Source organism: Elgaria multicarinata, chromosome 11 (genome assembly GCF_023053635.1).
Source record: "Elgaria multicarinata webbii isolate HBS135686 ecotype San Diego chromosome 11, rElgMul1.1.pri, whole genome shotgun sequence".
Lineage (NCBI taxonomy): Eukaryota > Metazoa > Chordata > Lepidosauria > Squamata > Anguidae > Elgaria > Elgaria multicarinata.
Window position 1 is genome coordinate 12000103 of NC_086181.1, and position 71516 is coordinate 12071618.

Below are 71516 nucleotides of genomic sequence, written 5' to 3' on the forward strand. Positions count from 1 at the left end.
CTTATGCATGTGATTAGCTGGAGCAATAAAAGTATCATCTCATTTGCTTTGTGAGATAACACAGCTGCTGAGAATGAAGACTCCGATCTGTGTGGAGCCTAGTCAGGAGAAGCCTGAGAATTCCTTCCTGCCTTTCATTCTCTCTTCTTCTCTTTTCCTGAGCAAGTTTCTAGCCTTTAGGGTGGGAGAGGAAACCCCAAAAACCATCCAAGCAATTTCAACTGAAAGTTCAGAAACCACAAGCGTCCCCTGCCGGCATTTGCTTGGTTAGGTTGGTTTAATCCTTTGCCAAGTCATCATTTCCCTGGAATATTAAGCGAATTATTCTGAAATTGCTCCTTACACCATCCTTGTTTTAGCGGTTAGCAAGAGAGTTAGCTTTAGGCCTTGGAAGATCCCGGTGAAGTTCCTCATACTGCCACTGATTTCCAAATGTAGCTGTAGAGAAGTCTTATAGAATGAGTAGAAGGGGGACAGGCCCAGCAAATGCAATCTTGAATGTGGAAATAGCAACCAGAAACTGCTTTACCGGGAGAGGGGATGCAAAAGCCTGCAGGGGCTGGGCGGGCAGAGTAGATCCGTTTAACTGCAAATGCACCAGAAGGCTTTCTGGTGTTCCTGCATTTTCTAAACGGGGGCAACTGTATTTTATTAGGATCTGGGACTTATAAACCCCCACATGAACAAAATAATAAAAGCTAGCATGGCTTTTACTATGTCGTCCCCTGCTAGATCCACCCCCTAGTAAATAGCAGCAGAAGTTATTGTGACTCCTGGGCTTAATTGCAGAGGCTGTTTGCACTTTGGAGATATGAAATAGCAATATAATAAAACAGGGTGCCATGAACATATATAGAGTGCATTCCCCACACCATTGTACAAGCACAACCCATTCCATACACATCTCAGGTGTAAGTAGGGTGACCATATGAAAAGGAGGACAGGGCTCCTGTATTGTTAACAGTTGCATAGAAAAGAAATTTCTGTAGGTGGCATTTGTATGCATGCAGCACCTGGTGAAATTTCCTCTTCCTCACAACAGTTAAAACTGCAGGAGCCCTGCCCTCTTTTGTATTTGGTCACTCTAGTATTGCTCCTGCAGCTTTGTTGTGAGGAAGAGGGAATTTCACCAGGTGCTGCATGCATACAAATGACACCTGCTGAATTTCCCTTTTCTATACAACTGTTAAAGATACAGGAACCCTGCCTGTCCTCCTTTCCATATGGTCATCCGTGTGTGTGTGTGTGTGTGTGTGAATGAGAGAGAGAGAGACTTTTTACTTATGAAGATAGAAAGACAACCATGCAGACAGTATTTTAGCGAATTACTGAAATTACTCTGCTTCCACCTTCTAGGGCTTTAACCAATGAGTACGAAACCTAGAATAGCTGACAAGCACTTGGGACACTTTTTAAAGTTTTTATTACAATTACATTTTATTTTATGAAAATGACTTATTAAATTAACAGCCGAATCCTATGCATATCTGTGTTAATTTAGGCTTTCTCTTAAGGAAGTGTACACAGGATCACAGCCTTAGGTTACCTTTACTTGAATACATTAGGGTGACTATATGGAAAGGAGGACAGGGTTCCTGTATCTTTAACAGTTGCATAGAAAAGGGAATTTCAGCAGGTGTCATTTGTATGCATGCAGCACCTGATGAAATTCCCTCTTCCTCACAACAGTTAAAGCTGCAGGAGCTATACTAGAGCGACCAGATACAAAAGAGTGCAGGGCTCCTGCAGTTTTAACTGTTGTAAGGAAGAGGGCATTTCACCAGGTGCTGCATACATACAAATGACACCTGCTGAAATTTCTTTTCTATACAACTGTTAAAGATACAGGAGCCCTGTCCTCCTTTTCATAGGGTCACCCTAGACTACAACCCCCCCTCCCCAGTTCTGCACTAATTATACAACCCAGTGGGTGCTGGGCCTTTTGCTCAGAATATTTCTGCTATAGGTTTGGGGTGCACCTAAGCTGAAGCAAAAGATCACATTTTCAGGTGTGCACACAGCCATGCAATAAGCTCTTGGCCAATTATTTCAGAGATGCAGTGACTCTTGTCTAGTCTGAGAGCCAGCCGAGTCTCCCGTCTAATCTGATAATTTACTGCAATTAAGACTGAAAATATTTATAGTCAGCCCTAGATTTGCAGGGCCAGCCCTGTTCAGCCAAGGGAGCATCACATCGACCAACGGAGAGCGAGCCGGTTAATAAGAGACGCCGTGTGCCAACGAAACGCAAACGGGCAGGGAGCGTGACGCTGGAGTGCTCGGCTTTTCACAGTTGAGCCTATGGAAGAGGGGGGTGGCGGCGGGGGGGGGGGAATAAACCACCAACAGTTTGGCTCTAATGATACTCAACTGACAGTGCTGTACTGGACACATTATGTGCAAGCATGGCATAACGCAGTGGGGAATTCAAGGGCATCTCTTAATGCATGGTGGCTCTCAGCTTTTGTTCCAATAAAAGAAGCAAGCTTTCAGGCCTCATAGCTAGGAAGTAAAGCTTGAAAGTGTTCTTTCGGAGGATGGAAGGCAAATCTAACAGGAGGTATCAATGCCAAAAAAACCCACATATCCCACTTCACAAATTCCCAGGCTGACTCTTGGCTCTGACTCTCCAAACTGTTGAGATTTCAGCTCTCCATGAAGGCCCAGGAGTTAATCCAATGTTTAATTACCAGATGAATGAGTTGGCAAGAAGGTCTGGCCATGTCATACTGAAATTAATTCAAGAAGACAAGTCATGTGGAACAACTGGTGACCATCCAAGAGACCACCAATATTCAGAAGGACTAAGACTACCCTCTGCTGGCCGTTCTTCAGCCCATTTCTCAGGCAAAGCTAAGGGCCACAAAATAGCCATTGATCCCGCCTGTAATTTGTATATTGCGCTTTTTCTGCAATTTGTCATCCAATTGGCATAATTAATCATTAAGTCTTTTCACTGCATTTGTTTTAAAGAACACCCAACTTTTAACAGCTACCTAGGCAAATTAAACATAATCTTTTGTGTGTCACACCATTTTGTGTTAAATTGTGTATTGGTTTCCTCCCCACCTCCCACCCCCAAGAATGCTGTGAGACTGTAAAGAGGGCCAGCCCCACTATTCAAGATTGCTCAGCCACCTTTGCAAGGAGAGACATAGTTGTTGGGGTGGAGGGCATCAGGGCATGCAAGCTAGGAAACTGTCCCAGATCCCCTATACTTCCTTAGGGTACTGCTGGGCCCTATATTCATGGCTCCAAGTTGGCATCATCGCTCCGCAAAACCCCACGGTTGTACTCACCCGAGGTGGCGGTGGGTAATCCTGATGCCAAGGAGAGAGAGTAGAGTTTCTGGCGGTATCTGGGTATCAGAGCCATCCCCTGCCCTCTTCCCAGTGGAAGGCGACCAATCGCTGGTCGCCTTCCACCAGGACCGCTCCTCCGGATCAGCCCTGTGCTACGTCAGACAGCGGAAGAGCTGTACTGACCTTGCTCCCAATGAAAAAGTCGGGGTAAGTCTCTGACTTTTTCAATGCGCAACTTCACAGGAAAGCCCTGTGGTGGCTGCAAAGCTGTGGCTGCATCGTATAACAGAGGCAGCGCAGATTTGCAGCCACCGTGGGCCTTTCCCCGCATATAGACAAACTATCACCTCACACAGGACTCGACAAAACTGGTCCTCCGGCCCAAACAGAGAATCTCCTGTGGTATCACGGGCATCTCTGGGTTGAGCTTTTACTTGCGGTGGGCCCTGTGCCATATGGGAATCGAGATAGGTGCATTAGCTCTCAGAAAGTGGGCCCCTTATTAACACTACCTGACTGTGATGATCACTGGTGCCAGCCATGACTGAGAAGCTCTTCTTTCAGTCAGCAGTGTAGTGCTAAATTTTGAAGTGCAGGCACTCATCCTGACAGTCCCCATAGCCCCCTGCCAAGGAGAATCCAAAAATGCAGGCAGCTATGTTGATCCATATTACCAAACCAGTTCTAGCAGTTTTCATCTCCATCTGAAGCATCTCCCTGCTAGTAAAAAAATAAATTTTTAAATCCTGGTCTTTCACCCTGTTGAGTCTCTGCCCTGTCTTGACGGCGGTGCTTGGGTGCCATGAGCTCCCTGGCTCCCACACTTGCGTTCCTTCCTGGCATCTGCACGGGAAGGATTGCAAGTGTGAACTTTCTGCCACGGCGCTGAACACCAGGAGGGATCGGGGAGGAACAAGGCAGCCAGAGGCGGACGAGGAGAGCAACGCAGGGAGCCCTAACCACCTCTCCTTCCTCTGACCTCCCTCTGGCTGCCCATTCCTCCCTCCCTGTATTATTATTATCATCATCATCATCATCATCATCATCATCATCATCATCATCATCTGTATCAGGCCCTGTTCCTCTCCTTCCCCACCTGTTTTTATTATTTTTATTTTTACAGAGGTGCAGAGCCCGTTTCTCTCCTCACCCCCCCCCCCCATTTGTATTTTTATGTTACTAGCTGTACCCGGCCACGCGTTGCTGTGGCTCAGTCTGGTTAAATGGAAAAGAAAGAAAAGAGAAAGCGCACATTTCTAATATGTTTAATTTCACAATGCTTGTGGGTATACAATATTTTTTGTTGTTCCATTGTCTGTGCAGATATAGAGATTGTGTGGTTTGCCGACTCTTTACCAGTTCCTCATGGGGCATCTAAGAAGAAGATTTCTCCAACCCCGTTATTTACAGTTTGCATTATTTGATCGTAAATGCCATTTTGCTCAAGCGTTAGCTTAGGAATATTTGATTGCACATATGACAAAAGATCACCCGTGTTGTAATTTTGTTCACGACGCAATTCTACATCGAACGAAGCAGGAGCAGATCGATTCGGTGATGGCATTCCCAATTGATTGAGAACTTTGTTCGCGATTTCTAAGCACAAATCTTCAATCATTATCAACGCTTCGTTGTAGATTTCTGCTGTGAAATCCATGTTCATATTTGAATTTTCGTTGCGTATTCGACGGAAAATATCTTCAGCCATGTCCGATTTATATTTCTCCCATAACTCTGTTGGAGATGAAGGAGAGCAGGCGGTCAATATGATTGCAAACAATGCACGAATTTGATTTGGATGTGACGTGTTGCACCCGTCATTAATGCATACATCCCAGTGTCGGTCGTTCTCCAATAAATTCAGAGCTTGACATGCACTGTGGAAAGTGGCATGTGTAACGCCGTTGACAATTCTCAATTGCTGGAAAGACGTTGGACCGGCAACATTTACCAACAGCATGCGAAGAAAGAAGCATTCATCTTGATTGGGATGCACGGTGTACAGTCTGCCTAACGTAGTTTCTTTGAATATGCCAGGTTGTCCGTTGACTCGTTCTCCTCGTTTGTGTCATTCAAATGTTTTTCTACTTGCATTCCATGTGTAATACGTAGGCACTTCCGAATACAGCAGTGTTTTTGCAAACGCGTCATTTTGACATAAGGTGAAGAAAGCAGTTAATGTTGTAGCCACTGGATTCAGGGCTATTTGTTGCACACTTGCAGCTGTGAAATAAATGCGTTGTCCATTTTCTAGATGTACTGCTAAGTGAACAACAGCTGGACTTCGTTCATGTATGGGAAATGAAAGAATTCACCATACAGCTTCAGATGGCGCTGTTTTTCAAAAAAAGCATGTTTTTACCTGTCACAGGTGTGGTGAGGAGGTTAGTGGGTTTTGGCCCCTCTGCTAGGCAGGGTACATAAAAGCCCAGAGGCCTCCTCCAAGCCACTTATGCAAATAGGAAAGAAGGCAGAGGCAGTGGATTGGCCTACTGGTTGGTGATGTCACAATGACTTCTCTCCTATTTGCATAAGTGGCTTGGAGGAGGCCGCTGGGCTTTTATATACCCTATTTCTTCGATTCTAAGACACACTTTTGTCCCCATATATAATATAGTTACATAAAAACACGCGTGTATTCAAATGCAACGTTGTGTCAAAATTTCAAAGCAATCGGTGAAGAACTTTCAGAGATTTTAGATTAGGAACAAACGAACATTTACATTTTTATTTATATAGATAGATTTACCACAGGGCATGGGGCTCTCCTGAACTCCTGCATGTCTGCCCGCTTCCCTGTCACAGCCGATGATGACCAAACAGGGGTTGCCATTGGCTGTGACATGCCTCCACTGAAAAAAAGTCGGGGTAAGTACTGACTTTTTTTCAGCAGAGTTTCTGGGGTTTGCCCCTGAATGGTTTCACAATGGCTGCTGCGTCATGTAGATGATCTGCCGCTACTGCAAATCCACCCCAGGGCAAACCCCTCATCAAGACAAGCCCCCTGTCTCCACAATACCACCGCTTCAGTATTTTGAATACAGCGTGACTATATCAAGGTACAGCCTCACTTGTATTCTGTAGGGCTAACCTACCTATTAATAATTGATCCATTCTGATATTGATCCAGAGTATTTGCCAGGTGCTGTGCTAATCCTATCCATAGACTGAAAAGCCATTTCAACAATCTACAGTTCTATCAAATATCATGCCTTGTTTTAGAGTGAAATGTGTAGATACCAGGTGTAGATTAAACAGTTCCTTATGGGAAAGCACCCTCGTATTGCTCCCAGGGTCAAACATGGTTGGATCCAGACTAACTTAGTTGAATTAAGTTCTCACTAAAATCAATGGGACTTAAGTCATGGCTAACATGTTGCATTAATTTCATTCAAACAACTTCAATGTTAAATCGCAAACCTATATCCACTTATTCAGTATGAGTTCCATTAAATTCAATTGCTATTTTAATTTAGTACTACAGAGTATAGATCTTTATGGATTAGGAAATTGAGTCATGGGAGAAGGGAGTTGCCTAATGGTATATATGAACAGAGCTGTCCTGACTCCTAGGCTGGGTTCACACAACAGGCTAACCCACCCGATGTGGGTTGTTGTTGAACCATGGGTTATCGTGTTGTCTGAATGCAGTGCCATAGCTCAGTAGTGGAGCACATGATTAGCATCCAGAAGGTCTGAAGTCCAGTCCTTGGTGCATCCCTAGTCGAAACAAACCGGGTCCCTCCAGCTGTTTTGGCCTAAAACTCCCATCAGCCCCAGTCAGCATGGCCAGGGCTCAGGGATGATGGAACTTATAGTCTAAAACACCTGGAGAGACCCAGGTTGGGTGTTTTTACTGCTTTTAAACTATATACTGTTTTAACTTGGTTCATGGTTTAATTTGTTTTTAACTGTGCATACTTATTGTTTTATACTGTATGCTTTTATCTGTACGCCGCCCTGAGATCTTATGATATAAGGCGGGATACAAATGTTTTAAATAAATAAATATGAGTTAAAAGTTAACACACTGCTTGCCTGAGACCCTGAAGAGGCACTAGTAGTCACAGTGAACAATTCTGGGCTAGGTGGACCAGTGGTTGGGCAGTATTAGGCAGCTTCATATATCTATAAATCATGTCCTGGAGTTAAGCTCTGATTAGTCTCCTGGCTCAGATCAAGCTCTGAACATGGCCATACATGCTTTTCATGCTGCTCATCACAGGAAGTATAATACCAACCCCACAAATGGCTTGGGGATTTTATTTTGTGAAGGTGCTGAACATTCTGTTTGAGATCCACAGCCGCCCCCACCCCACCCCGCATTTTGCAGGATACAGTTCCAGAGTTCCCCAGCAAGAGTGGAAGGACTATTAAACTCAGTTTAAGCCTGTAATGTACTAACTGTGGCTGATCCGCACTCTAACCCCACCTCCCAGAATCGCCCCAGGGAGTTGGAGATAATTTATGGTCAGTACAGCATCCTACCCTCCGGAAAGAGAGGTGGGGGGGAGGTTGAGGACTGGCAGCTCTGTGGGTGGGGTCAAATTTATAGCCCCTTGTGCAACAAGCATAACATGAGGAATTTATTTGTTTTGGCCTTCTCCGAAGTTTGGCAGTGTGGGTGCATTGGGGGCGAGGGGAGGGGGAAAGAGTCATTCAGGTGAGCGCCAGCATTTCTCTCCCTCACTCCAGGATTAACCATCAGATGAAGAACACCCTGCTCCTGTTTTCCAGGCCCATATAGTAGTAGGCCTCCCACATTCTTCTTAAATGCTCACAAAGAAGGATGTGGGCAGGTGGAGGTGGGAGGTGTAACCACTTTAAAGGCCCATTTTGCTTCTCCAGGTGCTGTGCTCAGCAGCCTTTGAATCCAGGTAGTTCCCCAACCGGGAAAATCTCAATCCCTCTCACTTCCCTTGATTAGCTCCCACCCCCCATGCATAAGACCGCTTTACATTTGTACTTTTGAATCATGTCTGTGTTGGGCTGTGGAGTGGGGGGGTGGGAGGGAGAAGAGCACAAACTCGTTAGGGTTAATTTTGCCACAACTACATAGGATGGGGAATCTGGTGCACATGGCTTTTTCCTGACCCCTGTTCTCCTTACAAAAGGGATTCTGCACTTGTTAAGTGATGTCCCACATAGTTATATGAAGATGATCTCTGTAGGAAAAACTTCATGTGTGAAGCAGCAGATATACTGTAGCAAAGGTCCCATTCATTCCACTGAGACACAGGAAAACTCCATAGAGTGGGGGAAAGACGAACTAAATCCATTCCCCACCCCTTGCTCAGCCACCTGCAACTCAGCTGCCATGACACATTATACCAGCCTTCCTCAACCTGGGGCGCTCCAGATGTGTTGGACTGCATCTCCCAGAATGCCCCAGCCAGCTGGCTGGGGCATTCTGGGAGTTGTAGTCCAACACATCTGGAGCGCCCCAGGTTGAGGAAGGCTGCATACAGTATCTATGACTGCTCCTGACCCACATGGGAGGGCTGAGATGATGGGAGTTGAAGACCAAAATATCTGGAAGGCACCAGGTTAGGGGAAAGTTGCCCTAAAGTGAAGAGGAGGATGCTATCCAATTACCAGTGTTGAAATAAGACTTAAATGGTGGTCAGGTCATGCTGCATGCAGTGTGTGTGTGTGTGTGTGTGTGTGTGTGTGTGTGTGTGTATGGAGCAGCAGGGGGGAGCATCTTGTCCTTTGTCTCAGGACGCAAAATGTCTTGGCTCTGCCTGTTTCTTTTCCCAAGTCTTACCTGGGAGACATACGCAGTGGCAGCCACACAATCCCCCCCTACCAAATAGCTAGGCCTGAGGCAGCTGCCTGAGCTTTCCATGCCTGTGTGCGCATAGACTATTCTCACGACAATCCTGCTACAGAATGTCAACCTTGCAAATAACTTTCAGCCCTTGTAGCTGGATGGCCTGGCAACAGGTCTTTGTCATCTCTCCATTGCAACCCATTTCTCAACCCGAAGGCTTCCCTGGCAAGCCAGAACCTGCCTTGCCTTCTGTAAAGCAGACTGTGAGCGGGGCGGGCAGGGCTGGGGTGGGGGGAGAGCAGTAGGTCTGTAAAAAAATAAAAGACACCCCACCTTAGCCTTCTCCTTTTGTTTGAAGGTAGATCAAAGATTCCTAGTAAACTCTCAGTAACGCGCTGTGGTCTCCGTTTGCACTTGGAATGGAGCTGCAGTTGAGGCATCTCGGGGACTATAAAAGAATAGGATAGTCAGTGAAGCCACGCTTGTCAGTGTCCTTGTCAGTGCATATGTCCTGGCTTGACCCCAACCCCACGTTAAAAGTGGAGAAAAATAAGCATTTGTGTATATACATTAGCATATAGGCTCTCAAAAGCCCAAAATACAATGTTGATCTTTAGTTTTGATGAGTTTATAGCCTAACTCCCTTCAAAATGTATAATCTGCCTACATAAGAACATAAAACAGCCTTCCTGTAGCAAAGCTCGGACCTGCAACAAAATGTTGCAGTGTGTCCTCACTTCCAAACAGCAGGGCCAGCCCAAGACATTTTGCTGCCCGAAGCCAAGACCAAGATGGCGCCCCCTCCCATTCCATATGCAAAAGCCCACCGGATGGTATATTAATCTTTCTCCAACAAGGGCAATAGGACAGCATCCTTCTCAGCATCTGAAAGCAGCAGGCTAGAGGCAAACTGTGTGAGATACAGCTCTCTCCTCCAACTAGTGTTGTGAGGAAAAATTCTCCCACATTATTTCCCCGACCGTTCTTATTCAATATGAGAGAAAATAAATTACTTTCAAAAAGAAATTCAGTGGTGAAGCAAATTTCAGATAAATTATCACAGCTTGGGAATGGGTCCGTGTGCTTACCTCTCATAGGAGAAAGCAAAGAATTTTATGTAAGAACATAAGAAGAGCTATGCTGGATCAGACCAAGGGTCCATCTAGTCCAGCATTCTGTTCACAGCTGTTGACATGGCTGCAACAGCACTCTCACAGCCATGTTCCTCAGCAACTGGGGTACATAGGCTTACTGCTTCTGTTACTGGAGGTAGCACATAGCTGTCAGGACTAAGTAGCCATTGACAGCCTTCTCTTCCAGGAATTTATCTAACCCCCTTTTAAAGCCATCCAAACTGGCGGCCATCACTACATCTTGTGGTAGTGAACCTATGCACTGTGTGAAGTACTTCTTATCTGTCCTAAAACTCAAGCGCCCTGTATTTTATTCTAGAACCATCTCTCCACAGCGTGTAGCCTCCTTTGCCTTCCCACATTAGAACTAAAGCCCAGGAGAAAACATCATGTCATTCCTCCCATATGGCTCTTCAGATCAAGAAGTGAGGCTGCAGAGCAATGGAAAGACATACAATAAAAAGAAAACATACACACAATACCCTCAGCCACCTCGCAGTAATTAGGCAAGCTCAAAACCACCACAAAAATACATTATAAACACCCTTTCATGGGAGAAGAAAACTTTCAGGAAATTGGAGGACAGATTTTGTGTCCCAGAAGCTAGACACAACACTGTCCCCCCTTCACCCCTGCATGGTGGTGGATACAAAATGGAGCCCAGCTATTGCTGTTGCCACTTGCAGTGGGTGCACACACAAAAAACCCTTATGAAAAAAGAAAGAAGCTGTGCTACAACCCTTGCCGATGAGCCCTATCTGTGAGAAACTGTCCAGAATTTCTCTTTCCCCTAGAAATATTCAGTGAAATTGTCTCCACATGCCATTTCTCTGCCCACAAAAATGGTGGAGAATTTTGAGAGGCTATTTGTGCACAGTTCTACCTCCAACACTTTGCTGCCACCTGAGGCAACTGCCTCCCTCTACCTAGTGGTAGGGCTCGTCTACCACTAACAGGTGCGATGGCTCCTGTTCAGGGTTCCAGTCAGCCTGCTGCTGGACCCTTCTCCATTCCAATCTTCCCAACCCCATTTTCTTTTCCAACCAACACTCAATTTTTTTGTGGCTACTGAGTATGTTCAGTCTTCATTTTGCCCCCTTAGATGTTCTCTTTGAAAGATTTATTGCACTTCTCCACACTCAAGGTTCCTCTAAGTATTCTGATTACCTCCTCCTTGCTTTTCAGTGGCCCCACTTTGGCTCCAATCCTATCGACACTCGCCCACCATCCAAGTTTGTTATTAGAAGGAGCAATACCAAGGTCCATCGCTAATCTTAGTTTTTAATCGGTTTTTAATGCTTTATGTGTGTATGTTCTGTGTTTTAGAGTTTTAAATTTTGTATACTTGTTTTTACCTCAATTTTAGAATTTCTGTAAACCGCCCAGAGAGCCCTGGCTATGGGAGCGGTATATAAGTTTAATAAATAAATAAATAATCTAGTGTTTGATTTTCAATAGTGGCCAGACAGCAGGCCTGGAAGCTCACAAGTAGGCCTGTCCTTGAAGTTTTTCCCCAGAATCTGGTATTCGGGGAGGTATACATATCATGACTAATAACTTTCAATAAACCCATCTCACATCAATTGTTTTAAAGCCATCTAAGGCCTGGTTTACTCATGCAGCGAAACGAGAAGGAAATGTGGAAGAATGAAAATGGCCTCTTTACTGCAGGTGGAAGTAGGATTGGATTTTGAATGCTCGTGTGTGTGTGTGTTTTAAAATCACCCTGCAAATCAAAAAGCACACAAGGATGTGGACTGGACTGGGCTAGAACCTTTCTGCACCCAAACCTGCAGGGAGTTTGGGAGGGGAAGTTGTTTTTAAATACAGGTAGGATGGTCATGTGTTCTATTTTACAGAGGTAAAGAGGCCAGCTGTCCTACTTTACAGCAGATAGTCCTTTAATTTGGATAGCTGGCAGATGACAATTCTGTATTTGAAGGTGTCCTCTAAATGATGGGCTGCCCAGTTCAAATCTGGTTTAAAAACCAAGAACCATAAAGAGGGAGAGCACTAAGGGGCTCTGAAGTTGCCCATCTACACTTAGCGGCAGACTGAGGAGCCACACAGGTCACTTAGTCGATCTGTGCTACCACGATGAGATTTCTTGAATTTCTATTTAAATAATAGTAATTATTTATAGAATTGGAGCTATACATATAAACAGGCATATGCAAATGTTATGCAACTTGGTATTCTCTTTTGTCCACTTTTTTCTCAATGTATAAATGGGGACGCTAAACACCGGGGAGCATTTAAAAATGGAATTTCTTCCTTTTGCCTGAAGCACCACAATCTACTCCACTACCTCAGTAGTCTTCCATCTCACTCTGCTGCACGTTTAGGCTAGTCCTTCAATGCTAGTGTCAACCACTACATATTGGGGCAATGAATTCCTACAGAATTCACTACCCCAAGATGTTGTGATGGCAGATGGGCTTTTTTTTAAAAAAAGAAAAGATTTTCAGATGAATGCACAGATGATGATATATCCTCCACAGTCAGCCATCATAATTGCTGCTGTTCATGATGATACACTGAAATATATCCTCCTTTTTCAGAGACAAGATACTTCTGAGAATCAGAGGTTTATGAACCTCTCACGAGTCACCTGGCTGGCCACGAGGGTGGCCATGTGTCCTACATTACAGAGGACAGTGCTCTATTTGAATGGCTGTCTGGTCCAAATCTGGTTTCTATGTAAAAACCTTAAGGGAGCGGCAACAGGGGCCTTGAAGGTGCCCATTAATGCTTAGCATCTGGACAGCACACTGAGAAGGTACACAAGCCACCTGGTCACAGTTTTGCTTACTATGGGATGTATTGGGATTCGATTTAAATAATAGTCATTATTTCCAAATGTTATTCAGATCTGTATCAACTTTTGCCCTTTTTGGGTGATACATTTTCTGTTCTTTGGTGATTTGTAATTGGCCATCCTATCTGCCACTGTTGATAAATACTGACAAGGCCGGTCCTACAATTAGGCAGAGTGAAGTAGTTGCCTCAGGTGGCAGATGCTGGGAGGTGGCATTAAGGCTTTGGAGGAGAGACCTTTGGGCTACATGGCCTACTGTCTTCAGGTATGGTGGAGGCTGCTGCCACGTTGCCAACATTGAAGGAAGATTCAACTGCCAGTTCTATTGGGTTTTGTACATGGAATGGGAGGGGACGCCATTTTGTCCTTTGCCTCAGGCAGCAAAATGTCTTAGGCTGTCCCTGAATACTGAGCTAGATTGTCCATTGACCTTATCTAACAAGGCAATTCTTATGTCTTTGAAAGAGATTTCAGATTCAAGTGAACCACTTCATGTCTTTAATGGATGGAATAAGAGTTGCTAACCCTTTTTCTTTCCAATTATCTTTTAAAATATTCAAACACTATCAGCATCAATCCCTTTCATCATTTCCTTCTTTCTTCAGGCTACTTGTTGTATGTCCTTGCAAGCCTCTCCTCATGCAATTTGTCTTCTGGAGTTTTTATCACTTCCTTCTGCAATTCTTTCATGTTTTACCCACAGCAGTAGTGGATGACAAGTTACACCTGTTGAAAGTCCCTCTTCTATACTGCTATTAAAGGTGCAGGAGCCCCGTCCTCTTTTGCATCTGGCCACTATATCAAGCATGCCACAATTTATTTATTTATTTATTTATTAATTACATTTTTATACCGCCCAATAGCTGAAGCTCTCTGGGCGGTTCACAAATGAAGCTCCTAGTCCATCGAATCAGGCAATACAGCAGTAGAGTTGGCTGAATACACCAGTGGTCCCCAACATGGTGCCTGCAGGCACCCAAACTTGTTTTTTACTCCCTTTTTTAATATACATACATGGATTTGTATGAAATGCATGCAACTTTCTAGCAGTTACACACGGGCTACAATAAAAGTGGACCAAATATCCAAATAAGTATTCATTTGAAAGTGATGTCTAGATGCAACCCTTTCAAATATTGAAAGTTTTGTAAGGCCCCCAGTCCATTGCATTATAGGATGAGTGTTTATCCTTCCAATGTTGTAATATTAGTCTTTTAGCTTTTAAAAGGGTACAGAGAATCTCTTTATGCCAATCATTTGTTAATTTCCATGAAGCAAGTAAATAAAAGAACGTGTACATAAGTGATTTATAAAAATTGTTCCAGTATAAAATTGATCTGTGTGATAACCTCCTCCAAAAATAAGCAACTACTGGACATTGATAAAACATATGATTAAAAGAAACATTAGCTGTATTGCAATGCCAGCAATTAGCTGAATTAGGCAATCCCTTATTAAAGCGATGTTGCGGTGTCCCATAGAAATGAAGCAAAAGTTTTTGCTCAATAAGACGCAGCGTAAGATCCACAGACACGAAAGGTAGGCACCCAAGCGGTGATCCACTGATGAGGCATTTTGTGGTGATGCCCACAGCAGTATCTGAAATTCCCAAATGCACCCACAGGTCCAAAAAGTTTGGTGAACCTTGGACTACTCCATACCAACCTTCCAGAACCTGGTGCCCTCACACATAAGCCCTCCTTTCTAGATGGACTGCAGACTCCTGCTGCCTGTGCCACCATTGTAGCATCTATTCCACAGGTGGAGCTTCCATGAACTTCAGCTCTCCAAATTCTGCTTCTTGAGCTCAGTTCAGTGCTGTGTGCTCCCAAGAAGTGAATTAAATAACCATACTGTTCCCAAATATTAACATCTAGGGGAACAAACTGCAAGACAGATGAGCACATAGGCTGTCTTGCGCATTCTCAAAGTATTTGGTGCCCCCTAGAGATGTAAAACATATTGGCGCTTAGAGGTTTCTGCAGGCCAGAGCAGCAGAGGAGGCTGGTGTACACATAAACGTGTCTTTGCTTCTTAGATGTCACACACAGTTTGTAGTTGCTTTGACCTGCTTGTGCTTTTGTTAAGGCGATATTGTTTAGGAGACTCAAAATGCAGTGATTTATACTTGGGAAAATGCGATGCATCTCTTTGATGAGCTCCCCGTATATCCCCTTGTAAACATACTGCGTGTTGTAGCCTCACAATAGTTTGGCACAAAATTAAAAATCAGCCAAGATGTCAGGATTCAAATTTGAACCCTTGAAGTTCAAAAGTGTTTAATTTTTACTTTTGCAATTTGAATACTTAAAAGAACAACCCAATTCAAAGGGCACAACCCAATTCAAAGGGCACAACCTATCAGAAAGTGATCTTATGCAATCCCCTTTGAATTGAACGGAGCTGCACAAGGGCACCACTGTGAAGCCCCCAACCCCATTTATTTCAATGGTAATTGTGCCCAAGAATAACCTGTTGGATTATCCCCTGAACTAAGCTTTGCTGATGCTTTTAGGGCAATAATGTAAAGTATCAATTTGACTTATTTTTATACCTTGTTTTATACCTTGTGAACCATGTCTGTAGTATTCAAAATATACATTAGAGTATTTGAATTAGGGCAGCTTGCTTCCGATTTCCCTTCCTGAAAATTAATTTCAGCTCTGGCATGGACTGCAATTGTGGAAGCATCATGGGGCCTGTTTGGCCACAAGCCAAATACAAAGGTGTGCTTAAGGTCATTGAAATCAATGGCCTCAAAAAATATTAAACCCATGCTGGGCTACGGCCATCAAGTATAATCTATGATGTATTTTCTGATGCAGAGCAATCCCACTTCCCTTGCTCTTTCAGATTCCATTAATTACTGTACCATTTTATAAATATAGATTTTAAAAGATTTGGAGTTATGCACTACAAATGACATGAGTTACCTCCTACTGCTCAGCTCACATGAACATATATCTTAAGGAGGTTTTTCTTTAAAAGGAATAGCAAATAACTGTTAGGGATTCCTCCTTGGCATTTTGAATCTATTATGCATTTAAGACCCTGTACTCATTGTTGCTGAAATGCATAGACAGACAGAAAAAAGTTATACAATTTGCCAGCTGGCATGGGAATACTGGGAGTTGTAAGACCTTTTTTCTGTCTGAACATACATAGGATTGCGTCCTAAAAGGCATTTGGTACACACAATGATTGGGATGGGGAAAGCTGGGAAATTATCAGAAAGCATGATGCAAAACTCATTCTATCTTTTATAAGGAGTGGGTAAAGTAGCATTTGTCATCAGGGCCTGATTACAGGAAACACGGTCGTGTTTTCTGTAGTTAAGGATGGTGAGTAAAACTAAAAAATAAAAAATTAACCTGGTTAGAGTATAGGCAATTGGAACAGTGGACTAAAAAGTGGGTAAGAGAAAATAGAGAGTGTAGAGAAATGACGAAGTTTGAGGAACTAATAGTTAAAAGAGAAAAATGTAAGGGAGAAAGTTCAGCGTTAAAAGGGTTAATGAGTGAAATATATAAAATATTGTTGGAGAAAGGGTCGATGGATAGTTCAGGAAAAATAGTATGGGAGACAGATTTGAATGTACAAATAGGACAACAGAGCTGGGAGGGACTTTGGAAACAAAGAGTGTTGAGAAGTATGTCAGTGAGAATAAAAGAGAATTATTTCAAAATTATATGGAGGTGGTACCTAACCCCGATTAGATTGAATAAGATAAATAATCAGCATTCAGCAAACTGTTGGAGAGGTTGTGGGGAAAAAGGAACGTATGTACATATGTGGTGGGAATGCAAATATGTACAAAGATTGTGAAAGATGGTGTTTTTGGAGATTGAAGAAATAGTGGGAATGAAGATAGAACAAACACCAAAAGTTGCATTACTGTCACTATTTGAAGATTTAAAATGTGGAAAAGAAATTAAAGAATTGATATCGAGTTTGCTGACTGCAGCACGATTGATGGTAGCTAGGAACTGGAAGATTCAAGGGGAATATTCTATTGAAGAATGGTATAAAGAAGTATGGGATATAGCTATTAATGATAAATTGACTTGTAATATTAAGTGGAGAAGAGGTATAGCTAAAACAAATGATTTTGAAGGAATTTGGAAACAGTTCCTAATATTTGTTTTCTAAGGGAAGTGGGAAACCGCCAACAGAAGAAAGTATGAGATTTTGGAATCAGGAATGAGATCCCGAGGTGGGGGGGTGCACTTATATGTTAAGATTGATTATGTTATATGATACTTTGTAATCAACATTTATTCAACATGTATGTAGTATGTTGTTGTTGTTGTTTTTATTGTAATGATGTATGTTTAAGTAATGTGGAAAAGCAATAAAAATTATATATATAAAAAAAGGATGGTGAGTAAAAAGAGCATTCCACCATGTTAAATAGTTACTGGGGGGTGGGTCAACCTAGCAGCCTAAAATGAAAAATAGCATGTTGGGGCCTATTTAGGGTGACCCTATGAAAAGGAGGACAGGGCTCCTGTATCTTTAACAGTTGCACAGAAAAGGGGATTTCAACAGGTGTCATTTGTATACATGCCTCACCTGGTGAAATTCCCTCTTCATCCCAACAGTTAAAGCTGCAGGAGCTATACTACAGTGACCACATACAAAGGAAGGCAGGGGTCCTGCAGCTTTAACTGTTGGGATGAAGAGGGAATTTCACATGGCACCTGCTGAAATTCCCTTTTCTATACAACTGTTAAAGATACAGGAGCCCTGTCCTCCTTTCCATATGGTCACCCTAGGCCTATTGACACTCCATCAATTAAAAAAAGAAATGTATCTAGCCCTCAAGGTTGCAAAGATAAGCTTGGAAACTGAGACTCAGATTCAGTCTTCAGCAGACTGACTCTCTCCTGTCGCTATGCTTCCTGTCTACGCAGCCACCTCAGGCGAACCCCTCACACGCAGCAGCCGCCGCCTCTGCTTGGTCGCTCGCTGAAGTATTCCCCGCGTCCTACAACCCAAACACGTCACCTCTAAAGCAAGCCCCCACCCTCTTCAAACCTAATTTTCCTATTGGCTTCTTGTCAAGTAATTCTTCCGCCTTTTGGCCAATCATAAATGAATCCCACCCCCTCTCTCAAGCCCTGTGTCTGTTTGTTTGTTTCTTCTCTGTCTTCCTCGCAGGTCCTTGTCTATCAATCAGCGGTAGGCGTGACAGAATCCTCAACCCCAACTGGCGGCTATTCAAGTCAATCTGTAATTCCACGTAAACGATTGGCCTTCAGGATTACGTCCGTCATTGTCAAAGCCGCTCTTTGCCATTGGCTAAACCGGACACTGCAGCGGAAGGGCAGCGATTGGTAGGATGAGGTGGCAATCACTCTGGAGGCGGCGACGTGAGTGAACAAGCTGAATTCTGATTGATCTAACGGTGTCCTTACCGAGTAGAGATTGGTCCCTTGTCAGCGGAGTGGGCGGGTTTTGTAGGGCGGTGCCCGGGCTACTGAGGAGGAGGAAGATGGCGCCGTGAGGGGGGTCCGAGCTGCCGCCGCCTCCTCTTTCTATCCGGTAAGTGAGCTCGTCGGGGCGGGCTCGGGGTCGTAGACAAGTGGGAGGGGGAACCAAGGGATGGGAGCGGGGTGGCGAGCGGAGGAAGGGGAGGGGTCCGCAAAGTGGGAGGGGGCCCTTCGTGGGAGGGGGCCGGGTGCGCGCGAACGGGACAGAAGCGACTGGGACCGGAAGGGGGCGGGGCTAAAGGGAGAGCCCGCCTCCTCGGGGACCCATAAGAAAAAGCGGGCATGGGAGACTGGGCAGGAGGGGCTTATGTCCATTGACTATTCCTGGGTTCAAAGGGCACGGATGCGTGAGGGGGGGCTTATCGGCTATAATGTAGAATCATGCAGAAGGTGCTGGGGGTTGTTATGGTTTTGTATTTACTTGCCCTGTTCCTTTAAGAACAGACTGACATCAAGCAGGTGAAGCTTTTATTTTTGTAGACCTTCAGCCTTCATATCAGGGAAAAGATTTATGTCTCTTGATACATCTCTGCATGCCAGGCTGCTGTTAGGAACAGGAAGAGGAATGGTGCATCTGTGGAGCTGACCTTCCTACCTATGAGCTAGGATAAAAAGCTTGGGGAAGGAGAATTAAAAGACCCGTAGAAGGTAGACTGTGGCTATCTAGGGGATAACACTAGAAGTGGGTGGTGGTGAGCAGAAACAGAGTTATTTAATGCACAGAGAAACAAATGGTTTCTGGGTGTTGGAGTGTGAGTGAATAACTTGGAGGCATGCAAAGGAGTGTGCATGGGTGCTTGGGGAGAGCAGAGGTAGGTACTGGATGTAAAGGACAAGGGAAAGATGGACAAAAATAGCTAGTTGATGGGTACACACCTTCCACTAGAAGATGGTTACTAGAAGAGACGTATGAAGGTACTGGGTGCAAAGGGAGGCATGTGGTTAGTGGGTGTAATTGGCAGAGGTGACCTCAAACCAGTGGAAAGGGGTGAATGTGGATAATTCAGTGAGTAGCCTTCCCCAACTTGGTGTCCTCCAGATGTTTTGGACTTCAGCTGCCATAATTCCCAGCCAGCATGGCCAATAGTCAGGAATGCTGGGAGTTGTAGTCTAAAACATCAGGAGGGCACCAGTTTGGGGAAGGCTGTGATACAGGTACATATATAACAGAAGCTCAGCTAAAATGTATACCACAGGTTAGCAAAGGTAGTACCAAGATCGAGAGGTCACTGGCATGGTTAACTAGCAGCGTCAAGGAAGCTATTGTAGAAAAGAAGGCTTCCTTCAGAAAATGGAAGTCTTGCCTAAGTGAGAAAAATGATGCACAAAGATGATGCAAGCAGACAATAAGAGATGCAAAAAAGCATTTTGAAGTGCATATTGCTAACAACATCAAGGCCAACTATAAAGAATTCTTTAAATATATCAGAAGCAGAAATCCAGCTAGGGAAACAGTTGGATGACAATGGAGTTAGTTAAGGGAGTACTAAAGGAGGACAGGGAGATTAGAGAGAAGCTGAACAAATTCTTCCTGTCGGTGTTCACTTCAGAAGATATAGGACAGATACCTGTGCCTGAACTAATGTTTTCAGGAATGGAGTCTGAGGAACTGAGGCAAATAGTGGTAACAAAAGATGAAGTTCTCAACCTTATTGACAAATTGAAAGCAAATAAATCACCAGACCTGGATGATATCCATCCTAGAGTTCTCAAAGAACTCAAATATGAAATTGCGGATCTTCTAACCAAAATATGCATAATGCAACATGTCCCAAAGCTCAGCCTCTGTACCAGAGGACTGTAGGATGGCTAATGTAACACCAATTTTAAAAAGGGATCCAGGAAATTAAAGGCCAGTTAGTTTAACGTCTGTTCCAGGTAAATTGGTTGACAGATCAACATGGCTACTGCAAAGATAAGTCCTGTCTCACTAATCTAGAATTCTTTGAGAGTGTCAAAAAACATATAGACAGGGGTGATCTGGTGGACAATGTTTACTTGGACTTCCAAAAGGCTTTTGATAAAGTCCCTCACCAAATATTCCTGAGCAAATTTAGTAGTCATAGAATAAGAGGAGAGGTCCTTGTATAGATCAGCAAATGGTTAAAGAACAGAAAGCAGGAATAACTGGTAAATTCTCCCAATGGGTGGAAGTAAATAGTGGGGTCCCACAGGGATCTGTATTGGGACCAATGCTTTTCAACTTGTTCATAAATGATCTGGAATTAGGAGTGAGCAGTGAAGTGGCCAAGTTTGCCGATGACACCAAATTATTTAAGGTTGTTAAAACACAAAGGGATTATAAGGCGCTTCAAAAGTAAACTGGCCAGAGAGCTTCGGCTTAGGGGTGGTATATAAATTTAATAAATAAAAGGATCTCTCTAAGCTGGGAGAATGGGCATCCAAATGGCAGATGCGGTTCAATGTAAGCAAGTGTAAAGTGATGCATGTGGGACAAACTCTCCCCCCCCCCAAACAAACCCCAACTTCAAGTATAACCTGATGGGATCTGAGCTGGTGGTTACCGACAAAGAAAGAGATCTTGGGGTTGTGGTTGATGAAAATGTCAACCCAGTGTGCAGCTGCTATCAAGAAGGCAAACTCCATGTTACACATTATTAGAAAAGGAATTGAGAATAAAACTGCCAATATACTGCCTATACAAATCTGTGGTGCGACCACACTTAGAACACTGTGTACAGTTTTGGTCACCACATTAAAAAAAACTATTGTAGAGCTGGAAGAAGTGCAGAAAAGGGCAACTAAAATGATCACAGGGCTGGAGCATCTCCCCTATGAGGGAAGGTTACATCAGCTGGGATTGTTCAGCTTGGAAAAAAAAGAGGCTAAGGGGAGACATGATAGAGATGTACAAAATCACGCATGGTGTGGAGAATGAGGATAGGGAGACATTTTTCTTACTCTCCCATAATACTAAAACCCAGGGTCATCCCATGAAACTGAATGGTGTGAGATTCAGGACAGATAAAAGGATGTACTTCCTACAGCACATAGTTAAAACTATGGAATTTGCAACCACAAGATGTGATGGCCACCAAAGTTGATGGCTTTTAAAGGGGGTTGGATAAATTCCTGGAGGAGAAGGCTATCAATGGCTACTGATAGCTAAGTGGTACCTCCAATATCAGAGGCAGTTAGCCTGTATACACCAGTGGATGGCAACACAGGTGGGAGGGTGCTGTTGTACCTATGACCTGCTTCTGGGTTCCTGACCAACAGCTGGTTGGCCACTGTGGGAACAGAGTGCTAGGCTAGGTGGACCCTTGGTCTGATCCAGCGTGGCTCTTCTGATGTTCTTATGTTTCTGTGCAGAAAGTTGTAAAGTTTAGACATTCCAAAAAGCAACACATAAATGTGCACATTATTTATTATGTAAATATTGTTTGGTTATTCATTGAAATTATTACACACCATTCTACTTGACATCAATTTATATGGGACACAGGCATCAAATTAGACACTAGGTCCTAGTTGTGAGGAGGAAATAAATACTGTGGAAAAGGAGCTCATTGGTTCCTTTTTCTGGGGGTAATAGGGAGGGTTAAGAAAGTGTATTAAGGGAGAAAATTGCATAGATGGCACTGTGCCACAACACAGGCTCTTTACAACAGGCCTGTCCATGGACAATCCCTGCTCAAGCTAAGCTCCACCACTTTATGAGCCTGAGGTGAGGGACAAACACCACCTTTCTACAAACTATGTGGAGAAAGGGGTTAAACAGGAATAATTTCAGGAATAAAATAATGTGCTGTGAATTATATGTGCTGGTGGTGAATTAATGTCAGAACGGGTATTTTATGTATATAACTGCAGATGATAAATGCCAAGGAGACACATGGGATTTTTGTGGTAGTAAAACAAACTGAATAAAAAATTATTTTAATGTTCACAAACTTTGTTTCATAATAAAAATTTTCAGACCCTTGTTAAAACCTCTCATCCAATCCTTTCTTTCTTCTCATACACGCTTTCCTTTCTCTCACACCTTCACTCTTGAACTTTCTTTATTATCAGGATTGTTTAATATACACCAACTGACTATCTGCACACTACATTCAAAAGACAACCCTCTTTACCCTGATCCTCTAATTCTCCCTCGAACCAAAGTACTTTAAAAAAACACATTCACTCTATCACCTCAGTCATTGCCTTATATATCCTCCTCCCCCCTCCTAAGATATTCAATCTCCACCCACTCAGGTCAACATTCTAAACACAATAGACTTACAAATCCTAGACATACATTAAGGAACTGACTTGTGTGGGGTGTAACGCCACAGGCACCTCTATGATATCCCCACCCCACCCCCAACACAAGTAAAATGCTATTTCTAATAGTCTTGCAAAAACTTAGTGAGGTCATGCACTCCTCATCTCGTTGCTTGCCTCCACTGTGCTACCATAACTAGATCCAGAAGCCTAGAATAAATGGTGGTGGAGACTGAGCTCCATGCTTGTTTTCCCTCCTCTCTCTGCAGGAAGATGAGTTTAGCGGCCAGTTTGCTGCTGCCTTCCAGGACTCAGGTCCTAGGAAGCTATGATGGAGAGCTGCTCTCTCTAATTAGAAAGTAGAGATACCATACACAAGTCAAATAAGTGAAGTTAACAAGGTTCAGTTACTAGGGGTCAAGAAACTAATAGGTCTAGCTCCAATTCATTTAGTGCAGACTTCCACAATTAATGCTCCCTGTGGCACCGCTCTGCGGTGAGCTAGATGTGTAGCCAGACTTCCAACTGTGAAGCTACAGAGGTAGACAGGCATTGTCCCACAGTTGTGCAGTTATACCACTTGGACAATGCTGCCTAGAGGTGCTTGGGGTGCCTGGTGATTCAATTTTTTGGCTTGGCCAGTCCCAAACTTATAGACCCCTACTAAGGTGCTTGATTCTTATAAGCCATCTCTTCTTTATAAATATGTACCGTATTTCTTCAATTGTAAGACGCCATCGATTGTAAGACACACACTAATTTCAGTACCACCAACAGGTGGTACTAAAAAAGAACCCTAAGACACACCCGCGATTCTAAGACGCACCCCATTTTTAGAGATGTTTATATGGGGGGAAAAGTGCGTCTTAGAATCGAAGAAATAGGGTATTTATCCTTTAAGCTTACCTCCTTTTCTTCTCCCTCCCCACCTCGTCCCATATATAGAATCATTACGGTTCACTTATGATTAAGTGAGCTGAAGTTAACTTTTTCACTTTAACTTTTGTAAACCACCCAGAGAGCTTCCGCTATGGGGCAGTATATAAATGTAATAAATCAAATCACAAGTTTACACTGCAATAAATTTGCTTTTGTCTTTATAGTGCCACAGAACTCTCAGTTGTTTTTACTGCACAGCTACCCTTTTGGGATTGGTTCCCTTATCGAATTCAGTGGGACTTACTTTCGATTAACCATGGTTAAGATTTTTTCTCTCCTTTAAGCTATGTATGCCCAGGTCCTTGAGCCATTCCTTGCAGTTTGGATGGTTTCACTAACCTTGACTTTTTGGCAGGTAGGAGCCTCTGCCATCTTAGAGTCTCTTTTTAGCTCTTATATGAGCCTCTGGCACAGAATATTCTAAGCTGTGTGGGCCACTCTGGAGTGTGGGAATGGGCTGATGCATGGAGAATCCTGCCAATCAGAATAGGTGGTCTTGTGGGCTGCCCATCACAAGTGGCAGCTATCTTTGTGTGAGCTTATACCAGTCTTCCCCAACCTGACACCCTCCAGATGTGTTGCACTACAAACCCATCAGTACATCTGAAAAGTGCCACATTGGGGAAGGCTGGCCTATGCAACTTTTACTCCCCTCCTTTATGTGTCATGAGGTTGTTCTGCCTCGCTAACCTAATTGTGCCTAGAAGGTAATGGCCAGAGTGAGAGATTGCCTTTTTCCGATCCTGTTTTCAAATAACAGTGAGATCTTCATGTTTGCCATAACCTTATGTGCATGGTCAGGCAGCAGATGAGCAATAGAGAAGCCCGGCAGCCTGTGAGCTGATCCTAATCTTGCTACATGTAATAGGGTGGAGGAACAGCAGTCATATTGGCTGACCTCATTTCTCTGGAAGAGGATGGCCGCTACCAGTTCAGGTTCCTAACTTATTTTTTTCTGCCATTTTCTAAAAAGAATCTTGTTCTTTTTAAAGTGAATGGCAGTTCACTGACACAGCTAATGATGTCACACTCTTGTGGAGTGTCCTATGAAGTGAAAGGCAGCAGCAACAACGAATTGTCATCCTCTGTCTATAGAAGAGTATGGACAAATAATCTTTCATGCAGGATGCTCTAGACTTTCTGAGGATCCATGTGTAGGAGGGATAGCAGTGTTTGTCCGTTGCAGCAAAAAATAGCAAAGATTTTGTGGCACCTTAAAAACTAACAAATTTATTCTTGCATGCTGTTGTGAATCTGATGAAGTGAACAGTGTCCACCAAAGCTTATGCCAGAAAAAAATGTTACTCTTCAAGGTGCCGCAAAACTCATTCTTGTTTTCCATCTAAGGCAGGGAGCTAAAAAGTTGCTATTGTAAGTTTGGGGGCGCCTCTTGTAAGCATGGATCCCATCTACACTTTGGAGGTGGATGCATCTGTTGACCCTGTGTTATTTCAGAACAGAACAAAGTGTCATAGAAGGCTGTTGCCATGGTCTTGCATGCACAAATGCGAATGAAAGAGATGCATGACCTATTCCAGCCCATCACACACTTTCTGTGCTTGCTCTTGACTCAAGTAACTTTAGTGTTTTCTTAGGCTCTAATCAGGGATTGAGAGCTTTTTCCTAGAGGCCAGTAGCAGGCATGTTAATTGAAACTTGAAATCAGAATTCACTCATTGCCATCATCACAATTTCCTATTCCTTTTCCACAGCCAAGACCTGATTCACTCAGTATGGTGCAAGCATAATCCCAGTTCCCTTTCAGAAGGGGTTATGCCGTCCTTCCCCAAGCAAGTATTCTCTGTCCGTAGGCCCACATGGTGCAAATTAAACAACAGTACAAATATTAACTACTCAAGAGAACAGCAATTACCTGCACAAAAAGAAGGGATGTGTTTTAAAAATGCACTGGGAGTCTAGTCGCAGGGATTCAGCTCTCAGTGACACGTTGGCCGGTGTGGCTGTGCATATTCTTTTCTCGAAGAGACTTGCTCAGCCATGATGCTTTCTGGGGCAAGGCCTAGAATTGGTTATGTGAACAGGCCCTGTTGCCTGGGAAGTGAGTTGTCATCCAGTTGTTCTCCAAACATGCACTTACTTATGAGAAAACTGCTAGCTTTCCACTTGCCTTGGGCAAATGGCTGTTTTTCAACCTAGACAACACAAGATGCTTGCACACATAAGTTGGATAAGAATTGTGAAGTGCCTTTAGTTCGCTGTTCACCTGGGGTAATTAGTAAGTGTCACCAGGTGATCATGACAGCGGTGAACTTCACCTGCATTGCCATGCCCCATGTTACTGATGCCCAGCAGGGGAGAGCACTGAGACGAATACATGCTCCAGTGTCTTCTCCTTTTCCTGGTCTCAAATGGTTGTTGGAACTTGGTTGTGAGTGAAGATCCCAGCCCAGTATGAATGCTGCTCAGCACTAAACTGAGTGCTTGTGGAATTCAAATCCTTTTGTTTACAGAATCTGGAAGAGGGAGGGAGCCATTTTTAATGCCAAGGCAATGGTGGGAGAGCTTGGTTGTCATAGTAGTAGGAGGCTGAACTGTGAGCCACAAAGTCCTGTGATGAGAGTTGGACATGAGCCCTCTTGGTGGCATCAGTCATGCTCTGCCCCAGATCCAAAATGAAGTTAATAATAATAGCCTATGTTGCAGGCTCGTTATAGGCATAACTGAGATGGTGCATGAAAAGCACTTTGAAAACACCAATGTTCTATATAAATGCTAAGTATTTATTGTTATTGGGTGCCCTCGCCTTAAACAATTTTAAGGCTACTTTGTGCCTGGAAAGGGCAGCAGAAATGCTAAATAGTGATTTACTGGGGCTATGTGTATTCTGTAGTGAGGGTGGGGGTGGAATAACAAACAGGTTTGCAGGTATCTGCCACTTTACTGTAAAACATTCTGTGTCAAAATACTAGGTTTTGAAGAATTCACTATGCATGAGATGCAATCGTTAGGAAAAGGTGCATAATAAGATAGATAACAGCATCCCCCAACCTGGCATCCATGTGTGTTGGGATCGTAACTCTGGGAATTATGAGAGTTGCAGTTCCAACACATCTGGAAGATGCCGGTTGGGAAAGGCTGGTCTATAAAGTTTTTACCATGGAGGACTAATGAGTACTGTTGAGCGTACTAAAGTCCTTTCTTTCTTCTGACCGCTGGAAATCTTGCTTACATCGCTCTGCTTCTTGCCTTTCTGCCAGTACTTTACTCTTACGTTTTCAAATTTGTCTCCACTGCTGTGAAATCTAAAGACTTGCCTCCGAAACACCCACACAGCTCTATGAACAAAGTCTTCACAATTGGAGAATAATTGTAGCCTACAAGTTACAATGTGCGTATTTTCAGCATGCACCAAACCACCAGCGAGTATCACCACCTTTTGGCTTGTTGCATGCTGCAAACCATTAGGATTAGAAACTGTGTTTCTGTGTAGTTTTGGGGGGAGGCTCGTGGCTAGTAGCGTGTTTTTTCCTTAAGTTACTGCCTGGCTTTTGACCACACAATCATTTGGATAATAGATCTAATTATGGTGAGATTGCAAAAGGTCAGAGCTTGTTAGTGTTTTCTTTTCTCTCCCCCACTCCCTGCCAAATATGATTTAACATTTTCTAAAATGACATTAGCCACTCAAATCCTGCTAAATAATTTATTTTCCTATTTAAGCTTGTATTGACGGCATTATCACCAAACATCTCTTATTCTAGCTAGTTAAAAAAAATATTTTATATCTAACCCATACCATATGCAGTCAGCTTACATCCAGAGAATTTAAATGCCTTCTGAATTGACTTTTATTTTGCTGCTATTTATTGCTTTTACCATTTTGAATTTGTTTATTTTTTATTTTATAACCGGTCTTGATTGTTTCAATATTATCTGTGAGTCCCCTTTGGGAGTGGAAATGCAGAAAGGTGGGATACAAATCTTTTAAATAAATACATTGTGGCCACTGTTCTCTTCTTCAGTTTTATGCTGTAGATAATCGTAGCTATGATAAAGCTTTAAAAAAATCTGTTTTTACTCCAATTCTGTACCAACCTCTCTGATCCTTCTGGGCATTGTGGATATTAAAGCAGACATTAAAAAAACCCATTCCAGTTAATTATCCATTTTCCGTTTTTGCAGATCCAGAGGACAGCATGGCCGCCACTGCTGCTGTCAGCCCCAGCGAATACTTACAGCCTGCTGCCTCCACAGCTCAGGTAGGTTTTTAAAATGTGTGTGACTTAATGGTAGCACTGCATAAGGAGACCATGAATGTCTGGGCTGGGCCCCAGTTATGTAGAAAAACACTTGATTGAAAGTGACTCCTATCGAGTAGAATCTTGCTGGGTCACACATAAGGAAAGATGTTGACTAACCAGCTTTTACAGGATTAGAACTCAGGTGCAGAGGCAGAAGACATGGTCTGCCTAGAAGGCTGAGGGTTTATTATCAGGGCTAGAGTATTTCAAATTCCCAGGTGCCGTTGTTGAAACTTAAGAGTCAGCATCCAATTTATTAGGCATTTGAATGCCAGAGTAAATCTTTCAGGTTCCTGGGTTTTTATCCCAGTCTTGTTATTAGAGCAGGTATTATAATGCCATTATATAAATCTATGATGTATCCACATTTGGGTGGCCCATCCCATTTGTGGTTTGGGGGCACCTAAACTCATGAAAGGTATTGTATATGAAAAAGGTTCAATTAAAATGTTCAGAGGAATTAAACATCATCTTCATAAGGAAAATATGCTTAGCTTAGGCTGTGTGTGACAGAGGTTTATTAAACTATGAACAATAGCGAGATTTTCAAAAGTGCCAGAATTCATCACATTATTCAGCAGTAAGTTCAGGACCAAGAAAAAGTATTTCCACAATTCATAATGAACTTCTGGAATTCATTGCCACACAATGTTGACATCGCCTTTAGCATGGATGTCTTTAAATATTGGTTAGAGAAATGCACAAAGGATAGATCTATAAACAACTATTAGTATGTCTAAAACTGAGACTTCCAGTGGCATGATTACCAGGTGCTGAGGACACACAACAAGGGAGTCACAAGGTCAGTACAATAAAAAAAAATTAAGGCCAGCCACTGTTAATGATGCAGTACATGAGATTTATGTAGCACTTTCCACCCAGCTAGGTACTCAGGCAAATATATTGTTGCAATTGTGGTTTTTCTCTCCCCCCCCCCCCCCCCGGCGCCTTATTTTTGAACGCAAGTGTTCTATGTAACTTGAAAGCTTAATGTGCAGCATTGCAAACATCAGTTGTTCCTAATCAATTATATTATTTTACTGACTTTGTGGATTTCATTTTAATGGACCAACGTGGGTTTCTGTTATTTGATCTATAACAAGGGAATAGCTCCTCGTTATATGTTTAGGAACTTGCTGGACATTGTGGAGAAGTGAGTTTATGAGCAGGCAATTTGCTACCTGCTGTTGAGGGCATGGGGGCAAAGTCAGCTGGACTGACCTTGCAAGGCAGCTCTAGGCCAGTCCCTGTGCATGGGAGTGGTCAGCTGGTGCCTCAACTTTTTTTAGCTAGGGGCATTCCTTTCTTTTGAAAAACGGGCCAGTAAGGTGGAATATTATAATATTATGAACATTGTGAAGAAAGGGGGAATTTTCTCCCTCTCTCATAGCATTGCAACTTGGAATCACTTCATGAAACTGACAGGCAATAGGTTCAATGCTGACAACATGCGTAGTACTTTATATAAACATTGCAAAGGGGCTTGTGACACTTTGATGGCTAGTGTGTATATATATGGTATAAATATATACACACACACACATTAGCCTTCAAGGTGCCAAAAGACCATTTGTAGTCTTCATATAAAATACTACTTCAGGTTTGTCAGTGCTATATATTGCAACATAAGCTCTTGTCCATGAAGTAGTTGTCTAAGTGAGTGGGTGCTCTGAGTGCACAGTAAAGAACTTTATTTTTAATTGTTGAACAAAAAATAAGGCAAAGCAATGCAAGAATATCAATAGGTGTGTCCCATTGCTAGGTAGAATCAAATCAATATATAATCCAATCAGAAAGGGTGAGACCCAAGGAGGGCTTGGTGGTTGAATAGCAAGGTGAATAGGGTGAACAAGAACATAAAGAGGGATCTTTGCTTTCTATAGAGTAGGATCCAGATTAATTTAAGTCCCATTGATTTCATTGGGTCTGTTCTGAATATGACTTAAGTTAGGATTCAATGCAATGTGAGCTAGTCATCCCCAGCCTCAGTATTGAGTCAGTGTTCCATAGTGTCAAATCTGCTATTGAATTCCCATTCAGTGACTTTACACTGGAGTTTTCCTTTGAAAGATGGTGGCTTAAATGTTTGCTACTGAATGTCCTGGGAGACTGAAAAGTTCCCCCTCTGATTTTTGCTACCTTGCTTTATGGGCCAATGCATACATCACCGCAGCAAAGGGTGGGTTAATTAAAATGAAAGTGTATGAGCTGCTTCATTTTCTTTAAACAACCTCTGATCAGCACAACTGGAAGTTGTGAATGAGATGTTTAAACTGAACTGATGGGTTGTTTAGAGGCTAAACAACTAAGCAGTTAACTCAACAACAAACCATGGTTTAACTGCTGGATTATGTAGCTCCTAGAAACACATTGGTCTGGGTTTGCACATCATGCTCACAAGCTCTGATCGGAAGTTGTTTACAGAAGCTGGAAGCGGCTCACATGTGACGCACATCTCCACAAATTGTGGGTTAAATAACCCATGGTTTGCCACCATGATATGTTAATCAGGTCAATGACTGATTTGTATCCATAGACTCTCTTTATAGAAACTGGCTTGTGTGGCCCTTGTGAATGGGAGAAAGTCATTTCTTGATACCTACTTTTGGCTTTGATTCGTTAAAATAAAACCCTCTCTATTCAAAGTATATACAGCAACTCAGGTGAACACTTCATTCATCTGATGAGCTGGGTTCTGGACTATGACAACTTAGGCAACAATAGGTAGACCCATTGAAATCAGTGAGGCTTAAGTTAAACATGACTAACTTAAGTTTCATTGATTTTGGTAGGTCTACTCTGTAACTAAAATTCTGGTTCCATCCCAGTATAATGTTTCATTTTTAACCAGTATCCATTGTGTTTGCTACAGCAGAATAACATGGCAAAGCATTGGAACTTGCAAAATCTTTATACAACATATAATTTACCTTATGGAAATCTTCACTGATGCAAGATATGGTGATAGCCACTATTTAAAAATAGTGGCTTTAAAAATAGACTTGACAAATTAATGGCCTATCACTGTCTATTGTCAGTTGCTATTCATAATAGATTGCTGGGTGATAACACAGACATGATTGCAATGGTGAGCCAATTAAAATATGTAGTGAGAATTTGTCATTATTCAAACCACAGGAAATAGAATTGTACTTCAGCAATTTCACATTGATATCTCATTTTTGAAATTACTACACTGAACAATTTCAATTTCTTCTAACAACATAATTTATATCCCCAGTGTGTGTGTGTGTGTGTGTGTGTGTGTGTGTGTGTATATACACACAGACACACAGACACACACACACACACTTGCCAATTTGAGGCTGGTACTTCATGTGTTTTTGGGAGATTCTCCAGAAGCTTATGCCAGAATAAATGTGTTAGTCCTTAAGGTGCCACAAGACTCTTGATTGTTTTTGCTGCAACAGACTAACATGTCCGACTCTGGAAATTTCGTATATAAAATAGCAATATCAGGCTTTGGGCTCTCTTGCTTCAGGCAAAGTTGTTCTAAATCTTTCCTTCAGATGTTTCCCTATCATGAGGCAAGATCAAGTTACTGGCTTTGGCAAAATGGGAGACAAACAGATCTGACACATAGGGTACAATCCAGTGGGAGCGTATCCTGGGCAACTCCTATTGAAAGCCCATTCATTTCAATGACACTCATGTAGGAGAACCCTGTTTTAATTAGCAGGTAAGGAGTGCTTTATGGCTTTTCTGCTTCGGGCTTCAAAATGCCTTGGACTGTATTATCTCATGTTGTTCAAATTCTTCAGTGTAACATAGAGATTGCTGCTGCTTCTGGCAAGGGGGATCATATATCCGCTGCAAAAATTAAAGAATACAGGCTGAAAAGAGGAGGAGATCCTCCAAATTAATTTATGGGATAATATAATCCAAGGAAAGGAAAGGAACCTTCGTGTAAGCACTTGAGTCATTGCTGACTCCTAGAAGGATGCTGCTTTCGCTGTCATTTTCTTGGCAGACTTCAGAGCGGGGTGGTTTGCCATTGCCTTCCCCAGTCGCAGTTACCTTTCCCCCAGCTAGCTGGGTACTCATTTTACCAACCTCGGAAGGATGGAAGGCTGAGTTGACCTGAGCTGGCTGCCTGAGAACCAGCTTCCGCTGGGATCAAACTCAGGCCGTGGGGAGAGTTTCGGCTGCAGTAACTGCCACTTACCACTCCGCACCACACGAGGCTAATATAATCCAAGGGCAGGCTATTACTGACCATAGGCTATGCTAGCTTGGTCTTACGGGAGTTGTAGTCCAAAACAAGTGGAAGGCACCAGGTTGCGTATCCCTGATATATGTCTCTGGGACAAGAAGAATGATCCCTCCAACTAAAATGAAGAAACTTCCACTTGCTATCGCCACCTACTGGCAGTTGAGGGGGGAGATCAGGATATGTTTCTGAGAAAGTAATCTGAAACCAATGCTGGGCTAAGGGCCAGTGAGAAAGAGAGGGCTGTCAGCTCCGTCAAGAAGCTAAACAGTCCAAGATTCCATTAAACGGTGAATATTGGAATGATGCTCTGATTGAACTACATGCAGCATTTCAGGTACCCTCCCCACTTCTTCCCCATGGGTTGCAACATAGGAGTTGGTAAGAATTTTTTCTAGAGGTATCCTCCAAGCCCTTTTAAAATATGAAGCTAGTAGGGATGTGTGGCAAGAGCTGTAACCATTTGTGATGTGGGAGGGGGGATCAGAATCAGGCCTTAGATTTTTGAGCTGTCCTTGTCCCCCCCCCCCCCCCCAAATTTCTTAAATCCTTCATGCGTTAAGTCCCAGCAGGCATAAGGAATACTCCAGCTTTGGTCTTTTGAGATGTGAGTGCATATTCAGTTGCTATTCCTTTCGTTTTATTCTTATGTTAATATATCAGTTCAGCTCAGTGTTTTCACAATGCATTGCTTAAATATAGATGAGAGAATTTCAGTCCATCACATTTTTGTTTGATTCTAACTCCCCGTCCTTCCCACCTTTAGGTATTATCCTCAATTACACTTCTGTAAACGTCCTTCCTGCAGAGTTCATACCCAGAGATGATCATATCCCCTTGGTTCTCTCCATTCCACAAGATTTCTATAATGCCCACTCTATCTAGGCTCTCCTTTAAAACCAGGCACCCCAACTCTCCCATTTTGGCTCATGCACTTCTAACATTTGCATAGAAACACTTATAATATAGTGTCCCTCCCCAGATGTCTCTGGCGTGTGCATCTTTTACTATGGCACCTAGGCCTCTTTGATTGGCTATCATGTTCCACCATGTACTCATGGCCCATTTCCTTCCCGTCTATATTTGATCAGTTGAAAACATTTTCATCCCGTAGAGATGATTAAACCTAAACTGGATGCTTTCCAGCTCCTATTGGCTTTCCCCCAAAGTTTAGTTTGAAAATTGCTTTGCCACCTTTTTTTTGTTTTTGTTTAGTGCCAGCAGTCTGTTTCCATTTTGGTTCAAGGGGAGCCTGTCCCTCTTGTTGAGGCCCAGCTTCCCCCAAAATCTTCTGTAGTACCTAGCAAATTTGAACCCTTCCTCCCTGCATCACCATCTCATCCACACATTGAGACTTCTCAACTTTCGCTGTCTCATTGGCCCTGCACAGGGGGCTTATTTTCTTATGTACTTCGTGTTTTGAATTTTATTTCAAGTGGATTTTATGTGTGTATTGTCGAGTTGGGGCATATAAGAATGTGACAGTTTCCAGCATTACTAAACATTTCCTTTTCTAGAAGACAGTAAGTTCCTCAGTGACTCATTTTTAAGTAGCTTTAATTATTTTTGACTCATGGACTGTAAGAATTGTTTTTTAAAAGTATAGCTTGCACAGTTGCTTGCTTATGGTGCTAACAGAAAGAATACATTTATAATTGAAGCTCCGCATTTCTCCATACTCCATCCTGTGTCACTTTTGTACTTTAGAAACTTTTTCCATTTCATCAGTTGTGGTAGCCATGTAGGTTCATATTGTTAAGAAAGAGAAGAAAAGGTCTTGCTTTGCTAGGGTGATGCTTAGCTTGCCACATCTGCTTTTGACAATAACAATGCTCAAAGTATGCAGATATTGTGTTGATATTTACACAAACATATCTTCATTTGTTAAAGCTCCAATAAACCCTCTTTCAACTCTTTTAGTATTAAAGATGTGGCCTGCTTTGTGTGAAGCAGTAATGGAGGCTGCTTAAAATGGTATCCTTGTGGCAGCTGCTGCACATGATGAGCTGATCATGCAAGTTGATCATTGACATGTTGCTTTTCTCCATGGTGTTAGCAGTAGCATGGAGGAATTTCATGGTGCCACCTAATCCATGTGGCAAGCGGCTGCATTTGGAGAGTTCCAAGTGGCCTCTGTGTTGCTTGGTGTTTGTGTGAATTTGGCTTGAGAGAAACAGTTTAAATGCAGCATGAATGGGAGCATAGGCATCCTCTTTTCAAGTTCAGTTAGTGCCCTAAACTGCCGTGTTTGTTTGTGCTTCTATTTCCCAGCCATCACGCAGGTATATGGCTTCTTGCGCTATAGAAAGAAAACTCCAGAGAAACTCCAGGATTATCCCTGTGTGACCTGTGTAAAGGAAAACAGATAGACTGCGCTGAGCAGAAGACCAATGGGTTATATAGTTAGCCTGATATCAGTAAATACAAAATCTGGATGTCAAAGAACCTCGGCCGGCCACTTGGAGGTCAAGGGGGGGGGGTGAAACGGAGGTCAGAAGGGTAATCCTGTTTAGCACCACGTCTGCATCCCAAAGGCCCTGGCTGAGCCACCTGGAGCGGGAAGAAGGTGGCAAACCTTGGGGCCAAGAAGGAAGGGGGAGGGCAAAAGGAAAGGCGGGAAAACAAGTTTATAACTGAGAACCCTCCAGTTCTGATCTTTTGGGGAAAGGATGTGGAGAGAACCACGATGAAGGGCGTGAGGCTCTATGTGTGAGTAGTTAGCAATGTTGTTGTTTATTCGTTCAGTCGCTTTCGACTCTTTGTGACTTCGTGACTTCATGGACCAGCAATAGTTAAGGTTTTATTGTGTATATGTTACTGAGTTTTTTATGCTATGCATGTTTCAAGTTATTCTTCATTGTTTTCCCCCATGTATTTACCCTACCCTTAATTTTAATAAAGCCTTCTGCTTTATAATTTGTGTGTCCTTTTTTTCCTGGGTTAACGGCTCATGGAAAACCATTCTCAGCCTTTACAACCTGTTTCTTGTGATCTCTTGAGAGTGAAGAAAAATCCACATTATATGCTCTTGATCTTAAAATGTGTGTGAAAAGTACAGAGTGGGCCCAGACTTCCTAAAAAAAACACCACCTAGTGTTGTTCACAGATATAGCTAGATCTTGCCAATGGGATGCAGGTTCCAAGAAACTCCTTTAGAGGAGAAATGGAGCTATATTTGTTCTATTGGATAATGAGGAATGTCTTGGCTTTACCTCCAGTTCCATTTGTGCCTCATAGAACCCTTGGAAGAAGAGAGCAGGGGAAATGCTGTAGCTATTTTATCAGCAAAGTCAGAGACAGGGGAAGTCTATCTGTAATATGGAGATAATAACACTGACATACCTGATAGAGTTATTGTAAGGACTGTGGGACAATGCACATGGAACACTTTGGACATGTGAAGCAGTCCATTCAATTCATATAAATACAAGTATTTATATTGATAGTACAGAGTCAGGTCTAATTTAAATCCCATTGATTTCAATAGGACTAAAGGATGACTAACAATCTGGTTCCAACCCATGGATAATGCTTGATCTGATGTTGTACACTCCTAGAACAAAGAACCATTTCTCAGAGTTTTTGAAATCTTAGACGTTGCTCATACATTGGGCTTCCTTTCCTACCAGTTGGGAAGCCAGCTGATGTAACCCCCATCTCTTTCATTCCCGTAGGATTCTCAGCCATCTCCGCTAGCCTTGCTTGCAGCTACATGTAGCAAAATCGGTCCTCCAGCTGTAGAAGCAGCCGTTGCCTCTCCTGCCCCTCCTCAGCCTACGCCTCGGAAACTCGTCCCCATCAAGCCTGCTCCGCTCCCGCTGAGTTCCAGCAAGAACAGCATTGGGATCTTGTCATCGAAAGGGAACCTCTTCCAAATTCAGGGCTCTCAGCTCGGGACATCATATCCTGGTGGGCAGCTGGTGTTCACCATCCAGAACCCAGCTGTGATCAACAAAGGGGCCCGTTCGCCTGCCAACATCCAATACCAGGCAGTTCCGCAGATCCAAACGGCATCCGGGCAGACTATTCAAGTGCAGCAGAACTTGGGCAACCAAATACAGATTATTCCCAGTACCATCACCCCTTCCTCCTCTTCCTCTTCATCATCGTCGTCGTCTTCTTCCGCTCATAAGCCTGTGCCCATCAAGCCAGCGCCAGCTCACAAGACCCCGCCAACAGCTGTCCACAACGCAAGCAATGTTGTCAAATTAACTGGCACCGGCGGTAACGTCACCCTTACTCTGCCAGTGAGCAACCTAGTGAGTGCCGGAGACACCAGTGGTCAGACTCAGATCGTCCCAGACAGCCCCTCGAAACCAAGCAAAAAGGCCCGGAAGAAAGCGGTCTCGCCAGCCCAGACGGCTGCAATGGCTGTGACGGAGCAAGTGGAGACAGTCTTGATAGAGACCACGGCTGACAATATCATCCAGGCAGGGAACAACCTGTTGATCGTGCAGAGTCCTGGCTCTGGCCAGCCAGCAGTGGTCCAGCAGGTGCAAGTGGTCCAACCCAAACAAGAACAGCAGGTCGTTCAGATTCCCCAGCAAGCTCTGCGGGTTGTCCAGGCAGCATCAGCCACGCTCCCAACAGTTCCTCAGAAGTCCCCACAAAACTTCCAGATCCAGACAACTGAGCCGATTCCCACTCAGGTATTGGATGGATTTTTTTTATTATTATTTTGTGGGTTATAACTGTTTATAAGTGGTTTTTAATATATTCAAGCACTGTCAGCCAGAGAACCCTGGTTATAGGGTGACTCAGAAATGCAATAAATAAATATTGTGATATTTAACTTCGGTATGCTTGAAATTCTGGGATGAAATGAGGCTGGAAAAAGTCCTAAATTCTTCTAGCATAATACATTACAAGTCCAATGGATTGTTGTTTGTTTTATTCATATATACATAATACATTTAAGAGTCACTTTTCTATTGAAAAGTATTCAAGGTTGCTTACAAGCAATGTGTCACGCATTCATCCTGATTCAGTGAAAATAAGAGTTTCTGTATTGGAGTTTGCTGTACTTGGGGATTGCTTCCTAAATTTACACACACAGCCCTCAAGGAGCCCCACATTCCATATGGGTATTAAGCCTTTTTCCTCTTTCTACACAGCTTCTTTTGTTCCTGTTTTACTCTAGATTCATGTCATGGTAGCTGTGATGTTTTATTTATTTATTACATTTTTATACCGCCCAAGAGCCGAAGCTCTCTGGGCGGTTCACAAACATTAAAACCATAACAAAACAACCAACAGGTTAAAAGCACAAATACAAAATACAGTATAAAAAGCATAAGTTTTACTGCTTATGCCTGTGTTATTAAGTATAAAGTATAAAGAATAAGAATTTATTAAGGTTTGCAGAGTTTTAAGTAAGTACTCACTGTATGGTTGTTGCAGATTGGTAAGGATGAACCATAGAGAGGAGAATGAGTGCTGGATGGAAGGAGAGTGCTGATTGGATGTTTGTGTAGAGCATCTGGATTGGCTGTGAGAAGGGGAGGAGTCGGAGGACTGTGGAGACTATATAGGCTGCTTCTGAGGAGAGAAGGTATGGAATGGTTTGGGATAGAGCTAGGAAGGGTCTGCATGTTTATTGTTTTGGTGGATTAGAGTGTGGGAAAGAGGATAGCGTAGTTCAGAAAGGGGTAGAGTAGGTAGGAGTACTTGAAGTTATATTTTGTGAAACATTAAAGTGAAATAACCTATAAAACCATTACGCTTTGTGCTCTGAAACCATATGCTTGTCACTGAGAGAAACCAATAAGCTTTGAACCTGCATAATCATCTTGTTAAATAAATAACATTCATTTAAACCTGGTTTGGACATTGGAATACCTGGGGAAGGGTACAGGTAATCATATGGTGGCAGCGGAAGGGAGAAGGTTGGCTCAAGGGTTCTGATCTGTGCTGCTGTGGGGGCCTAAGCAGAAGTAGGCGCGCCACAGGGACAGAGTTGGCATCTCTAGCCCTGACTGGTGCACCTGAGCTGGGTCCTTTGGAGCCATAAAATAAGTAAAGTGATCCAGAAGTAAACCCAGTGGAGGGTGGGCGTCACAGTAGCAAACCCGAGATTTGCTGGGCGTGTGCAGAGTGCGCAAGCTGCTTCTGACTTGAAAAACAGCCCATGAATGCCCCAAGCCTAAAAACAAATCATCGGTTAACTCTGGCTTGTTTAATCGATAAACAAGCCAGAGTGCCTGGTTTTGCAGGTCGCGCAAACAGCCTACATACAGTGTGACCACCAAGATGGGAAGCTGCACACTGCCTACCGTTACTTTTTGTGTTCTTTTTCTAGGTCTATTTTAAGACGCCTTCTGGTGAGCTACAGACAGTGCTACTCCAGGAAGCCCCAGGCGTAACTGTGGCCCCTTCCCCGACTGCCTCCTCTGCCACCACCTGCAGCAGCCCTGTACCCCGCAGTTCCCAAACAGGAGGAAGTACCAAAAAGACAGGGGCCCGCAAAGAGCGGGCCCTGCCAAAGATTGCCCCTGCTGGAGGCATTATCAGCCTCAACGCGGCTCAGCTCGCGGCCGCTGCTCAAGCAATGCAGACCATCAGCATCAATGGGGTGCAAGTTCAAGGCGTTCCTGTCACCATCACCAACACTGGAGGTGGGATATGTAATGTAATGATCCTGTGATCGGCAGCGGAACTTGATGTGCGTTATCGTTGCTTCCTGATGGGATATGTGGTTTTAAGGTTGCTTGAATATTTAAACACGCACACACACACATGATCTGGGCAACAGGAAGGAAAAAAAGGGAGGAAGGGCATAGAAGCCAGGGGGATTAGATCATGAAGAGGACCACATGGAGTTGCATGCTCTGTACAGTGCTAGCATGTTGAGACAGTTACGGGAGGTGGAATGGAAACTTGTGGTGGGGAGTCACAAAAAGATTGCAGTTATCAGCATACTTCCTGGGAAGTACATCACAGTGAACCAAGCGGCTTATACTTCCAAACAAACCTACTTAGGAAAGGGCTGCATAAAGGATACCTTTTTTGGTGTGTCCTATAGCACATTGCGTATATAATACTTAATATTATGGCAGAATCAGCCCCTGCTGCTTGGTATGCCTGCCTTAAAATTCTTGTAGTTTATTATTCTTTAGCCTTCCAGGGGAAGAGAAGCGGGCAGTTTCTCAGTTAGATGCAAACTTAAGCTGCATTGTATGCTTGCATACAATGAAGACCAGTTGCCCCCTGGATCTGGGTGAATGGGGACATCAGCTGTCCAAAGCAGTACCTCGCCCCCCCTGTAGGCCCAGAGTGGTTGTTGCAGTAGTGTTGTGGCAGCTGTTTTGGGGCCTTCAACCCTGGGAGAGGGAGGCACAATAGTAATGGCACATGCAAGACCTCATCGTGTTATCCTAGCTGTGCGCAAGGCCTATCCTGGCTGTTCAAGGCTGGCAAGAGTTGGCATGCGCAGCTATAATAGTGCCATTCAGTGTTGTAGTGAAGCCGGGGCTCATGAGGATGTGGAATTCCTGTTTCCTCTGAGCTTAGCTGTAGTTCTCACAATTGGGGGCAGGGGGTGGAAGAGAATGGAGTTTCCCAACAACAATATACTGTTCCCTGTTGTTATGCAAAGTATTTTGAGGTGGCTTGGTCTTGAATGGGCCATTCTCTTTATAATAAAACCTTCTCCTGGTGGAGATGAAAATATACAAAGCAGCTTCCTGCATTTTTGACATGGCTATGGGGACTCTCTTAATTAGTGCCTGCACTTTAAAACATACCCCTCCACCACTGGTGCCATGGCATTCTTTCTGCTCTGTACCCTTGCTGTTTGGTGTGTGGAGGTGGAAGTAAGGAGTCCTTCTTACAGCTACCCACTGAGGCTGAAAATGCTATGAGAGGCTCAGTTTTCATAATGCAGCAAGTTGTCAGTGGGGAGTAATGGTGGCCAGGCTGGAACGCTGTGAAGTAGAGCTCCAATGAGAACTAAAACGGAATTGAAAGTGAGGTACCTCTCATAAAGGCCTGGGAAGGAAATCCTTGGTCCTGGACCCAGGCAGAAATGAGACGCTGGCACTAAAAACCCAAGGTGGTATTGCAAGCCCTATGCAAGGCTGGCACCTAAAGAGGTAGCAGGAGAAATGTTTAAGGGAAGGGAATACAAAATGGAACCCGAGGTGTGTGGTATTTTTGCCTGACTTTGCATGGAGCTTTATTGGAGTACGTGTATCTCCCCGCCTCCCTGCACCTCCCTGTCCCTGGGACAGCTTCGTGGTGGAAAGGCCCTGAACCACAGCTTCATCCTCCCTCTCTCTGCAGGCCAGCAACAGCTGACAGTGCAAAACGTCTCTGGCAACAACCTGACCATCAGCGGCCTGAGCCCCACCCAGATCCAGCTGCAGATGGAGCAGGCGCTCTTAGGGGACTTGCAGCCTGGGGAGAAGAGGCGGCGGATGGCTTGCACCTGCCCGAATTGCAAGGATGGCGAGAAGAGGTAAGGTCAAGGGCTGGCGAGTTCTGGGGAAGAAAGGGATGCCAAAACCCCTAGGCCTCTCTACTGGACAGAGCAGTACAGCACAGTGCTTTTGATCACTGAAGTTGGCTTGAAGAGCCTTCTTTAAAAACGGTTGTAATATTTTGGGGAAATGTCTGAATATCAGTTAAGCTAAGACTACAGGGATGGTGCTTTGGAAGAGACAAGTATATGATGAATGGACTTCCCAATGAGCAGTACACAAACATTTAAGTACGTAAGGGATTTTTTTAATGAGTAAGCATTGAGGTGTCCTTAAGAAGCTTTAAAACTTCATAGGCCATCTTAATTTTTTTATGAACTGCCCAGAGAGCTTCGGCTATTGGACAGTATAGAAATGTAATAAATAAATGGAATTTGCTTCCCTTAGCAATTAAAATATTTGTGGGGAAGCCGATAGCTCAGATGATCTGTGGGAAGCTCATATATATAGAATTTATGAGTATTTGTATCCACTGCCAAGGAATGTTAGAGGTAGTAGTGTTCATTATATTTTATACTTTATATAAAGTCCCTAGAACTAGATTATTGAAAGAGGTTTTAGATAGTTGGACTGGAATAAGTGACACACATAAAATGCTCGCTGTTCCTACAAAACTCAGGTTGGATGCATTACTTTCAGGTGTGCCTGTTTGCTTTCATAGCTTATGCAACGTGAAACAAATGTATACAACCCACTGCTATAAAACGGTCATTTAATCTCACCTATTACTGTTTAAGTCCTGCACTAGAAAATGCATTTTGAAGGCTTAAGTTTTCTTATCTGCCCTGTTGATTACCCTATTTGAGTATTTGACTGTGTATGTGATATTGCGTTGTCATCTGTAACTGATCTTTGTAGTGGCCTTTGGTCATAAACAAATAAAACTTACTGCGACGGTATGGGAAGAAGTCGTAATGCTCTGGTGTTGATGCTCTGATGTCCCCTAGAGTGACAAATCATGACAGTTGAAGCAGTCTTGGGTAATTGCTGGGAACAATGGCATGAAAGTCCAGGTTATTGCCAGGTGGGGCAGTGCTCTTGAAGCCATTGCAAGTGACGGGGGTGTGGAGAGTTGACTGCAGGATCCTCATTCAGGCAGCCCTGGATCTTTGCTGGGGATTCCAGGTAATTCCCAGAAGACCCAAAGTTGTGGGAAGAAGGCTGCATCTCTGCTGGTCATTGTCATAAAGTACTCATGGAGCATTGCTGAAGGTGGTGCAAGAGACCAAAGGGTGTTGCTAGACACAGATGTTGCATGTGTTCTTTTGTATCAGCTAGCATTGATGCTCCTCCTTGGGTTGTCCCAGGAAGAGAACAGCAGCCTCTGAAATGCCACCCTGGATTATCACCGGGGGCTCCCAGGCCTTTGCATCTTAAGACCGTGAACGTCCCCCGCCCCTTTTCTTTCCCTCCAGGTTGGGGGAGCAGGGGAAGAAGAGGCACATCTGCCACGTGCCCGAATGTGGCAAGACCTTCCGCAAGACCTCCTTGCTGCGAGCCCATGTGCGCCTACACACCGGCGAGCGCCCCTTTGTCTGCAACTGGGTCTTTTGCGGGAAGCGATTCACGCGCAGCGATGAGCTGCAACGGCACGCCCGGACACATACAGGTCTGTCATGTCATCCCTCTGCTTCCCTTTCCCACTGCACCTGTGCTCTCTAGTTCTACCCATATAGTCATAACGGGTAGCAAAGGCATTTTATAAATACCAGTTACTCAAACTGCTTCTCTTATGTTAACTCAGTCCTCTGTACAACAGTGATGTGAGGCAGGCATGTGTTCTTACCTTTCATGAGTTGTTTAACCCATGATGAGCCATGGTGCATGCCAGTTGCATGCGGCCGCCATTACGAATTTGCAACCCCCAATGGGGTTGCAGTGTATCATCCGAGCCTGGCCACCTCGGGTTATTTGAGGGTTAAACATAACCCTGGTAACAAACCATGGGTTAGGTGAGGGTTGTTTAACTCTCAAATAACCTATGGTGGCTGGGTTTGGCTGACATGCCACAACCCCATTGGGGGTTTCATATTCATAATGGCGGCCACACACACTGGGGCACACGCCACAGACAATTGTGGATTAAATGGCTTTCATAGCATCTCCAGTGCTATCATTTAAGCCAGGAGTGCAAAACCTTGAGCCCGGGGGGGTCAATCCAATCCTCTGGACTTCCCCAGAAGACCACCCCCCTTTCCTCCCAGCCGTTGATCATTTGGTGGTTTCCCACCTTTTGTGCGGTGTTGTGTTGTGGTTATTGGCACCCCTGGCGCTTGCTGACTTCGTGTAGCCCTGGCTGCACAGTGGCTGTTTACAAAGGGAGTGGAGAATGTTTGGAGGTCTGTGTGTTCCTTCTCACTAGTTCATGAATGAGCTGTCATAAGCTTTGCTATAAAAAGGTATTCAAAACCGCTTCAGCAATCTAAGGCTTTCCCGTACTCTCAAGCAACGTAAGAACAGGTTCAGCATTCTGGTTCCAAAATTGATCCGCCAGATGCCCCGGAGGAGCTCATGGGCAGGACAGCTTCCTTGCTGTGCATCTGTACGTGGAGCTTCGGTTTCGCTATTGCGCCTATTAGGGACATTAATTTGTCTAACCTCTTTTTTAGAGCGATCCCATCTGAGCAAGTGCCTGTCACTCTGTAAATTGCTGCTGTGTAAGTTTGTGCGATCCCTGCCATCCATGCTCAGTGTTGCTCTTGTTTCTTCCTCTGGGCAGGTGACAAGCGTTTTGAGTGTGCCCAGTGCCAAAAGCGCTTCATTAGAAGTGATCATCTGACGAAGCACTATAAAACCCACCTGGTCACCAAGAACTTGTAGGGCTGGATGCAACTGGGAAAAGCAGGGGAGCAGTGTGGGTGTTGATGACGCCTTGCCGTGAGGGATGGTTTCTGCAAAGGACAGAAAAATGCCCAAGTAACACTCCTGACTGGGACATCGGCTTTCCCAGACACATCTGCACACTGTTCCTTCCGTCAAACGGCCTCCCACCTTCTGGCACACTCCTTTAGAACTTCCTGGAAGGTGCATCAGATGCTGTGGCTTCAGCCTGGATGAAGAAGGAGCAACATCACTTCCAAGTGAATTAGCTAAAGTCAGCACAAAGCCCAGCAGCGGGCAGGGAATGGATGGGGGGAAAGCAAGGCAAAGCCCATCCACCTACCATCTGGCCTCAGGAGCCCGCAAAGCCAATGCCCTGCTCCGTTGCACCAAAGGGCCTCCTTGTGTGTTTGGTAGTAGCACCAGCGAAACTGTTTCCCAATCGTAATCTTGGTTCCCTCTTCCCACCCACCCCCATGTGCTCGTGAAGCTTTCGAACGGGGGGGGGGGGCAGGGAAGCCACCCGAAACGGGACTCTCTGTGTCCCCCCAGCACATTCCTACTTTATATTTAAAATTATAAATATCTATAAATATATATCTATATATAAAAAAACTCCTTAGGAAGCCCCCATTTTTTCTACGGAGAACGTTGCCTTATATTTTGTCCCCCAAGTTTCAAATTATGTATTGTGAGCGTTTTTTTTTAATTTAATGATTCCTCCCCCCCCCCTTTTTTTTTAAAGCAAGAAAATCCCCCTGCCCCACCTAAAGATACAGACACAGCTCAAGGTCCCTGTGCTACTGCAGAGCTTTGTACCCACACAGTGCCATTTACGGATCTATGAACTAGGGCTTGCTCTGTGTATGCACAGGGGGTTCTGGGATGTGTGTGGCAGCAGCACTTTGTTCAGGGGACTGGAGAATGTCCATAGGTGAACCGTTGGACCACAGCATGTGCCCTGATCCAGACCACTACAGCTGCAGCAGAAATCTGCACAAACAAACGTGAGGTGCATGGAGAACCCTCTGGGGTATAGCATGCAATTCTGCATTGCTTGGTTCAGTCGGTTTCTGTGCATCTGGTGATGCAGCTCCACAAGTGGAAATGGATCGCTTTCACACAAGTGGGGTGATAGGCTGCAATCCAAGGCAAGATTGCACTTCAAGCCCTGTTGAAGTCAGCTGATGAATTGTGTTGAAATGCAAGATTTTTTCCCCCCAGAATTGGAGCTCTTTCCCCTCACTTTTTTCCTCTCCATTGGATTGTTTTCCAAGTGAACAGGTGTTATTCCTTCTCCTCTTCCCCCTTTTAAAAATCCCCTGATACAGCCCCGTCTTTGTATTATAGTGTACATTGTATCATAGACTATATATTGCGTTATGTGTTTCCTACATGTTTCAAAAACATACGGCTTGTTATTTTTGAGCTTTTAAATTAAAAAAAAATCACTTTATTTTTTAGTTGTAACTGCTTGAAGTATGTTTTTCTTTAAGTGGTGAGCCCTTCCTGTTCGTTCTTAATTAATGCTGTAACTTGGCTGGGCACCTTGGCCCAGGAGGGATTGGGGAGGGAGAGAACGATCACATTTCTTGGTAAATAAACTTGTCAGAAGCAAACCCCAGCCCACCCCCAGTTTGGGAAGACAGGATTGTTTTGCTATGTGTGGAGAATGGACCATTTAAATGGCTTGTTGAGAGGTGCTGGAGTGGTGTTTGACACCCGCCCGAGGCATTTTCACACTTCATGCTGAGATTGATTTGTGATGAAAATATAAACCTTAGTTGGCTAGAATGTACATTTTGATTTTAAGATTCTCTCTCCTCCCCCCCCCCCATACTTGCTTTATGTGCAACATTAACAATATTCACAAACACACACACTTTCTAATCTCATGTATGAAAATGACCTGTGGGCAGCTGTATACATAACATAGGAACATGCAGTGCTGGTGTGTTTAAAATGTTGAGCATGTTGCTGTTGTGCTATACGCACAGTGGAAGGGGCACACCGTCACAGAGATGCCATTTCAGGCTGTCCCTGCCTAAAAAAATGTAAAACAACCCTTTGTGTGTGGTCAAACTGCTTATACATCCAGGATTCATATTAGAGGCTCTTCCTCTGGGCACAAGCATGAGTCTCACTGAAATATAAGGAAGCTGTCCAAGAGCCTGGTATTTCAATGGGACTTGCACAGGAAAACTTCCCAGTAGATTGCGCCTTATATATTATATGCACATGTTAGCTGACCAGAAGCCAACTAATCTTCCAGTTTCTTCTGTGTGTGGGCTCAGAATATAGATAACTCCACCCACCAAGCACAATCTCTGTCCTGTTGCCCTCGTGAAGTTAGTAACTCATATGTTCCTACCCATTCTATCCTTCCACCATCTTGGGAGGGGGGGGGGAGACCATTTTGAGAGGTAGGCAGGAAAGAGAAATAAATGAACACATATTGTTACACTCGTTTGAAATTTGTCTTATTTACAAGAAATACAACACTTATTAGAAGTGAAAGCCTGACACGTTCTTCCATCAGTAACACATAGTACCGCTGATGTCTGTATAGAGCTCTTTGTTAGAGAGAATGGGTGGGAGTTCAAATCCCCACTGGCTGGCTTATGATGGGTACCTGTCTTGGGCTGCAATCCTGTGCACACATACCTGGGAGTAGGAAAAGGAAAGGAACGTCTCATGCAAGCACTTGAGTCATTGCTGACCCCTAGAGGGAAGCCTGCTTTCGCTGACGTTTTCTTGGCAGACTTTGTAGCGGGGTGGTTTGCCATTGCCTTCCCTAGTCCCAGTTACCTTTCCCCCAGCTAGCTGGGTACTCATTTTACCGACCTTGGAAGGATGGAAGGCTGAGTCGACCACCTGAGAACCAGCTTCCGCTGGGATTGAACTCAGGCCGTGGGGAGAGTTTCGGCTGCAGTAACTGCTGCTTACCACTCTGCACCACACGAGGCTCTTCACCTGGGAGTAAGCCCTAAGTAATAGTGATTAAGAGTTTCATGGGCCCCATTACAAGGCTAGGAGGATTAAACTCTTCGGTCCTTCCTCAGGGTCATTTGTTAGAATGTACAGGATACCGTCTGCTTCATAATCCCCAGTCTCCTCTGCTATGTAGGAAACGGTTATGAAGCAGACAGTATCCCTGACATTTTAACAAATTACTCTGAAGAAGGACCTAAGGGTTCAAAACGCGTTGGAGTTCTTTTTATTGCATTAAAAAAAACCCACTTTTTTTCTACCTCTTGGTTTTTGCCATCTCTTGTGAGGTTTCGCTTTTTTTCGCTTTAGGAGGATCAAACAGCCTGCAGCTGATGGTAAATTTTGGTATGAAACCCTAGTAAATTGGGAAAAAATGTATCTGGGAGTGTGGTGGGGCCATTTTGGGGTTAAGGGGAGAGGCCATAACTTAAGGGTGGACAACTGATGGCCCTTCAGAGCTTTTGGCCTATAGCTCCCATCATCCCTCACCTATGCTGACTAGGAGTGATGGGACTTGTAGGCCCAAATATCTAGAGGGCTGTGGGTTGCCCACACCTGCATAATGTATGGGCATGTAGAAGATAGTACATTTTGGGCTTTAAACAAATCCCAGGTACTAGAGTAGGGAAAACAGAAGGCTTTGTAGTGCCTTTGTCAGCCCGGACAGCTGCTTCTCTCAAAAATATCTGGGAGTCACTATCCCTCCCTCCCCCCATACACAAAAAACCCTGCCACAGGGAAATCTACCTCATCTTTTGGCCCATCTATTCAAAGGTCTCCTAAGATGATGAATTCCATCTCCACCTGCTGGATCTTTAAGACACTCTTCATCAGCGATTTCCTACATCTTCCTGTATTACTGCATAAGAGGGGATCCAAATCCATGCCATCTTGGTCTCTGTCCTGCAAATGCACCCTTCTGCTACCCTCTGAGGGGTTCCTGGAAAGTCTTGGCTGTAGCTCCGTTCAATCCAATTTCATTGTCAGGGGCAATCATTTTCTTAACTGCCCTTCGGGAGGTCCCACATTTGCTGTTGATTACGGCGTTGAAATTGCAGCTTCTGCCACATGTTTTGGTGACATACTCTGTAGAGAGGGTAGAAGGACAACAAGAGAACAGAGAGATTTAGTTGTGTGTAATTCTCAGTGACGCACGCCAGCCATGTTCGTACTCAGTGGTAAACCAGGATTCTGGATTCATTCTGCAGCCTGTTCAGTCCCACTTGTGTTCTGCCTGCCGGAGCAGCTCAATGAACCGAAAACAGAAAGCTTAGTGTGTCATCCAAACCAGGGTTGATTTGATTTAAATCAAATTGATTTAAACTAAATTTAAATTGCTTCTCTGAAGGACTCTGTTTTAATTCTTTAAATCGCAGTTTAAATCACTAGTGAGGAAGATTCTATTTAATCATCATTTTTTAAAGTAGAAGTACATTAATGTTTAATATAACAACCTTAATACATATTCAGAGAAGTAGATGTGATTAGAAAGTAGGTATACGATTGTTCAATTAATCATATTTTTTGTCATGATGTGCCAGAATCAACACCAACAAACAGGCATTTAAATTGCATTAATAAGATTGTTAAAGAAGAAAACTAACCAGAAAAAAAACATTTAACAAAACACACATGGATTTTTGAATGGTTAACTATTACAGTTTTTAGATACATGTAAAATTCCTTTTAAACTTAGGCAATTTTAATCACAGCAGGTACAGAAACAACGTATTTCCAAATGAGGTCTCTTTTATGGCTGGCGGCTTCAACGCTATCCTTCCATGGAGGATACATGCAGCAGAAGTTTCAGTGTTCTGTTCGCTTTTTGTTTCACTTTCTATCCCCCACCCCCATAGCCTTGCATTCTCTTCCCTAAATTCTCTATTCTTTGACCTTCTCTTATCTTTGTACTTAGCAGAGTCAAGGCAGGGAGAGAGAGAACACATACACTTCTGTATGTGACCTACAATGTAGAGTAGGACTCATCAGGTTAGCTCACATCTCCAGAAACTGCTGTTAACGTATTCACAGAATATAATTGGAAGTTGTATAATTAGTATTCATGACGACGTCTTTGAACTAGTCCCTTTTTTAACTAACTGTTCTAAGAAAATTGTGAAATTTGATTTAAATTTTTAAAAAATCTGATTTAAATAAAAAAAAAAATTTTTAAGGTCAGTAATTATTAGCAACCCTGATCCAAACCCAGGATTCCTGTCTTGAGGTGCCTCTTAGAAGCCAGCATTGTAAACCAGCGGTTGTTTTTGATTTACAAATTCTGGCTTGTTTATTTATTTACAATATTTATATACCGCCCCCCATTGAAAATTTCGGAGCGGTGTACAAGATAAAATGAAAATAAAAACAGAATAAAACACTTAAAACAGATTTTAAAAGAAGCAAACACAGTGACTCATGGCTGGACATTAAGGGAAGGCTTCCTGGAATAATGATGTTTTCAGGAGGCACCGAAAGGAGTACAAAGTTGGTGCCTGCCTGACCTCCGGAGGCGGGGAATTCCACAGGAGGGGCGCCACCACGCTGAAGGCTCTTCCCCTGGTGGACTCCAATCAGAGGATGGATCTATGTGGAACCACCAGGAGCAGACCCTTGTATGACCTCAGTGACCAGGAAGGTTGGTTGGGGAGAAGGCGCACTCTCAGGTATCCTGGTCCCAAGTTGTTTGGGAGCAACAAGCCAGGACCCCAGTTCACATAACACACTAAGTTTTCAATTTCTGGTAGCTTGACCAGTCTCGTTACTGAGAAGACCCAAGTGGGAATGAATTGGTTGTGTGCATGAGTATGCAGCTCGTTCATGGTAAGCCAGGATTCTCTGGAATTCTGGCTCCCTGATGACGGGAGGGTCTGTAACAGGAGGTTGTATCCAATGTTAGTTTAGTGCCATTCATTTCAATGGTCTATTTTAAATATCCTACTCTATTTAACTTGGACTGAATACAACCCAGGGTACCTACTCAGACAATAAAGCAAGAGAGGCTTAACTGTTAGAATCAAATTGTGTCAGGAAGTAGGTCAACCTACTCACACTTCGCTTTCTCCCCCCACCCCACCCCACCCCCATCCCAGTGTTAGATGAGATTTCATCTTGCTACACCCCATCCACTACCTTTTATAGCATTTACCACAGCAACCGGAAGGGGAATAGGCTTCTCCATGGTCAGGTTGTTGTGGGCGATGCGCTGTCCAGTGGCTGAAGATCGGGCAAGAGTTTCTCGAGAGAAGAAGTAATCCAGCAGACGTCGGGTCATCAACTCAGGTTTGTCGGTGGAGACCTGGGACAGGTCCTCCAGCTGGTGGTGGCTGATGTAGACTCGTGAGTTGGGGACCAGTTCCAGCTTGCCTCTGCCGTTCTCCTGTCCAACAGGAAGATATTATGTTAATCTAAAGCTGGACTTCGGTGTTGAAGACCCACTCTTTTCTCCCTCCTGTGCATCTAAGGAGGCTTGATTCTGATGCAGGAATATCTTCAGAACAGGGCCAAGTTGTATTTTACTTTAGTTGGGCTTAATCTCCCCCAACTTCAGCATCAGTGAAGCTTGACTCTACAAGAACATCTGTATTCAGTTGGGTTTCCACCATGGGTTTGTTTACCTTCTCAGTATTCCATGTGGATCTTTGGTTGTTTTGAGACCCACTAGGCTGAAAAAGAATAATACTTTACACTTGTATAAACAGGGCACTGTGTGTGTGTGTGTGTGTGTGTCACTAAAATAAAATCTGCACTAAGTTAATGATTCAAATAACTGGTTGCAATCCTATCCATCCATACTTGGGAGTAGATCCCATTGAACTCAGGACGATTGCTTTGGAGTAATAATAAGCATAGGACTGCAATTGCATAATGACCAAAAGTTGCCTCTTCTTTGCAAAGCGTGTTCTGCTTTGGCACTTCACGCTCAGCCCCCGTGCCCATTTTCAAAAGAGGGTAGGGAGAGGAAAATGCAAATAGCAACGCAAGGACAAATCCCAACTTGATTCCTGCACTGTTTGGGAAAGGTGCAATGCACATCACAATAAAAAAGCCTGCTTGAAGATAGGGAGCTGACAGTGAAACATGGCGGGTTGGATCCAGATTTAACTTGGATCAGCTGCACTGGTGGAAGTTGCCTTCTCCAACCCTTCTTCCGGTAGCAGCCCCTCCAGCCCTCTGAAAATGCTGGACAGAGTCAGAAGATCCTGCTGAATGGTGAGGGAAGATCCTCAAAAGTTGGGCAAAGGTTCCTTCTGTGAGCAGAGGCCTTCCTCTTGTGGAAGGCAGATCCTGGATCCAACACGCGCAGAACATATCCCTCTTGCCCAGAGGTCTGAACTGATGGCTTGCAGAGGCCTTTTGAAATTAGGGCAAGTGATGCAGGTTGACGACCACCACTACTGATTTCAGTAGTTAGCATCATGTGATAATCCCAGCCATTTCTATGTATGAATTTTCATTCCTCAAGTGGCCTTCTGTTCATAGATCCTAATTAACTGCATTTTTCTTAACTGGCTTAGACTTCACAGGAGGTAGCGCTTAAAGAACAGTATCCGATGGTAGTCCTACCCAGACTAGGCCCATTCACTTTAATGGGTTTACTCTGTGCAGGAGTACCATTGGATACTGCCCAAAGTTTCCCAACAGTCCTGAGTTTGATTGCTCTTCTGCCGTTTCCCATATCCATAATAATAAAGATACAGTGGACTAACTTACTCCTAGTTCTCTGGAAAGTAAGGCAGGGGTGGAGGTTGGTTCTGAACTTGATACATAGAATGATGTCCTGAGCATACACACCAACTTTTATTCTGATATTTTAATCTTCAGTGCAGGTACTGCATTGCACTGCCTTTCCTGGCTCCTTCTGAAAGTATATGTCTCTCTTTCAAAGTAGGTTCAGCCCTGGAATGTAGAATGGTGTCCAGCACATAGTTATCAACTGTGGAATTCACTGCTACAATATGTGGTAAAAGCCATTGGCCAGAGAGCTCCGGCTATTGGGCGGTATAAAAATGTAATAAATAAATAAAATAAATAAATAAGTAAATAAAAATGGCTTTAAAAGGGGACAAGACAAATTCATGAAATATAAGGTTGCCTACCAGCTCTACTATATGGAAACTCCAGGGTCAGAGGCGGTATACCTCTGAATACCAGTGGCTTGTTATCAACACCAGGAGAGGGCTACTGCCCTCATGTCCTGCTTCTGGGCCTCCCAACGGCATTTGTTGGCCACTGTGGAAAACTGGATGCTAGAGTAGGTAGGCCTGTGGTTTAATCCAGCAGAGCCCTTCCTATGCCGCTATGAACAGGCACACCACCTTTCATTCCATGTGACCTTCAAGGCAGGTATCTCACTACATTGTATTTTGCATTTTCCTCCCCAAGTTTGAAAATGGGTAGAAGGGCCAAGCTCATATTTTGCAAACACGAGACGTAACACTGTGCCCTGAGCAAGTGTTTCCAAATGCTATTCCGTTATCTCAGTGGTCAACGGAACTGTCGCATTACAGGCAGAGGGAAACTGGCAGAGGGAATGCTGAATGGTCAAGTTCAGCTACAGCAGCCTTCCTCAACCTGGGGCGCTCCAGATGTGTTGGACTACAACTCCCAGAATGCCCCAGCCAGCTCTGCTGGCTGGGGCATTCTGGGAGATGCAGTCCAACACATCTGGAGCGCCCCAGGTTGAGGAAGGCTGAGCTACAGGCTTTCACTTGGCCAACTTAGGCTGCACCCCTAGACCCACTTAGTGGGAACAAGTCCCACTGAACTCAATGAACTTACTTCTGAGAAGACACCTATAGTATTGCACTGTTAAGAGACCTGAACTCATTGCACTGCTCTGCCTGAACAGCGATGCTGGTTTATGAGCCATTCCCTCCTAAATCAAAGGATGGGTTTTGCTTCGTGCTCAAGGTCTCTCGAATCTTCCTCCCCAACTAATGTTTTATAATATTTTTAATGTCATCACAGCACCCGATCAGAGAAATGCTTCCTCTCTCATCACGCACCTCCACTGGTGATGCCCATACTGGGGTCCCATCGGATAGTCTCTCTTGTATATTGTTGTCCCACAAGCTGGCAGTGTCATTGAGCCCAATGGGACTTCTTGATCCGTCTTCTGCATTTATCCAGGGCGATAACCTACTTGGCACTGTGTTTCGGGTCCTCCAATCTGGGGAGATATTTGGGTTAGGAACTGGAGTACGCCTCTGAACTTCTGGAGAGGATGGTGAGTGGAGACCGCTGACCTGGAAGAGAATCATATATATGGAGGATGTGCATGAGAGGAAACTGGTTGTCCTATAGATCTGCACAGGAAGCTGATTTATAGCAGCCCACACTATTTGTCCATCCAGCTACGTAGTGGGTACACTGACCAGCAGTGACCATCCAGGATGACAGGCAGAGAATGGTCTTTCCCCATCACCTGCTCCCTGATCCTTTCTTGAGGTGGGAATGCTGGGAATCTAACCTGGGCACTTCTGCATGCAAAGCATATGCTCCAATGGGGGTTAGTGGCTCCGATTTCAGTTGGGTTGTGAATCCATTCCAGGTGACAGTCAGAACCAGCCAGAATCCTAAAGGAGCTATTCAAGGTACCCTATAGGTTCAACACCTTGGATAACTCCTTTAGAGTTCTGACTGGCTCTGGCTAAAACCCAGAATGGATTCACAGCCCCACCGAAAGCAGAGCCATCAGCCTTTACTGGCGCTGTCAAAAAGCTCACCATCCCACCCCTAAGAAAGAAAAGACCCACAGGATTCCCTCCAGCCTGTGTGGCAGGTATGGGTCTTGAAGCCACAATTGTGTTGTTAGCACAATGCTCTGGCCAGACTGCGGGAAACTGGCATAAATCTCTTTAATTCAAATTAGAGCATCATTAGGTTTTGATATGCTCCAAACTTATACCAGTTCTCATCAGGGCAAGTACATTTACATACATCATCACATGGCAAGGGTGCAGGCTACTCCTGTGGGCTTCATGATTTCAATGCCTTGACCTACATCCATCTATAATAAAAAAGGATGTCTGTCTGCCTGCCTGTCAGGCACCTGAAACTTGGCATGCATACTAAGGGGATCCTAGCAGTGTGCACCTCAGGTTAATTTTTTAATGCATTTAAAATGGGCATTTAAAAGTGCCCATGCAGTTGAAACCCGCAGTAACCTCTTCAACCACTAGAGAGAGACCTCCCTAACCAGCATATAGCTTTGCAATCCATATGTTTTGAAGCCAAGGGAGAGTAGTAGGCCAAGGAAACACAGTCATACACTTGTCCCCTCCCCGCTGGTGTGGATACTGCCTACCCTTGATGTAATGGAATAGCAAAATCTCAAAACTCTTATTCACAACTCCCGTTCACTCTCCAAAGAAGAAAAGAGAGTGTTTCACGATTCCTCTGCGTGTAGACCTTTACCTGTGTAGCTGTGACATTCTCCAGCATTCCCACCAGGCTTTTGAGGAACTGAATATTGCTCTCTTTAACATCTGTGGGGAAAAGAACAAACTCAGAGAGCATGAACTGAACACCGGCCAGGATCCCTGGGAAATCTCCCGAAAGAACAAGAGTTCACACAATTAACAGATGTGCTTATCTTACATTGGAATTCTGGTGCTTAAGGAGGTAGGTGTGTGTGTGTGTGTGTGTGTGTGTGTGTGTGTGTGTGTGTGTGTGTGTGTGTGTGTATCCTCTCCCCAAATGCCATGCTCCTTATCCAAATTCACCACCCCTCAGTAGAAAGTCTATTTGCTCCCTGGGGAAAACATGTACCTATGTGTTTTCTCTCCCAAGGCACATAACGGCTCGGAAAGCAATTCTGATTGGGAACATGGCACCAGCGCAAAGGGGTTAAATGGCCTCCCCTAGTGCCGTGGCCTGCATCTGAACCCAGCCCATCTCTGGGTTGCAAGTTGCTCTTTAAAAAACATGTGGGAGATCTGATCACATAGATCTCCTATTGCCTCCTCTTGTTTGGCCCCTAGCCATTATGCCAGGCTACCCCGTACCCAGGACTTTATTGGCCAGCTAGCCCAAATCCCCACAATCTTCCCTCCCTCCATTCATCTCAGTCACCCCACTGAAAAGTCACCCCGAACTACTTTCTTTTGCATCTGCCAATACAGACTCTGGGATGCCTGGAAGAGGCAGAGTTCCAATTCCTCACTAAAATTATTATTATTATTATTATTATTATTATTATTATTATTATTATTATTATTATTAACCAAAGGGGTTGGGTCCCGTTCCCAGCACCATTCTGACCGGTGCTGTTCCTCCTGCTCCATTCCTGATGGACAAGAAGTCGTTCTGTTCTTCCAAGTTCCGGAGCAGGCCTTTCAGCTTGCGGTTCTCCAGCTCCAGCTCTTGGATCCTCTTCTCCTGCCGTGCCGCGGCCTCTTCCCGAGAAGCCAGCATCCTCCGCAGCTCCACCATCTGCCGCTCTAGTTCTCTGATCAACTCGGCGTAGAGAGCCGTAACTCTGCCGCTGTCCTCGAGACGCAGGCATTCGTGGGTGTTTTGGTGGCAGCATCCCATCAGTGGGTGGCTCAGTGATGGAGATTGCAGCAAATTCTCTCCGGGTCCAGCAGGGGCACAAATGGGTACATATGGTGCTGAGTGGGCATCCCCGAGGTTACTGGAAGTCCTCCTGAACTGTGGCATGTTGAAGGAACACTGGCTGTGGAGATCCAGGCTTGGAAAGGCATGTCCATAAGGCATCCCCTGTAGTTCCAGCATCTGAGAGAAGGGAGGGACAAGGTTTGGACTAGCATGGCTTCTACCAGCAAGCTTGGCTTTTTTCCGGCTGCTGCTGTCGTCTTCGTATGAGCACGTTAGGGGAGAGCCAGCTTTTCCAATGTTCCTCAGTGGTTGGGCGCTGGAAGCAGACAAGAGCAAGAAGAAGGAAAGAGTGGATTTGCACGCTCATTCAGTTATTGGCAAAAGGCAAATTTCACTCAAAGCCAAACCTCAAAGGAAATTGGAGCTATGTAGTAGCTCGTCTTGCTCCTTATACTTCTAAAGCAGCATCTCTGTGTGCAGTCAGGGGGAGGGAGAAGTGCAGAAGAGAAGAGGGACTCTGCCTCTGCAAAAATAATGGGGGTCAGAATAAAGACCCCTGGCAGCAGCAAGGAGAAAACAGCTGGTAGCCCTCACCAGGCCAGGGTTGCTGTCACGGGCTGCAACTTCTAACACTGCAAATCCAACACATCTGGAGGGCACCAGGTTGGGAAAAGCTGTTATAGGACACTGAGTGTTGTCTATGGAAGGGGTGGACAGAAAGTTCATCTCCAGATGTTTTGGACTTCAACTCTTAGCATTCCTGACCATTGGCCATGCTTGCAAGGGCTTCTGGGGGTTGAAGTCTAAAACATCTGGACATCTACCTTCTGCCAATCACGGTTTTATGGGCAACTGGAGCTGATTTCCATCACCACCTTCAGAGCAGTGGGCCACACATGACCTTCCTCAAGGCTTAAATACTGCATCTAGAGATGGACAGGCTTTCACTGAGAGACTGTTGTTTGGTGAGATCAAAATATTATCTTACAAGACAGGGGAGACACCAATTCTTTCTCAAGCTACTCTGAAAATCTCGCTATTTTGGCAATGCAGAACAATAAAGTTGTAATGGCCTAATTAGTATGCATTTTCCCAAGAAACTCTTGTTTTTCAATATTGCTGGTATTGCCAGGGAACTGAGTAAACTGCACTTTTGCAAAACAACAACAGGGTTTCTTTCTCTCCACTGCTTAGGGAAACTTCCTCCAACCTGGTGCCCTCTAGATATATTCAACTATATTTATTTATTTATTTATTTATTTATTTATTACATTTTTATACTGCCCAATAGCCGAAGCTCTCTGGGCGGTTCACAAAAATTAAAACCACAGTAAAACACCCAACAGTTTAAAACACAATTACGAAATACAGTATAAAAAGCGCAACCAGGATAAAACCACACAGCAAAGTTGATATAGGATTAAAATACAGAGTTAAAACAGTAAAATTTAAATTTAAGTTAAAATTAAGTGTTAAAATACTGAGTGAATAAAAAGGTCTTCAGCTGGCAACGAAAGCAGTACAGTGTAGGCGCCAAGCGGACCTCTCTGGGGAGCTCGTTCCACAACCGGGGTGCCACAGCGGAGAAAGCCCTCCTCCTAGTAGCCACCTGCCTCACTTCCTTTGGCAGGGGCTCATGGAGAAGGCCCCCTGTAGATGATCTTAAGGTCCGGGTAGGTACATATGGGAGGAGGCGTTCCTTCAGATAACCTGGCCCCAAACCGTTTAGGGCTTTAAATGTTAATACCAGCACTTTGAATTGGGCCCGGACCTGGACTGGGAGCCAATGAAGTTGTAAAAGGACTGGCGTAATGTGATCTCGCCGGCCAGTCCCTGTTAATAACCTTGCTGCCCTGTTTTGCACCAGTTGAAGTTTCCGGACCGTTCCAGTCATAGTTCCAGTCATCTCCAGCCAGCATAGGGGGATGATGGGAGTTGTAGTCTAACACTTCTAGGGGGCACCTGCTTGGGCAAGGCTAGCCTAGAGCCACGTTTCCTCCTTTGATTCCCCTCATGCCTGGTCTAGCAGGCATGGGCTGTTGGCCAATTTCCCTTTTCCTTCTCATATTGGAACAACAACAAAAAAAACCCAAAGGGCCAGATGTGTCTGCTCACAGGTTTAACTACAGGGCTTCTCTTTTTATGCCAAACCACTAGGAAAGCAAACAATAACGTGAAGGAATCAGATGAGCTCGGTTTTACATACTGGTTTATGTCCTGCAAGAGAGATAAGTTCATCTTTGGGATGCAAGAAATTTCATCTGAAAGCAATCCTGTAGCTGAACTGTTGTCAAAAGCTAAGTAGTATGCATATATTTTATTTATTACATTTCTAATCCACTCAATAACTAACATTCTCTCGGTGGGTTACAAACCGTTAAAAAACTAAAATGCCATTTTAAAACACATTTAAAAACATAAAACACAATACAAATATTTAAAACAATAAAATACAATACAATACAAAACAATAAACAGCACAGAACTTGATAAAACAGCCGTTATAACCTAGAACTAGGTCTCTAAAATGCCTGTGGGGGAAAAGCAAGGTTTTTGCTTGGTGCCGAAAAGACAACAAGATTGATGCCGGGTGGACCTCTTTGAGGACTTTATTGCATAAGTGGGATGCCACCACTGAGAAGGCTCCCTCTCTTGTAGCCACCAGACTAGCTTCCCTTGGTGGGGGCATCAGAAGGAGGACATCTGAACATGGCCGAAGGATTCAAGCAGGCACATGCAGGAGGAAACGTACCTTTAGATAATCTTGTCCCAAGTCATTTAGGGCTTTAAAGGTCAACACCAACACTTTGACCTGGGCTCAGAAATTGACTGGAAGCGAGTGCAGCTGATGGGCCATTACAAACACATGCCACAAGAAAAATAATTAATTAAAGTAATCAAATAACCCAGCATTGTGCCTGGACTTTTTCTATACCTGGTGTGTTCTTTATGAACTCGTCCTTGAGAGCTCAACTGGTGGGGAGGATGAAAATTGGGGCTCTCCAGAGTGTTGCCCCTCATTCCTGGTTCTAGCAGCTTCAACTGTAGGTGCCCCTCCTCCTGTGGGTTATCACCCATCCCGTGTTGCATAACCTGGAGACAGGGTCTCAGAACATTGGTGATACCTTCAGCTGTTGGTCCCCATCTTTGATGAAGCCATCCCCTGGAACAGAAACTGTCTGAGATCAGCTCTAAATTTGAGTCAGGGTACATACAGGACACTCTTCCCCAGGCTGGTGCTTTTCACATGTGTTGGGCTACAATTACCATCATTCACAGTTCCTTGTGCACCCCCCTTCCCATTTCTCCCACCTCTCTTTCCTATCCTTTCCTAATTGTTCATTTATCATTTCCCCCATCTCTGGGTTACATTTTACTCTCCTGCAGATTTCCGGTTCCTTTTGGTATTCCTGCTCCTTTCCTTTTTCAATCTCCTTAAAACTCTCCTACTAGTGCTTTTAACTCTGGGGAACTCCTTTCTAGTGGGACTTTAGGGCCAAAATCCAGGGGCCCACTCGGCAGAATGAGCAGCAGGAGAGCCCCCAAACACAGCACCTTTCAAAGAAGTAATTAATACCCATTACCATCTAAAGATGGGGGCAGGCTGTGAGACCATTTAAAGTAAGATGGCTAAAACCAGAATTTTAAATTACCTAACTGCACCAGTGTTCTTTGGGGCAGGGGTGCTTCCGGACAGAAGGCTCATAACACTACCATTCAGAAGTCATTGTGCAGCTATTCCGACTTTTTCTCCTTAATGGCTTTACTGTGGGAAAACACAAGAAGGATATGAGTGGAAGTTGTTGTTGACTGGAACCCAAGTATGAGGCAGAGTGATAGCATGATAAAAGCCTCATCTGAAAGCATCCCAGGATGCTGCTAAACACGTGCAGAAATGCCTTTCTTGTACAACTGAAAAACCAAAGGCAGTCTATGCAACTTGGGAGTAGGGACAATGAGAAGTACCCCGTGTTACTTCTGCATAGAGCAGACCCACTGAAATGTCTGGGACTTAAATTAGCTAGGACTAACTCAAGACTCATTCATTTCAATGGGTCTTCTCTACATAGAAGTAACATTGCATGCTACCCAATGGCTTTCCAGAGTCAGGAGGACGTGCCATAGCAGTCGGGGCCTGCTCATTCACAACGTTTAAGCCCTACTGCTTCAGCAGAGGTCCAACGCGTGCCAATGTCCTCTTGTCTCCTACCCAGTCCCCTCGCCTCGGCGCCCAGCTTTACCAGTAACACTGGCTATCACGTGCACCTCTTCTCCCTCACCGTAAACACCAGGTCCTGTCGTGGTTTTACTTTACTGCTCTTTCTATTGCATTGCATCTGCAATCGTTAAGCCACCCCCTTCCCCTTTACTGGGTACAATTAGCAGAATTCAACAAATAATTTTTTAAAACATTAAGCTTGTTTTAAAATTACAGCTCTGGGAACAATTCTCCACGGCTGTAATGATGCCTGGAACATATTAAGTAGTGCATACGGGAAAGAGTGTCACTGAGCATGTGCAAACTACATCTCTCATTTTTAGGAGAAGCACTGCGTCAAGGCCCCATTAGCTTGCCCTTCACAGCCCCCTCTACATTGCCTCCCCAGCTGTCCGATTCTCTCGTCCCTACCTCCGTGACAGCGGCGGGGAGCCTGTACCTTTAACTGAACCTCCATGTGTCTGTTTACAGTTCACGCGCCACTTCCTGGTCTTCACGCCCAGTTCTCTGTCTCCGCCCGTTTCTGTCGTTCTCCTACTGGCTACAGGCTTCTTACCTTCGCCATCTGCCGGCATCCCATTGGCTGCTGGGGAGAAGGTTCTTCTCATTCCCGCCCCCTCTCGCTCCTAGACGGATTTCAGGAGACTGACACACTGCCTGGCTTCCGGGTTGAATTGAGGATTTTTATTTGACGTTTTCCTACATGCAAGCCAGTGGAAGGGGAGGCTTCTACGAAGGCAGCCACCCCAATGGGCCTCATCTACACCCAGCAGGATATTGCACTATGAAAGTGGTATATAAAAGGCAGGAGCCACACCAAGCAGGATGTAGTGGTAGGGTGACCATATGAAAAGGAGGACAGGGCTCCTGTATCTTTAACAGTTGTATAGAAAAGGGAATTTCTGTAGGTGTCATTTGTATGCATGCAGCACCTGATGAAATTCCCTCTTCCTGCAGGAGCCCTGCCCTCTTGTATCTGCTCACTCTAGTATAGCTAGAGCGAACAGATACAAAAGAAGGCAGGGCTCCTGCAGCTTTAACTGTTGTGACGAAGAGGAAATTTCACCAGCTGCTGCATGCATACAAATGACACCTGCTGAAATTCCCTTTCTATGCAACTGTTAAAGCTACAGGAGCCCTGTCCTCCTTTTCATATGGTCACCCTAGTTATGAAAGCAGTATATGGTATGAGTCAATGGGCCCCAACAGTTGTCAGTGCACTTCAATACCACTATAAAGCAGTAGTGTGGCTCCTGCCTTTTATATACTGCTTTCATACCTCTTTTATAGTGCAATATCCTGCTAGGTGTAGATGAGGCCTAGATGGTTGGACTACAACTCCCATCATCCATAGCCAATGCAGGCCTGCTGGGTGGGGATGATAGGGGCTGTAGTCCAACACATCTGGAGGGTGCCCGGTTGGCAAAAGGCTGCAGCTGAGCATAGACAATAGTAATGGGTGAGTATCTGAGGAACTCTGGTTACTTGAGGGAAAGGCACCTCCCTTTTATATCACTGAATCCTAAATTGGAAATTAAAATAAGGCGAATAAATCTTCATAATAAGGTAAAGGTTAAACTCAACTCAAAATCAACTCGAGAGATTTTTTTTTAAGGTCCTGAATGTGAAATGCACAGTTATTTCTCTTTCAGGAATCTAACATGTGTGACTGAGTGCTGACTTTTTGCTGAAAGAAGGTTTCTGAGCAAGCAAATTTAAACCCTTGCTGCAATCTGAGGTGTGTGTTTTATGTGTGATTATTGGTTGCCAATCCAAAGTAGCCACAATAGAAAGTGACCCGGGAGCAGGAGGTGTTTAATAAAGTCCACAACCTTAACCACCCTGTTGCCCCACTGCAAAGCACAATTGCCTCTGGGTAAGTCATTAAGGCTGCAGCCCCATGATTGTAACTCTGCACACAAAGTGGAGGACCCCCTCCCCCCCTCCCTTGTGACAAGCGAGCGAGCTCCCAGTGCAGGTGGATGACCACCATACTGAAATGGGTGCTGTCGGGATGCAGGAATAGGTGCTTTGCAGGGTATGAAGCTCTATCTAGAGATTTGTTGTTTATTCGTTCACAAGGGGGGTGCAAGCAAAAGGAGAAAACCCCAAGACCTGGAAATACGGGTTAGGCTGCAAAGAAGGGGCGCGCGTGCTAGGAATAGATCACAGGGCAACAAGCCAAGCGAACTCTGGGCAGATTTGGGAGCCACCCAGCACAATGTCTCTCTATGTGGAATCCCACAATCAAGCACTGAACAGCTGGTCTGAAGGGCCACTAAGGTTTATGCTGAAAACACACCAGGGCAACAGGGGCTGTTTGCAGGTCATGATAGCCCACTGTGGCTTAATTTACCCGCAGGGGCTGTTGTGTTGTACCAGGCGCCCACGGGATCCCAGCTTGCCATAGATTGTGCAATGCGAACCTAGGTAGCAGGAGTTGTTTTACTGTTGTCTAGCCCTCAAACAACCCCTGCCGCTGGGGTTTGCATGACACAAGCCATGGCAAGCTGGGAGCCCACGGGTGCCCTACACAGCACAACAGCCCCTGTGGGTAAATTAACCCACAGTGAACTATCATGCCAAAATGGCACCCACAGCACAATGCAACAGCCCTCACGGGTAAATTAACACACAATGGGCAGCCACATTGTGCGAACCAAGCCTCAGTGTTCTCAGGATGGGGTTAAGGCAAAGAGTATAATATCTTGGCTCTGGGAACTGAATGAGAGCCTTACAGAGACTTGATTGAGTTAAAACACCCTAGATAAGCATTAAAAAAAAGAAGTATGCCTCCAAGGGGGCATCTTGATGTTGTCACTTTGTCACTTGTTCACTGAATATCCTGCAGCATTGCAGGAGTGGCAAATCTCCACTGAAGGAGGGAAAGAGGTTTTTCCAGGCAGCACCAGGGACTATTAAGCTCATTGGGCCCACCCCATCCTCTGCCCGACCTACTACGGGCTGCAATCCACCCCCGGAATGCCCCCTAGCCTCAGTGTGAAGTGAGGACACCACTGACAGATGGCAGAAAGGAGGTGACCTCACAGCAAAAGGAAAAGCTGTGATAAGCCAGCTGCTTTTTACCGTGCGGTTTTGCCCAAAAAGTCCGTGGTGGCTGTGAGTTGGTGGATGCATCATATAAATGACACAGCGCCACTGTGCAGCCACCACAGGGTTTACAGGGCGTATATACAGCCCACCCACCCCGAGAAAAAGGGGGAAGTTCTCAAAACAAAAGGGTACCAGGCTGGATGCTGAGTGGGGGTTTACCTACCAATCTACTCTCTAGTGGTAACTGGGAGGTCAATAAATCCCTCTTAACTCAGTAAGATTAAAACTGCTTACCCCAACCTTGCATCCTCTAAATATGTTGGACTACAGCTTCCAGTATCCCCCAGCCAACATGGCTGGGAGGTTCAGTAACACACCTGGAGGATGCCAGGATGAGGATAGCTGGGGTAGAAGAATACAGTAGGTCATGAATTCCAATTGCCATAAAAGCAGGTAGCTTAGCAGGCTACCATCAGACTCCTGTTGCCCATGGTTGTAGCTGCCATGAGTCCCTTGCTCATGCAGCTTTCCCAGAACAAAAGAGATATATTAAACCAGGAGCTGGAGTGATACCAACAAAACACCCATGTAGAAAAGCTATCCAGGCTGAGCTACTCAATAGCACCACAAAAGCTCCCCCCCAACCCAAGGTTCAATTGTCTGTTCTTCAAGTGGCTGAGTAAAAACCTCCATACTAAATGACTCATCTCTCCAAATAGCTACAGCCTGCCTGTCTACTCCTGCTATGCCATTCCTTAGCTCAGCTGGACACTTTACCTTCCTAGCTCAGCATCCATAAATGGCCATTGCTCAGAAGCAAGCAAGCCAATTTGAACCAATTCCTCTGCCCCAGTCACCCTACAAGTCTTTCTGTGCTTTTCCTGAAACCAGATCCCCCTTTTGGTTTTGGTTTTCCCACAGTCTCAGCCAGTGCACATGAAGCAAATCTTGTGAGGAGAGACGGGATCCAACAAACCGAGGTCACACAGGTGTACCACAACATGGTGCAAGCGTGGGAAGACTTTAGGCTTAGGTCATCTACTTTCTTTTTCCCTAGAACTTTGGAGTCCATCAACCAGAGTGAACTGTAAAATAGTGACTCAGGAAGCTATATAATTGAGGAACAAGATACTTAAGGACACATGCTCAGCTCAGGAAAACATTTTCAGTGCCAGGGGACAGTCACAAATCTTGATTTCAGCAGCCGTGTTTAGTAGGGGGGGAAAGCTTTTTGCAATCGCTGTTGTTAAACTATTGGGAATGGAAATTCTTGCTGATCTACTTCAAATCACCTGGAAATACCAGTATTTCCACCCACAGCTTGGTTGATACATTATGAATCTGGATCCAGTCATAGAAAGCTGAAGTCCACTAACAGTGCAATCCTATGCATGTTTAGATAGAAAAAGGTCCTACAATTCCTGGCATTTCATTTCTCTCTGACTTCACTCCTGGAATGCTGGGAGTTGCAGGACTTTTTCTGTCTAAACACACATAAGATTTCACCCTACGTTTATGTTTGCAAAGAGAATATCACATGGACTGCCAGGAATGAGCACTCATGGGAAAACTGGTATTTTGCTACCCTGGAAGGGGCTGAGCCTTCTCAGTTCCCAGAACCCTATCATCCCCTACAGCCCAGGCGAATGACAGCCCACATAGATGAACAATGAAATATACATATTTTTATTGAGGTAAAAATCTTTGTTTTAATTAAGAAATAACAAAGTTTAAGGTAGCTGAATCATAAAGAGCTAAATTTAACCAGAACTCACAAAGAAATGTTTCTGATTGAATATAACAATGTTTTGAATAGAAAATTAAAAACACATGGATTCACAAATAAATATTTTTTATTGGGGGAAGGTGATTTACAAATTTATAAAGCAGTTAGAAAACCAATCAAATAACAAGAAAGACATTGGAAATTAATCTTCCTGTTCATCATCATATTCCAGACCCTCTAGATGGCAGGTTCTGTGGTGGATCCATGCATTCCTCATTTTTAAAACTATCCGCTCCAAGCGGGAGATACGCTCCTCAAAATCTCTCACTGCAAAGAACAGCAGGGTCAGGTAGAGCAAATGTTCTTTGAACGATTTCCAGAGGGGTAGCCATGTTAGACTGTTGCAGCAGAAAAACGGCAGAATCTTATGGCACCTTAGAGACTTAACCATTTTTTCATGGCATAAGCTTTCATGGACTGGAGCATGTGACTCCTAAATTGGTAGGCATACACACACACACACACACGGTTGCAGGGGTGGAGAATGATGAGGAGTGAGGTCAGAGAGAAATGAAATGCTAAAAAGTACAGACGGTGATAATTACATAAAAGTGTAAGGGTGCAATCCTATGCATGTTTAGACAGAAAAAAAAAGCCCTACATCTCTGTGTTCCCCAGCGAGCCATACTGGCTGGGGAATGCTGGAAATTGTAGGACTTATTTCCTGTCTAAATATGCATTGGATTGTGTCCTAAATATAGAAATATATGCAATATTGTTACAATAGCCATTAACGCAGCAGTGTTGATTCTATCACAGACATTTTAGTATTGGTAAGTTAATTAAGACATGCGGTAGGATAAAAACCCATTATCTCAATTCAAGCCAGAGCTGAGAGAACTTAATTATTATTATTTTTATAAATTGTAATTCAGCAGCTTCACATTGTGGTCTTCCTTTGAAGTTCTTTTGTTCAAGAATTGCTACTTTAATGTTAGCACATGCCTGCCAACGTAGAATAACACTTCATGCTTCTAATGAGGTGAACTCTAGTCCATCAAATTTATGCCGTGATAAATCTGTTAAAGGCGCAATCCTATGCAAAAGTCATACAACTCCCTGCTGGGACTTGTGTGAATCTTTGCTGTCTAAACACACATAGTATTGTGTCTTAAGTCTGGTTTAAGGTACCATAAGACTCCTTGGGCTCATCTACACCAAGCAGGATATTCTGCTATGAAAGCGGTATATAAAAGGCAGGAGCCACACTACTGCTTTATAGCAGTATTGAAGTGCACTGACAACTGTTGGGGCCCATTGACTCATACCATATACCACTTTCATACTGCTATATCCTGCTTGTTGTGGCTCCTGCCTTTTATATACCGCTTTCATCGTGGAATATCCTGCTTGGTGTAGACGAGCCCCTTGTCACTCAAGCTATTTTAACATAAATACCGTTTCAGCTGGTTTTCAACAACTCGAAAACAAATGTGGTAGGTAAAAAGATTTTGAACACAGAAGGTGCCACTGTAGGAAGGAAGCCTTCATTAAACATCCATTTCCTCAAACCCTTCCTGCAGCACAACCAATTTGCATTTGGCATTCGTGCCCTCTACGGCCTGATCAAATCCCACTTGATCCCCCTCCCCCAAATGGGAAGACCTCCGCACTTACTTGTGTGATCCATGGTCGCCTGGATCCTCTGGATCCCACACAGGATCTCATCCAATGTGACTCTTCCTGGCGATCTAATGAGATAGTGTGGGTTGGTCTGCGTCCCTGCCTCTCTCGCGGCGATGTCTTCAGTGGCTGAAGTGGTGGGTTCAGCATCATCATCTTGCAAGAGTGTGGTGAGGGGTGGGGGGAGAAGCGTGAAAGGAGTTAACAGCATGGCCCTCTCTTCACCTTGCAGTAACTTCCGATGTGTTTTGCAAAGAGCTTGGAAGTTACCCACACACCATGGGTAATACTGGGGTGGGGCAGGGCACTAGACTAGCTGGGTTGCACTTGTTTGTTGCAACAAAGGGTGGGATCCTTTTATTTATTTATTTATTTGTTTGTTTGTTGCATTTCTATACCGCCCAATAGCCGAAGCTCTCTGGGCAGTTTACTTGCTGTGAAGGAGTGAATCCGGTATAGTCCAAAGGGAATCTCTAATATACACTGACACATGGTGCTGAGGATTCAGCACATGGAACAGGTATTTGGCTGGCACAGGTGGGAAGGTTATAACAGACAACCATTTAAACAGTAACCATTTTCTTGGTGTGTGCACAAACCTTGACCTGATGTTGGTGGCGGTGGCGGTGGCGGTGGCAGCGGCAGCGGCAGTGGCAGCGGCAGCGGCAGCGGCTGCTCATCATCATCTTCTTCATGCCTCAGGATGTAAGCAACTGCCAAAACAGCAAAGATACCTGAATAAGCTACCTGCATTGCAAAGTACTCGGTGTACCAAACTGGCCTTGGTCAAACTATCCTATGTACAAGCATGGCATGTGGAGAAAAAGTGGGGAGGGGGGTGTCTTACCGTAGGACAGGGGTGGGCAACTTGTGGCCCTTGGGCCATGTGCAGCCCGTGGCCTAATTTCTAAAGCTCTCTGCAAGCAACCAGTTCAGATCTCTGGTGAGAGTGATTTGTCCTTTTCCCATCACACCACTGGAAGGGGAGGAAGTGGGAAAGAGAGAGAGAAAGGAGGGGGTGTCGGAAAGAAAGAGAGGAAAGGGGTGGTCCTATTCGGTGCTGGATTTAGGAACAATCCAAGTAAGTCATGGCTTAGGGCATCATATTATGAGGGGCCTCCAAATATGTTGCCAATAACTAGGTTGCATTATAACTGAAATTTCTTTGGCTTAAATATGTTGGAAAGTGTACTTACAATAAAGTTGCCTTATGCAGAGAGAAAGCACGGCAACACAGCATTTCGTATTGGAGGCAATAAGCACTGAACTAGAGCCAGTTTAAAGGAACTTACTTTACTAGAGCTTTTATATGCATCTTAAAGACTGTTAGCCTTCTCTGAAGATGCATATATAGGCTCTCCAAATATGAAGCACCCACTAACACTGGCTCGTACCCTTTTATTACCCTTCCTATTATTCTGTAATACACTTTTTTCTCTTTATTTTCTCTTTATTCCTCTCGTTTCCATCTGCACATCCCAGGGAGGCTGTGGAACTCTTGAACCAGTGTGTGGAGACTGTTTTGGGGATGGATGAGGGTGAACAAGCTGATATTGCAGTTGGATTGTTCATTCCAAGGCACCAACAAAGCTATCAATGGCTACCACTCATGACGGCCATCTATTGCCCTCCTGGATCAGAAGTCACAGGCTTCTCGATACCAGTTGTAAGGGAGGGTACCAGCACAGTCATATCCTGTTTCTGGACTTCCCAACGGGGCATCAGGTTGGCCACTCTGGGAAGAGAATGCTCAACAAATTTCTCAGGGAGACTGGCCGGGCAATTCCTCCTTGTGAGGGTACAGGTGTTGGCCCTGAAGCAGTGGCCTGAGCTGCTTGAAGTTGAACTCGCAGGGCTGGGCCTTTTTCTGCTGGTAGGACATGTTGGGCTGCAATGCAGGCTTCTCCGCCGGCTGCCACGCAGCTGGGCAGGCTATCCTGTTTCCAGGCAGGGCCCCACTGCTGGTACTGGTGAAGCTTAGCAAGAGAGCAGGACCGTGGACAGCTCAGTTGCAGAGCTGGATTGAATCAGGCTGAATCTGAAGCATCTCGGAGAGCGCTCAGTTCAAGAAGGCAGGTTTCATGTAGTCCTGCGGAATAACAAGAGTCATAAAAGACTCTATTATTTCAGCAGGCCATCTTATTGCTGACCATTACATATTGTTTTTCTGCTGTACGGTTTCATTGTGCTATCTTTTTAAACAGTATTTTATGGATTGTTTTTAGCTTGTTTTAACTTGGTGTGCTGCCTAGGGTGTTTTGTAGTTGTGTGTTTGCTCCACACAAAGCGGAGAGCAAGGGACTTCTGAATGTTTAACGTCATCAGCTGGCCCAATTGTGAGTCTCTAGGGTTCAACACTTGAGGACCCAGTAGATGGTGGTCAAGATCCTTATTTCTGCTCCCAGTACCTTGTGCCCTAGCTTTCCTGACTTTGCTCTTTTGGATGGATTTCTTGTGCTGCTAGCCCCAGGATGCCTGACACGGCCCTGTTTCTTGGACTGGACTATTTGCTTGGGCTTCTGACTTCTGCTTGCCTTTTAATCTTTGAGATGGATTTTCTCCATAGACTGCCACGAGACTGAGACTGAACCAGCCGTAGCAGGACAGAAAAACAGTTTGCCCACTTTGCTCTGTTCTTCCCATTCTATTGTTGTGGTATGCTGGGGTTTCCAAGGTGCTGCCTGCAGATACCTTTCTCGGCACCTGTCAGGTTCCCTGTGTTATCTGTTTTTTATTTTATTTCTTAAGAATAGTGGGGGGCTTTACTTGGAGGTTGGCATGCTAGAAAGCAAAGGGCTGGCCACTAGCACCATCTTTATTTGGGCTCAAATGTGTGTTTGGCCCTCATAGCCCACCTCTGCCTTGTACTTAGTGTTTTTGCAAAAGTCACTTTTCTTTTATTCTCACCTATTTGCCTTCTGGGAAATGTGTGTTCTGCGACTGACCATAGCAGCCATTTTATGAACGGGCAAGCCCCTTCCCACTCCCGGCAGCCATTTTGTGAGAACACCCGCAACACTTTCAAAATTCCAAAGTTGCCCACCAAACTAAAAAGGTTGGGGAGTGCTGTGGTAGCGAGATTCCAGAATTTAAGAAGTGATGGACACAACAGCAGGGACTCTGGCATCCCATGAGGCAAACAACAGCAAAGGATTCTCCTTGGAAAGCACCTGAGCTGGGTATCCTGGAAAACAAGGTTTCACTTCAAGAGCAGTGAGGAAGGAGATGTTTGTACCTGGGACTACTCGGCTCTTAACTTTGGGAACTCGATTTGGTTGCTCCACCACCTCCTCAGGTTTATGATCCGGGGCGTCTTCTTTGCAGCAGCTCCAGGACATGTTTACATTTTCCCCATCCTCCAAAGAAATGTCCTTAGTCTCTAGGCAGCAATGGAACTCTGTCTTCTGATTCAGGGGCTCTTCTTTGTTCTCTCTGGAACAAAGTGCCTGAGGGCACTTGGGGACTGCTGCTTCCCTCTTTTTCTGGGCAGCGTTGGCATTCCTTTTTCGAAGGGGGATCCGCAACCTTTCCAGCCTAGAATAAAGCGAGGAGAACGTGAGGCACTATTTTCCATGTCTATATGCCTGCATTGAGCTTGCATCACCTCAAACCTCAGGGCACTGAATTTGCTGTCATGATTGGAATCTTGTAGAGAGTGCGGGAGTATCTCGATTGCTGGCAGTGTCGTATCTCTGTGCCGGAATCTCTTTCTGCATACTTAACTCTAGGGCAGAGAAGGTGGGTCTCACTTTATATCATCGGTCCTATCTGTTGATCTGTACTAAATTTCGATCTTTTCCACACAGATTAGATTTCCCACCCTTGGTCAGTTTTGGAATCTTCCTGTTTGGATCCTCTCTCCAAATGGATGGGATTAGGTTCTCAGCGGATTAAAATGGATAGGGTTCCTCCTACAGTTACAGCTGTTAGAGACATGTGGCCTCCAATGTCATGGCAACCCCATTTCAATTGATTTTCTTATGCTAAACTGACTCTATGAGGAAATCCAGACTTTAAAATAGTAAGAAAATGTTTTTGTGGCGGACATGGATGGATAACTTCATTTTTACCCTCGATCAACTAGTGGATGCTGCTGCTGAGTTTTTGTGTTTTTCAGCTTTGCGGGCCAAATACAATTTGCTGGCTATGGCTGAATGGCAATACTTGCAATTGCAACATTGGTTAGAATCTAAGTTGAACCCTGCTGCTTTTGCAGCTTCAGAGTCTCTTTTGCTCTTGGAAATAAAGCTAGATCAACCCACAATTCATGTTTATAAATAGTTATTGTTGGTAAGTATTTGTACATTTTGTGGTTTTAAATTTTTGTATATTGTTTTTAAGTGTTTTTATCCTATGTGAACTGCCAACAGAGCCTTGGCTATGGGACGGTGTACAAATGTGATAATAAATAAATAAATAAATAAATAAATAAATGTGATACATAGGGACTTAAGCAGGAATTAAATAGGGAATTGATTTGCCCTGTTTTGCCTAATCTATGGATTGCTATTTTAGCATCCATATCAGAAGCATCTATGGATTTCAGGTTACACCTTATTCAGCGAAAACTCTTGTTCTATGTCTATTGGACACTACAATGTCTCTTCAATAAGGGTTTGTCTAAGTCATCTAATTGCTAGGGTTATAATACTCCTAATGCTTCTCTTAATCATATATTTCAGCAATGTCTAATAATTGCCTCTCTTGGGAGGGGGGTTGTTATACAGATAAACTTTGGAACACTTTAATATTTACTGATGTACAGATCCTTTTAAATGAACTACCTGCTTCCTGGAAGTTAATGTATAGTCAGCATAAATGGATTCTCCACATCCATTGTACCTGCCCGGACCTTAAGATCATCTACAGGGGCCCTTCTCCGTGAGCCCCTGCCAAAGGAAGTGAGGCAGGTGGCTACTAGGAGGAGGACTTTCTCCGCTGTGGCACCCCGGTTGTGGAATGAGCTCCCCAGAGAGGTCCGCCTGGCGCCTACACTGTACTCCTTTAGTCGCCAGCTGAAGACCTTTTTATTCTCTCAGTATTTTAACACTTAATTTTAATTTTACTGTTCTAACTCTGTATTTTAATCTTATATCAATTTTGCTGCGTGGTTTTATCCTGGTTGTGCTTTTTATACTGTATTTTGTATTTGTGCTTTTAACACGTTGGTTGTTTTATTATAGTTTTATTTTTTGTGAACCGCCCAGAGAGCTTCGGCTATTGGGCGGTATAAAAATGTAATAAATAAATAAATCCATTTAACAGCTAAATTACTAATATTATAACACTAGAAGGATAAATACTTGCCTCCTATAATGCAGTAGGTTGAGAACTTAAAAACGCTTTCAACATTTGAACAGGTGGTATATAAGGGCCAGTCGTAAATGGATACATATATGGATATTTGGTCTACCTTTGCTGAAGTTTATAATCTTTTATTTTTTAGACAGCTGTATTTTCATACACACACACATACAACATATCCATTTAACATGTATTAACTGAAATTGATACATTCAATCATGTTGACATATTTTTCTTTTCTTTTTTGGTTTTGTTTTGTTATTCTGAAATTTACAATTATAAAATTGAAAATTGAAAAAATCTCTGTGGCAGAAATAACAACTCTGATTTCTAGTCCTCCATCCAGACCTCTGTACCTCCCTGTTACTAGCAGGTAGCACTATCACCAATGGGGCATGTTCATGAAAGGTACCTCTGCCTAATTTTCTGGGGTCCCTCCATCCCTCTCCCCTCAGCTCCCTACACTGCAGCTTAACCCATTCAGCAGGGGGCCCTGTGTAGCA

The 71516-nt window shown here is 44.2% G+C and overlaps 2 protein-coding genes across 4 annotated transcripts; one reads left to right on the plus strand and one right to left on the minus strand.

Annotated features, from left to right (window-relative positions):
- Positions 1 to 18495: 18495 nt before the first annotated feature.
- Positions 18496 to 45943, plus strand: SP2 (Sp2 transcription factor). 2 transcript variants are annotated; one of them, XM_063137342.1, is made up of 7 exons: positions 18496 to 18570; positions 27831 to 27907; positions 35855 to 36829; positions 38479 to 38794; positions 40461 to 40635; positions 42073 to 42266; positions 43377 to 45943. In XM_063137342.1, the coding sequence occupies exons 2-7, from the start codon at positions 27845 to 27847 to the stop codon at positions 43475 to 43477; spliced, it is 1824 nt and encodes a 607-aa protein (XP_062993412.1). In that variant the 5' UTR covers positions 18496 to 18570; positions 27831 to 27844; the 3' UTR covers positions 43478 to 45943. The 2 variants fall into 2 exon arrangements, with proteins under 2 accessions (XP_062993412.1, XP_062993411.1); XM_063137341.1 differs by lacking the exon at positions 18496 to 18570 and adding an exon at positions 19085 to 19166.
- Positions 45944 to 46003: 60 nt separating this feature from the next.
- On the minus strand, positions 46004 to 59779 carry LOC134406083 (uncharacterized). 2 transcript variants are annotated; one of them, XM_063137337.1, is made up of 8 exons: positions 59686 to 59779; positions 58681 to 58793; positions 57963 to 58190; positions 54694 to 55343; positions 53885 to 53955; positions 52474 to 52713; positions 49598 to 49844; positions 46004 to 47554 (listed from the first exon to the last, which is right to left on the minus strand). In XM_063137337.1, exons 2-8 carry the CDS (start codon positions 58731 to 58733, stop codon positions 47391 to 47393), a joined length of 1653 nt encoding a protein of 550 aa, XP_062993407.1. In that variant the 5' UTR covers positions 58734 to 58793; positions 59686 to 59779; the 3' UTR covers positions 46004 to 47390. The 2 variants fall into 2 exon arrangements, with proteins under 2 accessions (XP_062993407.1, XP_062993406.1); XM_063137336.1 differs by having other exon boundaries at positions 59658 to 59779.
- Between the last annotated feature and the right edge of the window lie 11737 nt (positions 59780 to 71516).

What these genes read in the sequence shown, in the direction of transcription:
- LOC134406083 (XM_063137337.1), bottom strand. Translation starts at nt 58,733, where the DNA reads ATGAGCCTTCTGTCCGGAAGCACCCCTGCCCCAAAGAACACTGGTGCA. An exon ending in AGAATGTCACAGCTACACAG is followed by an intron (nt 52,714 to 53,884) that starts GTAAAGGTCTAC and finishes ATTCTCTTCCAG; the next exon opens with GTCAGCGGTCTCCACTCACC. An exon ending in TGTGGTAAATGCTATAAAAG is followed by an intron (nt 47,555 to 49,597) that starts GTAGTGGATGGG and finishes CCCTCTCTACAG; the next exon opens with AGTATGTCACCAAAACATGT.
- SP2 (XM_063137342.1), top strand. Translation starts at nt 27,845, where the DNA reads ATGGCCGCCACTGCTGCTGTCAGCCCCAGCGAATACTTACAGCCTGCT. An exon ending in CACCATCACCAACACTGGAG is followed by an intron (nt 38,795 to 40,460) that starts GTGGGATATGTA and finishes CTCTCTCTGCAG; the next exon opens with GCCAGCAACAGCTGACAGTG. An exon ending in GCACGCCCGGACACATACAG is followed by an intron (nt 42,267 to 43,376) that starts GTCTGTCATGTC and finishes TCCTCTGGGCAG; the next exon opens with GTGACAAGCGTTTTGAGTGT.